Source organism: Taurulus bubalis (assembly GCF_910589615.1).
Source record: "Taurulus bubalis genome assembly, chromosome: 19".
Classification (NCBI taxonomy): domain Eukaryota; kingdom Metazoa; phylum Chordata; class Actinopteri; order Perciformes; family Cottidae; genus Taurulus; species Taurulus bubalis.
In genome coordinates, this window is record NC_136607.1 from 16371127 (window position 1) to 16441801 (window position 70675).

The 70675-nt window shown below is 43.9% G+C and overlaps 3 protein-coding genes across 3 annotated transcripts; 1 reads left to right on the forward strand and 2 right to left on the reverse strand.

Moving 5' to 3' along the window:
• Window positions 1-4256: 4256 nt before the first annotated feature.
• On the reverse strand, window positions 4257-7797 carry lrrc8aa (leucine rich repeat containing 8 VRAC subunit Aa; the record flags this gene model as incomplete). The annotated part of the gene is made up of 2 exons (XM_079235626.1): window positions 4257-4532; window positions 5686-7797. The coding sequence occupies 2 exons, from the start codon at window positions 7795-7797 to the stop codon at window positions 4257-4259; spliced, it is 2388 nt and encodes a 795-aa protein (XP_079091752.1).
• Window positions 7798-16794: 8997 nt separating this feature from the next.
• On the forward strand, window positions 16795-19444 carry uck1 (uridine-cytidine kinase 1). The gene is made up of 7 exons (XM_079235293.1): window positions 16795-16906; window positions 17381-17540; window positions 17883-17979; window positions 18096-18238; window positions 18316-18410; window positions 18512-18560; window positions 18644-19444. The coding sequence occupies exons 1-7, from the start codon at window positions 16817-16819 to the stop codon at window positions 18835-18837; spliced, it is 828 nt and encodes a 275-aa protein (XP_079091419.1). The 5' UTR covers window positions 16795-16816; the 3' UTR covers window positions 18838-19444.
• Window positions 19445-19496: 52 nt separating this feature from the next.
• On the reverse strand, window positions 19497-54940 carry rapgef1b (Rap guanine nucleotide exchange factor (GEF) 1b; the record flags this gene model as incomplete). Its single annotated transcript, XM_079235610.1, has 27 exons — window positions 19497-20734; window positions 20998-21126; window positions 21213-21310; window positions 21401-21502; window positions 21587-21665; window positions 21773-21867; window positions 21974-22058; window positions 22670-22855; window positions 23589-23677; window positions 24457-24545; window positions 24934-25009; window positions 25725-25830; window positions 26626-26711; window positions 27661-27753; window positions 28253-28402; window positions 30297-30458; window positions 32818-33020; window positions 33915-34430; window positions 34912-35098; window positions 35190-35304; window positions 35868-35918; window positions 36690-36848; window positions 36923-37011; window positions 37100-37256; window positions 39167-39345; window positions 39918-40063; window positions 54859-54940. 27 exons carry the CDS (start codon window positions 54938-54940, stop codon window positions 20584-20586), a joined length of 3660 nt encoding a protein of 1219 aa, XP_079091736.1. The 3' UTR covers window positions 19497-20583.
• Window positions 54941-70675: the final 15735 nt, after the last annotated feature.

The window sequence follows — 70675 nt, forward strand, 5'->3', positions numbered from 1 at the left end:
ATACTTCTCTGGTAATAATGTTCACATATTTTCAACACAGACTTGTAAAGGAGTACTTTTATATTGCAGCATAATTGCTACTTTTATTTAAATAAAATATCTGAATATTTCCTATATATATATATAATACATGGCCATAGCTGTTGGATTTATTTATAACTTGCTTTCAGTAATGTAAGAGTTAAAAAAAATGCACTATCCGACCACTAGAAAACCGTCATTATATTTTAGAGAGAGACGTCTTAGAGATATTTATTAGACACAGTAATAAATATGTTGCTGAGCTTTCTCCAAATGTATATTAGCCAACTTCATCACAAGTATTCAAAATACATTTGTCAGCAAATTCAGTGCTCAGAATCTTCTCCTGAAAGAAGAAGCATCCCCCAGATGAGGAAGTAACACTCGTTGAAGCCGGATTCAGTGTTAAGTATTTATTTCAATATCATGTGTCAGAATGGTACAAAAAGTAGGGTCTGAACATTAGGAAATACAGTTCAGTCGTCCATGGTTACAGACGTCCCTCTTAAAAAGCCAGTGTTCAGTCCACTTGGCAACACTTAATTAATAAAAAGGCCTCGTCCCGTCAGACGGCGCTGAATAAAACAAGTCTGTCCGTCCTGCTTACAGTTCATGTTCACCAGGGGTCGCTGCTCGAGGCTTCAGTATGGCTGTAATGAAGGTTTTTGAATAATGTGGTTCCTGTGCTCAAGTGAAATGCTATGCGACTGTCCAAAAATGTACACACTTTAGAAATATGACAGTGTGCAGGTGAGCTCACCTCCATTTAGAGTGTGTCAGATTGTCAGAGTTCTTTCTGTGGAGGAGTAAAATCCTGTCTTGTTTTTGTGGAAAGGAGCTGAGTCCAAAGAAATCAGCCGATCAAGCACAGTGTTTCACACAAACTACACTACTTAAGGCCGACATAACACAAATACAGACCATTTTCGATATTTCAAACCTTAAATTAAAATCAGGATAGGCAACACAAAAGCTGAAAAAAAACAAAAAACGTATGTTATGCGTTTGCACAGAATAAAACAAAAGCTTTGAACATGTATTGATTAACATCATTGAAGGTGTTTCAATGAGAACGGGCCACTAATTAAACTGCTCGCCTGAGAGTTTTATAAAGTAACCAAGGGGCATTTTATTAGTCACAAAAACAAAAAAAACCTGACTGACCTCAGCTTAGACCTTCATCCGATTCACTGACGTGCAGGAAAAGGGAGTCTGGCTGCTTTAATGTACACATCATCTTGTGACTCAGAGGGAAGGGACTGCTGTGAGAGCACCGGAGGTCAGAAAAAAAAGAGGATATTTGTCAGCAGGACAAAGTGAGACTCATATATCGGACTACAGATGTGTAGCAATGCTGACATAGACCGAGCTGACAGATACATGAATATAACAAAATGTGTATTGTCATTTGAGAAAATCTAAACATGTGGATGACTTCTCAGTGATACCCTTAAAAAAAACATCCATAACACTCTCATAATTCAACAGAAAAATATACTATAACTGCTGTACCAAGGATACATTTATGGTTAAACATATCAGAAGAAGAGTACTTTGAGCTGTGATAATCCAACCTCTGATGACCACCAAGTTAAGGCAAAACGACACTCGACACAATAACTGATTGGCATTGTTTGAACGTCCTAATTTGACACTCTGCGGTGCACTGAAGGAGGGACTTTGTTAGTGTCAGCAGCACCGGCAACTGCAGTGCACCACTGCAATGAGCCATGTTACTATATCAAGTTTACTTTGGGGTGACGTACGAGTCGTCCTACAACTTGTCCCTCTACGTATGGCCGGATACTGCACCAGAAGAATCACACATTGCAGTTTAGTGTGCGAACAGAAATGACAGAAATGAGTTTGGCAAAGTGAAGTGAAAAACATGTTTTGGCAACTTCTTGGCATCACAAAAACTAAACGAGAGCAGACATATGGAGGTGGATATGCCAAAGTTCATCCACGCTGGAGAAGCTGAGATTTCCTTTGATTTACTGCGTTTTTTTCTGGTGTCATTTGTTCATTTTCTCTTTTGCCTGTGACCTTTGCTTACAACTTTAAAACTGGTTGCTAGTCGACACATTCAAGACTGACTGAGGCTCTTCTTTCAGAACAGGAGAAATGTACTCGTGACCCCTAGCAGGGCATCTGGATTTAGCCGGATCCTCAGAGAAACAAAATTCACTGTGAACAAAGGTGCGATTGTAGAATTGCAGTGGAACCTTCCTTTAAAGAAACAGCTGGTAACAATAAGACCACATACCGTACGTCTGATATGTATGAAAACAAACACATTCCACATTGCTATACATTTTACAGCACTTGGAAAAAAAAAAAAAAAAGAAGTGTTGTGTGTGATCATTACGAGGGCATTCGGCTTGTAAAAGATAAGGCCATATTAGCAACGAGATGCCTGGCTGGAGTAAACATAGCAGGGTTACTCCAAATGATGCTATTAAATCCAAGGCCTTAACAAGAAAAGTGTTTCAAGCAGACAAAGCATGTTGCACTAACTTGGAACATGAATGTGGAAATCCCTCGTGTAGGTCGGTCCAAACCAGTTTCCTTCCCTCTGTAATTTCCTGTTTCTCCTCACTTCACTCTCAAATGGATAAACAAAAACGCTGACAAATGTCCAGTGGAGTAAACCCGGATAAATAAAAGGGCTGCGCACTTGAGTCACCAACAACAACACTGTTCTAGTCGAGACTGGCAGTAGCGTATAAAAGTACCATGATTCTTGCTCGTTTTCTTGGTCTACATAATAATCTGGTTGTATGATTAGAGTTGTGCAAGCTTGTGTTTTAATTTAACAAAAACAAAAAGAAATCAACTGCGACAGGCGTTTGTGACCCTGTACCTTTAAGAAAGGGACGGCTAACTTCCTGTCAGCAGGGAGACACCTTGTGTACTTACAATCGAGTCAGTGAAGGAACACATGTCAGCCATTGATTGAACAAAGGTCACTTAAGATCTCTGACTACCGTTATATGTTCCACAAGCAGCTTTAAATAAAGTCTAAAAGGCAAAATAATCAATAACTGTGGAGAATAAGTGGCATTCAATCAATCTCTGGTTTGTATCACGCATTAATTAAATGTTGCACCAATCACAATACAGCCTGTTCCACAGGCCCAAACATGACGACAGGATGAAAATATGTGGTCGCATTTAAAAAGTAGCAAACGATGGACCTTGAAGACGAAATAAACTCTTGATTTTGTTTCAACAGGCCAGATTCACCCGATACAAAACTCATCACACGTACTTTAATAAGACACACCAGTAGTGTGTGCGAGATGTTTAGTCATGCAAAATAAGGTAACGCCTGGTTTTAAATGTCTAAATAGGACATGTCCTAAATAAAAAGTCCAAGAAAAATGGTGCATTTCTCCACTGAAGCTCCCACGCAGCCAAGAAACCGGCTGCCCCACAAGCCGGCGTTAGATAAATTAACGACTGTGCGGTAATTAGACATTGTACTGCAGAGTTTGATCCCATTTGTGTACTTTGATGTCGTTACATCAGTCCTCTGTGTTTGTGTTAAGGCCTGAACTGTGACCCATCAGCTGTGGGATGATCTGTCATTTTGTTCACGTAAAAAGATGCCTCCGAGCATGTCGAGCGTACAAAGAGCCTGAAGACAACGACTGTCGGTCGCTCTGTGATTCTGAGCCGCGACAACTAACGTAATTGTAAAAATGGTCTCAAGGCCAGAGGAAGGTCAGGCGAACGCTGCTTTGAGCGCGTTCCAGTTGAGCATGTTTACCGCGATCATTAAAGACGGGGTCGTGAGCACGTCTCGCTCTGCGTCGAGGCCGAATCGTGCAACGTTTGTTCCGTTTTTACGGCTCTCTCTATTAAACCCGTTTGCTTTAGCAAGGTCCTACAGTGGCATGCATATTCAACATAACCTGCTTGCATCCTCGCAGCTGCTATATGTTATACATCAGGATGACATTACAGATAAGCCACGTTACTGAACGACCTTTGATCATAGAGACCTCTCCTTGGCGACTTTGTGACCAGTGATTTCCAGAAATACATCCTTGGAGGTCTTGAAAGCTAACATCCCTCGCTTTTGTAGGTCCTGCCAGGGAAGCACCAACCAAACAACCACTTTTCTGAGCGCGGCTCACACTGCGGTTTGCCTGCTTTGACATACAAAACCACTGCTCCATCATCCCTCCAGTCAAACGTCTCTCCTCTGCAGCTCTCCACAGTGGTTTGGCTCAAGCTTGCTCCTTATCGGCCCTCCAAAGCTGATCCTTGACCTCTGGTGGCAGCGTGTTGAACAGGTCCTCCTCCACCAGCAGACTGCTCCGCTTCAACAGCCGGCACTCGCCGAGCTCCACTGGGAGACACTCGAGGCGGTTCCCTCTCAGCTCCAGCTGGGTCAGCCCAGTGAGCTCCCCGAAGCGCGATGGCAGCGTCTGCAGGCAGTTGCTTCCCAGATTCAGAGTGCGCAGCTTCTTGCACTTGAAGAGCTCTGGGGGCAAAGTCTCGATCTGAAGCGGAGAGAATAATGAAGGGTGCAAGTTAATAGTGAACAGAAGGAATGTTTTTTTTTAAATCCACATGCATTGGCAGGAAACGAAACCAAATGAGATGTGAAGGACACTCCAGTTCCACGGTCAGACTTTCGGTGTAGCGTATAATGGAAAAAGAACATGCAGAACAAATGGCTTCAAAATGTGTCAAACTAATAATCTAAAACCAACAGCCTGCCTCTTGAAGCCTCTGTGTACTTGTGTCCCATGAACTTCTTGTTCTATTTATAATCTTCCTTGTTTGTCTCAAAACTAAATGTCAATCTCTATCCATTGATGTCCAAAATAAATCACTTCCGATTAAAACACATACATGGACAGAGTATTCTCATCACTACGTAACATCATTTGAATCGTTAATGTCGGATTTAGGCACGAGAAGACTCAAAAACACACGAGACACCAGAGGGGTCTCATTTAATTAAGCTATTTTTGGCCTGTTATCAGTGAACAACCACACATGTGAACACAGTAAAAAGGCAGGAATAGTAGCCTCGACTGAAAACACATGATCCCGTGTGAAAAACTGCATTTTCAGGAGAATTTCTCCCAGTGAGCAGAATGAATCGGGAATCAAATAAACAATATTTTGTGAAGAATGAACGGCTCCACTTCACCTCGAAGCTGTGCGGTAATGGCTTTGGTACAGCCCTCAAATCACTGAAGTTAATGATCTTTGCAGCGGACATAAACAACATCCTAAATAAAGCCCATTTGTGATGGTTTACTTGAAGAGTAATAGCTTACTTCACAGGAAGTCCACAGGGCAAACAAAAATGTTACCAGAGTGAGTACACCGGGCTCAAAGGATACTATACAATATATATTAGACAATAAGTATGTCTGACTGAAAGAAACCGAAAGAATAAAAGAAAAGGGCATTGTCTATAAAAACGTGTGTTTCATTCCATAGTTAAAGCAATGATTCCCAACCTGTCTCTGAAGATGTCAGTAGTTTTAAACCGTTGACCTTTGTGAATACCTCATGTGACCTTTGAGCTAATCTTATCCACGCATGACCGTAGAATAGATTGGTGGAAACAGATCTCAGTTCCCTAAGAACATAGGAAATGAGGATAAGCCGCGTTCACAAAAATGAATGTAATCTCACCCGGTTTGCCGTCACAGCGAAGTACTGCAGGTTCTGGAGGAAGCCCACGTCCGCGTGGATGCTGGTCAGGTTGTTGTGACTCAGGTCCAAGAAGCGCAGCTTGCGACAGAAGAAAAGCTGACTGGGGATTTCCTCGATCTTATTCCGGTTCAGGTACAGCCTCTCCATGTTGGTCAGCGTTCCGATCTGAATGGGGATGTAGGCGATCTGGTTGTACCACAGCTTCAGGCACACCAGCCGGTGCAGGTGCTGGAAGCTGATGATCTCCTCGATCGTCTTCAGGTTGTTGTCCTTCAGGTCGATCTCCTGCAGGTTGTGCAAACTAAAGATGGAGTGCGGAATGCGCTCGAGGTCGCAGCGAACGAGCTCCAGCTCCGTCAGGTTGACCATCTTCTTCAGGCTGTTGAGCACCATCAGCTTGGTGCCCTCGTTATTGATGGAGAGCTTCTGGAGGTGCACGCCCACGTCCGTCACCACCTGCGGCAGCTTGGTCAGATTGCTTTTCAGACGCAGCACTTTGAGCCTCTTGAGCTCCCGCAGCCCGTCGATGACGATGTAGCGATTGTTCTGCGCGCTCAGGTTCCCGGTGAGGTGCAGCTCACTGAGGTTCTTCAGGCTGTAGATCCACAGCGGGATCTCCTTGATGTCCGTGAACTTGATGTGAAGAGACTTCAGGTTCTCTCTGAGGAAAGCAAGAGCCGGTGCCTCGATTTTCGCCGGTGTGTGATAGAGCCACATCTCCCTCAGGTTGGAGAGCTGGGCGATGATCGGCGGGATGGTTACGTCGGGGATGAGCTCCAGCTTGAGCACCTCCAGCTCAACCAGATCAAACACCGTGTCCGGGATCCCGCTGAGCATGAACAGATGCAGCTCCAGCTTTTCCTGCGAGTTCTTGGTGATGCGCTGCCTCAGCTTGTCCAGCGTCCACTCGTTGTTCAGGTTCAGCTGCCTCAGCTTGTTCTCGCTCACCTCGGACAGAAATACAGCAAAGCGCTTGGAGTAGAGAGGGTCATACTGGTCGATCATGTGGAGCATGAAGGCAAAGTCGTTCTTCAGGTCGGGAATGTCGCTGTAGCTGCTTTCCTCGCGGATGGATTCAAAGGAGTATCGTTTGAGGGAGCGGCTGACCATCCAACAAAGAGTGTACATGCAGATAAGACCGTAAACCACCACCAGGCTGATGTAGAAACAGGCCAAGATCTTGAAGAGAGTCGCTAACGGGTGAGCGCAGTAGAAGGTGCTGTACCCTGTGAGCTTCTGAATGTTCACCGTGCACACCACGCTGAACCGGATGTAGCGCACGTAGTAGGCCGTGTAGCTAATTATCAGGATGAACTTGATCACTTTAATGATGGTCTGACGTACGTAAAGACGGTACACGATGTCGCCCTCCTCCACGTGGATCCTGAACTTCTTCACCTTCTCAAAAAGAGCCTTGGCCTGCTCCCCTTCCTTTTTGTCTAAAACCCCGGTCTCTGAGCGATCGATGATTCCTTGTTCGATCCTGGACTTTGTTCGTTGGAGCATGGGCACGCTAGCCTCGACGTCCTCGCTCACGCACGAGGCCTTCTTATCCATCGAACCGTTCATTTTCCCCAACGGCTTGGGGTCGCTCTCCTCCACCACCGTCTCGGACAAAGCCCTCGTTGTCCAAGGGGAGTCGAAGCACTTGAGGAGGATGGAGACAAAGTGCTCCAGTTTGGAGCTTGTGCGGGGGAACTTGAACCAGAAGTTGCTGCAGGCCAGGAAGATAAGGGTGTGGAGCAGCACCAGATAGGGGAAATATTTGGCAAACCAGTGTAGTTTGTTCTCGTAGCAGACGGCGTCGACGTAGTTGTACTGATGGCGGTCGAGGTCGTACTGAATGCCCTTGGGTTCCGCTGAGTAGGCGCTCGCGTTCGGGACGGGCATGGTCTCGCAGGACTTGTTGACCACCCACTTGCATGGCAGGCAGATCATCTTGTCCTGCGTGACCTGCAGGGTGCCGCCGAACACCGCGATCATCAGCATGATGACCGAGAGGTAGTCGGTGAAAACGTCCCACCATGGCTTCAGGATGCGGTACGCTGGCTGGGTGTCAGCAAAGTACCGGAGCTCTGTGATGGGAATCATGATGGTTTATCTGAGGGGACAGGAAACAGGAAATTATGTCAAGTTAAAAACATAATGGAACGTACTGGGGTAGCTGAGGTGGTTCGGGCATCTAGTCAGGATGCCTCCTGGACGCCTCCCATTAGAGGTTTTCCAGGCACGCCCAACTGGTAGGAGACCCCGGGGAAGACCGAGGACACGCTGGAGGGATTATATCTCCCGGCTGGCCTTGGAACACCTCGGGATCCCCCAGAATGAGCTGGAAAGTGTTGCGGGTCAGAGGGAAGCCTGGGTCGGCCTGCTGAACCTGCTGCCACCGCGACCCGACCCCGGATAAGCGGCTGATAATGGATGGATGGATGGATGAAACGTACTGGGATAAATGTTAGCATATCAAAATGTCATTCCACCGTGGGAGAACCATATAAATATACCATATTAATATCACTATTTGTAATGCCCAAGAACAAGGATGACCCCTTCTGCTCTTTTTACATCGATGCAGTGAAATACAGCACGCTAAATGTGATGATCCCGTACAGCAGTTCGCAGAACAAATATACAGAATCATACGCGTGTGTATAAGTTCTGGATCACGCAAATCAATAAATCCGACACACAATTAGGGCCTCAACTCCAATACCGTTGTCATCATCATACACGGAGCCCACTCAGAGAGTGTAAGGCCAAGTGTGGAGGTTACCAGAATGGCAGCACACAATGAGCGGCAGTCATTATATTGGCTGTGGAGTCTACTGGACATCAGGGTTGTCCAGAGTGGGCGCGCTGCATGAACCGACAACACACTGCGGTTAGAAGACTGCAGAGCAAGCTGGAAGTAAAAGCGCCACAGATCCTGACATTGCATGCATGTTCACACATATTCCTTCATTTGTCTCCTGATGTGCAGCAATGTCTCTGCACAAATAAACTGTTCACGGCACGATGAATATGTCTTCTTTAAGGACAACGGTTTTACATTTAATCTTCAAGAGGTCGATGTCAAATCCCACCTAAACGTCCCAAAAGATATGAATGACTTTGAATAAATAAATAATGGGAATGAGGAGGGATACTGAACGAGAACTCTCAGCAAATGGGAAGCAATACCAAGCAGACTGCTGACCACGTAACAACGAAACCCCAAAACCAGAAGAGTCTCCCGGGCGTCCATTTAAACCACAACTAGGCTACTTCCTCACACAGCAAATGTGGGAGTAATGCAAGAAATACAGCAACCTAAGCATTTTTTTCTTCTTCAAGTTGTTTCAAAGCAGTTAATCCTGGACTACAAACTACTTAAAGAAAATCCAAATAGTACTAATGGCCCTATTGCTTCTGCTTCCTATTTTAATACAAATTTATAATAAAACCTCTCTGAAGTTGTTTCTCCCCGTCCGCTCTACTCACCCCTTCCTTACGGGACGAGGATGAAAGAGGATAGCTGGTCAAGTGGTCACAGCAAAAAAAAAAAAAAAAAAGCCTTGTTTTATCCAGTTCAAACCAGAAAGGCAGTACAGTTGCTGAGGGCCTCCTCTGTGACGTCGCTGCTTTACTTCAACTCAGAACTTACAGTACACGCAGTAATACCATTTGCATGGTATTAAAAAACAACAACAAGCAACCTTTGACAGCAATGCAATTTCCACACTGTCTGGCAACAGAACTACAATCTGCACACTTTCACAGCCTCCCGTTGCCAAATACAGAGAGCAGAGAAACTTGAAGCAACAGGTGTGTTCACTGATTCAAACTATGGATAATGGCTTTTCGCTTGACGGCACTGATAAGATTTAATGAAAACTGTAACAATAAACTGATTTCATCCTAGCATCCTGTTCCAGTAAACACCGTGACAGACGGATGTTTTTAGTTTGAAAGAACATCAAAGATGTGTTCCCTTGTGGAACTAAAGCTATCTGATCCCTCCTCGCCACCACCAGGAGAAAGTGACGTCATTATTTGTGATTAAAACTGGATGAAAGAGGGAAAAGGTCAAGACTGGCTTTAACGACCCTGTGGCCGGCTTCCTGTTCGGAGCCATACCCCGGTACATTTCTCCTGAATTTGTTCGCTGAACAAACCTTCTTTTGTATTCAGGCATGTCTTTGTCTATGAGGCTCTGACACACGGTCTGACAGAGGTGCAGGTGGACCTGGAGCCAAAACATCACAGATACAACTGTAACCTCCCTCAAGGACACTAGAGTCTCACAACACAAGCTACAGTCGAAGAAAAATAGAGAAAGAAACCCCAAACAAAGAGATCTCCCTCTGAAAAGGAAATGAAGTAAACCTGATACCACTGTTTACTCTCAAAATCTCATTTGTAGAATACTTTGCTTCATAACCAAATATCTGCCATCCACCTCAGTTGGACTACTAACACCTTGAACTTGGATGATATCATGATATCAAACATGATATCCACGGAACATCGCCAGGTTAGGATTGGCATTTTTAACTCGTTTGCATTAGGAGCCATTACCTCCTCACCTTTCCAACAACTGAGTTGAACAATATCTTGGATTCCTCCTCTATAGAACATTTCAATATTCAAACCGCATTTGCGTGTTTAGAACAACTATAAGCACGCTTGATTTTCGACAACAAGTCGTACAAACTACTTTGCTTCAGGCGTAACCTTTGCTCTCGTCGGTCTCTGTGTGTGAACCTTGCGTTAGGCTGGCAACCTGTTTATGGTACACACATCAACTCACACAAGCCATTCTGGGAGAGGCTCCAGCCCCCTTTGCAACCCTTCAGAAAATAAGTGGTTTAGAAAATAAATGGATGGCTGGATGGAAATATCAATGGAAGCCAGCATTCCCTAATTGCTGGCTTGAAGTTTTATTACATTCCATTAGATGATATGCACTTTTTGTGTTCGGTATATCTCTCAATATTCTCCCTGCAAAAAAAAAGGATTCCATCGCACAGGTAGAGTACACAGAAAGGACCATTAAGGTCCGAGCATCAGAGTGGCCCCCACATGTACTGGCTTCTGATGTCCTGACACCCTGCGATACAGCGTGGATGAGTGCAAGTCTAAAGGGTGTGGCACATTTGGGGATTCTTTCACCAGTTCTTAGTGGTTGAAACCATCCAGATTCCCGTGCTGTCGGTGCTTCACAAGAGTCTCAGACCATCTAATACTGAGGGTCTTTTTTATTAATTGATTAGTATTTTAAAAAAATTAAATAATCAGAAGCAATTTTGGCCAAGCATTTAAGACATTCTTCAAGCAAAAATGGCAAAAACATTTCCTATTTAAAGCTTCTCCAATGAGAAGATTTGCAGTTGTACATTATTGTACATTGAACATCTGTGGGTTTTGACAAAACAAGACATTTTAAGATGTCACATTGGGTTCTAAGAAATTTTTATTTGGCATTTTCACTATTCTGATTCTATTCTTTTTGTATGATACATTATTAATGTATTAGAAGAGCGTTAGATTAATCAACAATGAAAACATTTGTTAACTGCAACTCCAGCAATTTTTACGTGAAGTACCAGTCACACCACCAACATGGAAAATTATCTTTACGTAAACTAACACTAAGTCAGGGATTGTTGTGCTGCTAAAAACTGAGTCTGAACGACACAGTGCAATTCATTTTATAATGACATTGACAAACAAACTTTCTTTATTGTGGATTGATAAAATGTCAGCCTCAATCCAGATTCTGTGATGTAAACCGGAGCCTTCCTAACCTGACAGTCTCATATGATTTTGAAGAGTGGACTTAAACTAAAAACGTAAGTATAATACTTTTGTCCGTTCTGCATTAATAAACCTCATAAATACATGTATTTGAGAGGTTACTGATTTTGTATTTGTCTGCCTCTTCCCGAGTTTAGCCGATTCCCATTTCAATTGGGTGCATCTTTTTGAGGTGTGGATGTTAAATGCTGCCCTACAGGTGAAAATAAAAATAATTCTGGGATTGTGTTCTTGGCAATCACAGACCCACAAATCCTTCCAAAACATGAGAGATTCCCTGTTCCTCAAAATCAAAAGAAGCTGTGAAAACAGAGTTATCACAGCTTCTGATCTCAACCCATCTGCCCAAACCTGGCATATAGACTTGTACCCATCAAGTTGCAGCCGGCAGGGCTTTGTTTTGACCAGGTGTAACTGGTTCTGGCTCACCAAGAGCTCCTTTCCTTTTTATGGCAACACTGCTGATGTCATATTCACACACAGACACACAGACACACATACACACATAAACCACTGGGTAAAGGCACATGTTGATTATATAATTTAAATAGTGCGAGTATTTATTTAGCCAGTTTTGATTTGCACCTGCAGTAATACCATACAAACTTAATACTACAACTATGACACCAGCCATATACTCTCTTACATGTGTATTACAGAGACACTGTATCTTATAGTACCTGCTATATTTGTGTCATAATGAAACACATGAACTCAACAATATACAACACAAACGCAATGGTATTCGCCATGGGAACGTTAAAGCGCTTTATTGAGACATAAAACACAATAATTTTGCATTTACATCCATTGTTAACTCTCCCAGTATTATATCGGTAATATTGGTTGTGCCGTCGCCTGCAACAACAGCATTATTAATAACGCGTGCGTTGCCTTTCTGGCCTTAAACAGTGGACGAAACGTCACTGATGTGGTGGATAATATTCCATTAGCTATTAATTTCGCATTAAGAGAACGACTGTAATGTTGGCCTGATAAAATAACACGCCGGAGAGAGAGACCGAGCTGAACAACAACAGTCAGCCGAGAGGCGACGGGGGAAGCGGTGTCTCACGCCGGCGTCCAGCGAGCGCGCTGCGGCAGAGAACCGGCGACCCACACGGCTCTTAAAGAAAGACAAGAAGAACAGACACACCTGTTTTAGTGAAGATGGTGTCTCTCGGCTCCGCCGCGCTCGGGTCACTCATTTCTCAAACGTTTCTCAGCAGCTGTGGCCGTTCGGGCACCGGGCCGGGGCCCCGTACAGCAGTGACGGTGGAGAAAACCACACGGAGGAGTGTACACTGAGTGGTTTGGTCGGCTGTCAAGAAGACAACAGCTATTGCACGAGACTGGCGGAAGTACTAATACAGAACCGCCGTCAAAATAAAAGCACGGGGGTGGTGTGACAACGTAATCAAAAAAAATATTGCTCCCTACATATTTTGTATAATTGTTTGAATATTACGTGCAAATAATGTGTTTATAGTCCAATTAGTGATATTAAATATTTCTTTCCAGGTTTTTCTTTTCATTTCTTCCTCTTTTGGTGATGTGGGGGTTGTTTTGTTTAGGTATTTTATTAAATGTTGTAGCTCAGTCTTATGCAATGCTCAGTGGTGGGAGAAGTACTCAGATTCTTTATGGTTAATTTAGTACAATAATATATTCCATAGTCAAGGAGGCTAAATGTCTTAATTTCAAAATGTTAGTCTCACTCTTTTATTATGATAAAACATTACACTGTTCAGTTTTTATCACTAACAAATACATGAAAATGTATAAGAAAATGTTAATGTTGTTTGTCAATGTGGAGTCAATTGAAGATACTTTGTCTTCAACCTAAATTATAAGTATATCAAATGTGTTGAGCCACACAAGGAATAGATGAAATTATGAAATAGTAAAACTTTAACTCAAGGGTACTTTTGAACATGTGCATTTCAAAAAGCCTTCAATCAAACATTCAGAAAGGACTTCTATTTATAATATTGAATATATTTTGGTTTAAAGTTAGGTCTTTTAAATAAGGAATGGATGTATCCTGAAACAATTTATTATACAAAATATCAGATACTATATGTAGTGTGATATTAAACAAGCATGGGGATTATGTGTTGTAAAATAGTCATGGTATTTTCTATTAGGTTATTGAAAGAGTTTTTCTTATCTTAAATGATATACATGCTTCATCCTGACAATCAGTAACAGAGGAATACAACAGACCAAACTGCACGTGCACTCACCACAGAGGCAGTGCGTCAGCAGTGGGACGCCTCCTAGTTTCAGATTGACTGCAGTTCCACCTAAACAAGCTCAGCCCACCTTTCAGAGCAAGATTAAGAAAAACACCCTTCAGTCACCACAAGCTCACTCAATGTGCTATTTGTGCTGATTGACATTCAATTAAACTGCACACTCTTGCAGCAGCATTAGCCTCAGCCATTTTTTTGTTGTAATTATGCATAACTTGGCCTACTTCTCCCTTTTGCTCTAAAGCATTGGAAGGCAATGAAGCCATGGTAACTGTTTGTGCATAACTCAATACTGCAGAATGCTTCCCCAGACGTATTTTGGAGATGGGAAGACAAAATCTGAATCTGAGAGGTGTTATCAAATTATTTATGACACCCTCTGGTGGTTGTGTCAAAGAAATGACGTGACTTCCCCACACTAGGATATTCACTTATTTAAAACTGAAATAAAATGTTGTGTTTGAATATTAACTTGCAGCATCTATATTGGTGAACTCCAAGCAAACAACGCCATTATTATTTTTGCAAGATTGGCTCCACACAGATTAAGGACAGGCAGAAAAAATATATAGCCAAAGAGCATAAATAAGACTTACTGTAACTATCCTCATTTGTGGATAATTTGAGTATTGACTTAGCTGACATTGATACAGGATTAGCTGTTATGTTTCCTCCTAGCCTTTGTTTCAAGTCTATAAACTGTAGTTGACCTTAAATGTATTCTGCCGCTGCAAATGATTCTGCCTGGAAAATGCAGTTTCTGATTCAGATCCTCTAACTCTCCCCCCCCCCCCCCCCATTCATATTCTCCATGGTGCCCATCATTCTGGCCACATGTGCTTTCTGTTTTGTTGCTCATATATTTGTATTTCAAAAAAGTAACAAACAAAATGTTGTTATGAAGCAAAAAGTACAATATATCTGCCTAAATAAACAGCAGGTTAAATACATTTTGCAATGACATAGCATACAATGTAAATACCTGAATAATTTGTAGGCTACTTAATTACAGTACTTGAGAAGGTGTACATAGTTATCTTCAACAAGTGAAAAAACACTATTGGCAGATAATACTATTATTCTGTCAGAGCTCAGAATCTCAATTGAACCTAAATCACACAACTCATTCCCATATGTTTTCTTTTTAGAATTATACTAGTTTTATGCTAACTTTTTTTTTAAATGTCCCCATACACGCATGGCCCGCTGAAACGCTTTTATTTTGTTGGAAGAACAATTTGTCCATAAAGTTTATTTTGAAAATGACAACATGTTTGACGTCATCAGTCCACGCCGAAGTGCGTGTTGATGAAATCGAAAAGGGGCACGCTGAGGTCCTCATAAACACCCGTCATGTTGGTTTTACATACATGTTTTGATATCGTACGTCCACCGGGTTCCTCGAGGACGATGCTGACTGTCAGCCGGTTGATTCGGTGTCTTCTCCGCCGTTCAGCTCCGGCTAGGCTGTTGTCCGGTGCTGCGCTCGACTGTCGTCCTCCAGGACCGCCGACCACCACGGGCAGGTCGGGGCTCCTCTCCTCACAAGACCGGCGTAGTTTGCATACTGTGCTCCCTTCTGACAGACGTGAAGCTCTTCTTAAAAGTTATAGAGAATTCTCAACGTCACTGAGTAGCAGAAGTGACGCAATTGGACAGATCCAGCCGAAGCATTACCAACTCGCTTACACATGCAAGGTACCAGCACCAGCGTCGGTACATACACTTTTTGAGTTATCTTAGCTCCAGATATGTTGGCTGTCACGTGTTTCTGAGTCTTATACGTATCACGTCTGCAGGTTTGCTCTACCAGGTCCACAGAGAAGATTTCCAAGCTGGCCTATCACAAAGGAGTCGTGATAGTGACATGTCCAGGATGTAAGAACCACCATATCATCGCTGATAACCTCGGCTGGTTCTCTGACCTGGAGGGGAAAAGGTTGGTGACTTCTGATCATAAACCAGAAATATAGAATTGATTCATAACAGTATTCAACACAAAACCATCAAAGGTGTGTGGTTGCCCATATGTTTGTTTGGTAAGCATTCCTTAAATGTATTTCATTTACAATAGTTACCAAGATATGTACTGAGTAGGACACTTTAACAGGTGAAAAATAACCGTGTAATTGCTGGTGACTTTTTGTAAATTACCTCAGCTAAATACTATATTGGTGTTACTTATTATTGGCTGACCTTTGTAGCTATTGTTTAACATGGCAGCAACATTTCTTTTAAGAGATTATTTTAGTTGAGACAGGTGAGAAGTAGACTAGAACATGCACTTTAACGGGAAGTATGAGGTGAGATGGATGGAAATCACAAAATACTGGTTAAATGGATGAACACCTCTGCAACCCTTTAAGCATCTATGGATAACCAGTTTAAACCATGCACGAATGAAATTAGGATATTTTTGATTTACCAATAACTGTGTGTACAGTACATTTCTGAATGACTCGCGCTGTGTTTATTTACACTTAAGAAACATTGAGGAAATCCTTGCTGCCAAAGGAGAGACTGTGAAGAGGCTTGAAGGAAGTCCTGCTTTGGAGATCGTGTTGGAAGATGAGTCTCAACGTGGTGAAAACACAAAGAAATCAGACAACGACCCAGAAAAACAATAACGTTGTATTTACACTGTATATGTATATTATTGTGCGATATGTTCATATTTAATTATATAATAAACACACATGTTTTGCTTTGGTTGTCATTGATTCTGAGCAAGGAATAGGGAATTGTTTCAGACTAGATCTTAATAGCAGTAGATATAACTAGAATCCCAGCCAACTAAATGCTAATTAAACACTCAAAGGCAGGAACTAATTTAAAACTACAACCAAAGGTGTTAAGAAGCATTACTAGGTATAGGTATACTTTAACATACAATATTGAAACATCAAACGCAGTTCCGCGCCAAACTGTCCCATGTTGACACTTCTCGCGAGAGCGTTAGATCCCGCGAGAACAGCGCGGTGTTATTGCTATACATAGCATAGCTAGCGTTCAGACAAGCTATCTGGATATCCGCAGTCTTTCCGAACTGTTGGACCGCGATGGACGGATTCGGAGCCCTAGACGAGGCGGACCGGCCTCGGCATCACCCTTTCCTAATCGGGGTCAGCGGGGGAACCGCCAGCGGAAAGGTTAGTCCGTTATTTTAGCCAGAAGATCTCCCGACTACGGACATTAGCACCCCAAGTAGCTTAGCTTAGTTTGCTAGCAGCACCAACGGTAGCATTTATCGAACTGTCATACCAGCTGGCACGCCCCCTTGTTTAGGTAACATGTTCTCACTAAGACAGAAAAACGGTCGTGCTGTTTCTATTCTGCTATTATTTACTGTCTTCACCAACATGGATGTATGACCTTTTAGCACCAGACAGATTCATGCAGCTAACTAGCCCGCTGTCATCTGTCAAGTCCTTCCGTAGCTGACCCAGAGTCAGCTGATAAACACGAACGTTACACGGAGAAGGTCACTGATATAAACGCTACTGTTTTGTTCCCCTCCGTTCTTTAGGACAACTTCCAGAAACTGTTTTAATTTGTCCGTGTTAGTTTAACCCAGTGAATTTAATTTGTACGAGTCGTGCTGAATGAGAAGTTTTGTGTCACAGTCAACAGTTTGCGCCAAGATCATGGAGCTCCTGGGCCAAAACAAGGTGGACCACCGGCAGAGGAAGGTGGCGATTGTAAGCCAGGACAGTTTCTACAGAGTCCTGACTCCAGAGCAAAAAGCGAAGGCGCTGAAGGGCCAGTACAACTTCGATCACCCAGGTAGGTCACGTTTCTTCACACACCTACGCAAAAGAGGTGCACTGATGGGGTTGTTGTTAGACTTGTAACAATATCAGGATTTCCCTCCTATAATATCCAACCAACGCCACTCCTATCATGGATTTGCATGTGACTCTGCACTAACTTCTATTTAGTTATATGCTACTATGCTGCAAATAACTTGTAATACCGAGAGTTATCTGGCGGTTAGCTATGTGTATTCGAATAACTCAAGGTATTCTTAAGCATGTACTGTACGTGTACAGTTTCTTGGCTTTCTTACACGGTACATTGTTTACGTGCTGCATGCACTGCATTATTATTCTGTTTCATGTCTTGCAGAGGCATTTGACACCGAATTAATGTACAGAACCCTGAAGGACATCGAGGAGGGGAAGGTGGTTGAAGTTCCAACATATGACTTTGTCACTCATTCCAGGTAGGAAGGAAGTATTTCACATCGTTTCAGGCCTAATGAAAAATCTTTTTTTTTAAATAAAACTAACAATTGTCATCAACATTGCCTCAGTATGAAAACTATGTCTATATCTCCAGGTTGGAAGACAGGATCACAGTTTACCCAGCAGACGTGGTCCTCTTTGAGGGGATCCTGGTCTTCTATCCCCAGAAAGTGCGTGATATGTTTCACATGAAGCTCTTTGTGGACACAGATTCAGACGTCAGACTGTCTCGCAGAGGTATTGAAGTTTCCCTCACACACAGTATTCCAGATGTTTCCACAGTGTATGTAAACCATTAAACTTTATTTTCCTAGTTCTGCGGGACATGACCAGAGGGAGAGACCTGGAGCAGATTCTCACGCAGTATACCACATTTGTCAAGCCTGCTTTTGAAGAGTTTTGTTTGCCTGTAAGTATGATGTTTATCACCAATTGTGTGGCTGTTTTCTAGTTGTCTTACTCGGCCAACAAATCTTCAGCAATCTGGTTCTCTCTCTCTCTCTCTCTCAGACAAAGAAGTATGTAGACGTCATCATTCCAAGGGGAGTTGACAATATGGGTAAGTGTTTTTTTCCTAACTAAAATGCTTTTTTGCCAATTTCTCCAGCAAGAATGCTTGACAAATCCTCTCTCTCTCACCAGTGGCCATCAACCTCATCGTACAACACATCCAAGACATACTGAACGGGGACATCTGCAAATGGCAGCGTGCATCCATATATGGGCACGCTCGAGGCTTCAAGCGGGCCATTTCTGAGCCGGGCGACCTGCAGAACGGAGCTGCAAATCCTTCAGGAAAGAGGCTCCTGATGGAGCCCAGTTGCCGGCCTCATTGAGACTGTGTGGACAGATGTGTGGATAGATGTGTCCAGACTGTGAACATGAGCTTCGAGTTGGGATTGCTGCGGCTGTTTCGTGTGGGATGGGTCAGTAACTGGGATGCCAGTCTCACCTTCTGCAGCGTTTTTTTCTTCCATTAAGTATCCACAATCCCACCGTGCAAACATCTAGTGCTGCAACCTCTTCATAATTTCACTGTAATTATTGGTGCATAACCGATATAGTAGAGTATGCTTGTCACATGTAAAAGTCTTCCAAGATAGCTTCGACTGTGGTCAGATGACCGGTTACTGAGACGTATGGTAATGATTTGAAAGTAGGAAGCGTTATGTAAATGTTTAATTTCAGTCATGCTTTTGCACTTTGACCTTTATACTGGCTTGTGTTTCTTTAAACAAGATTATATTTAAATGAGTCACACTGAACTTTTATCTTGCTGTCCAGTTTGTTTTAACTTATTTCGATCTCAAATTAGGCCAGGTGGTTGTGTGTTGTAGCGGTGTCACACCGAGTGTTAATTAGTGCTTCCTTTTGAATACATTCTTTCTTTTAAGTTCATTTTCCACTAACAATTCTGTTCAACAATAAATGGAAAAGTGTAAGTCTTAATTGAGCTTTGACAATGACGTTTCCGACCAACACAAAGTGTATAGAAACAGAGCTGTTTGTTTTATTGGACTTTGAGAGCACAGTGTGATGTGTTGGTTTTGACCATTATCCCGAGAGGGAATCAAAAATGATTTACTACAGCACATTTTGGAATGACAAACACACGTCACGGAGGACTTCAGTCACACAAACACTCTTTCACACACCGACATGGCTGGGACGTGATTGCGATTGCCTGGCGGTTCTCTACACTTGAACACGGCACACAATTATTCAGTATGACATACATAGATCACAGCATCTTTAGTAATTTATCTTTTTGTGTTTTTGCTTTGCTTTTTTTAGTGCACACACACGCGTATGGCACTTGGGAGAAGCTATGCTCTTCTCATAAGCATAAACATCCTTTTTAAGAACAAAAGGAGCACTGTATATAATACATTTCATAACCATACATGATTCTTACACAAAATGTTTCAAAACCAACTCGTCGGTTCCAGTCTCTAACGGTCGTCTTCTCTTCCGAGTCCAAATTCCCCTTATGCCCCGCCCCCAGCAGCTTGGCGGGGTCTGCAGCCTGTGTGTTGACGTGCGAGTTCAGGGCAGGGCCGCACTTGTGGTTCTGCTGTTTTAGGGGACGTCGCGAGTCAAGGAGAGGGTCGCAGAAGAAGACCAATAAATGGCACATACATAAAAAGGAAAGAGGAAGGAGCAACTTGGAAAGTAATGGACCATTCAGCTCACTCTCTCACACACGCAACAGCTCCACCCTAAAACAGAGAGCCCAGGGAGTAGGCTTTGGTTATTTCCGTAGCGTCTCCCTGTCCGCTCTGTGTGATTCTTCACCCATCCTCGGGGGCCGGGCTTCCTCTCGTCTCACCAAAGTCACAGAATCTCTACCCGTCTACACGCCGGAGCCGCAGTAATCCCAAATATAATCTCCCAGAGCAGCAGAGCTCTTTGTCAACCTCAGCCACGCTTCTGTTGTCCGTAGTTTGTTCTGCATTACCCACAAAAGAGTCTTCCATCGGCTCCAGCGGATAGCTTCCATTCGTCTTTCTCTCAGTCTGTAGTAAAGTGGAGTTAGTGTCATGAAGCACAGTTGGAGGTCAGTCTCGGAGGCCCACGGGGCCCTAGGTCTTCTCCTCGCGCTCCGTCTTGCGCCTGGTGATGTTCCTGGGCTTGATCTTTAGCGACAGCTCCCACAGGGCCTCCTCTGCTAGGTGGTCACTGAAGTCGTTGAAGAAACAGACGATGTCTTCGTTGCGCTTCAGCTCATAGTGCCTGCGATGAGAAGAAGAGGCGGAGGTTTGATTAATGCAGTGATTCATTAGTGAGAAAACAAACAGCCCGTGCGGAGACGGCAGCGATGCTTAATGATATTAAAATGTATTAAAAAACAAAGTAGGCATCCATGGTATTTCCTGCCAGTGGCAATGAAATGATGACATTTATCACTCTGATTGATGTGAACAAAGCGTTCTAATGATACGTCAAGAGTACGTGCACCTGTTCATCATAATGTAAACTCATCCCAGTGGACTTACACTTGCTGGAAGCGCCGCATGCTGTCCAGAATGTTGAACTGCTGCCAGCGCTTGGAGAAATTGACCTTCCCGTCAATGAGGTCAGGGTTCCCCAGGTGGACGAAGGTCAAGTCCTGCAGAATGAGACCCCTGGAAGAACGAGCAGGCATGTCAAAGTTGTGGCTCTCGGCTAAATAAAAAAACAGCTGTACGAGTTCAAACGCTCATTCACTTACAGGTACGGGATGCATGGAGGCTCAACCTCAGACAGAGCAGCTCTGTATGCTCGGAAGGAGGAGGAGCTGTCAATCAACGTGCAATATTCCTCCAATCCCTGAGAAAAGAACAAGGCGCCAAGTGTATTTTGAGAGGCTACATCTTTTTTACATGCCAATACGTATGGTAGCCTCATAATCCCCCTTACCTCCGAGGTCTGCTTCTGCCACTCCAATCTCCTGATGGGGGCGGAGTCCAGAGCGGACAGTATTGCCAGGTAGGAGTTGAAATTATTCAACTTTCTTAAGTGCTGCAATAAGACATTGAATACATGTTTCAGCATTAAACAAAAAGGAAATTAACACAAAAGATATTTAAGTCCAAGGTGACTTACCTTCATTATCTTTATGAACTTGAGAAGCAGCTTCTCTCGGTCTTGAGCTTTCTCCTGCTGGATTATCAAAGAGCGGACCCTGCAAGGTAAAGACAAACAAAACAGGGGTGAGGTCATCAAGATGGTAGAAGAGCAACGGATGACAGATAGAGGTGTGACGGCGTGAAGTTTGTTTGTTGGTCTTACCAATAGCTCATGTTGTTAAAGTGCTCTGTGAACTGAGTCAGGTTCGGACTCTTCTCCTCATTCTGCTCCTTGGCCCAGAGCAGCACCTCGGGGATCTGAAGGAGAACCGGAAAGAGAGGAAGTTAAAGTCGACTCTGTGGACGCTCAAAACACAACTCCTGTCAACAGGCTGTGAGGATGGACACAAACAAACCACTGTACCTCAATTTTGTAGAAGAGGTCCGCGTCAAGAAGAGTGAGCTGATCCGCAATCTCGTGACTGCGGAAGTCGTGCAGAGTTCCGGGCCTGTCAGGACACACCAGCTATTAGATGACGTCTTCAAATTACAGTCTTTTACAGTGATTCCTTTTGGTGCAGTCTAAAAGTTGGACTCTCGTTTGGTTTTGAAAACCAACTAATCTAATTATTTTTTAACGAAATTAGTAAAGGTTATCTATAAATATGAATAGATGGAAGTATTGAGGATGTATTTTTGGCGTAATAACAAGAAGTTTAATGCGCGCCTCACTGTGCACGACGGGTCTAATGAAACCAGCGTGCCAGTGTCAGGCTCTTCGTTATCAAGACGCAGCATGTCAGATTAAGAGGGAAAAATATATGTATTTATGGTCATATGCATTTCTCTTCCATTTGCCCTGCAAAGTCATATGACTGATCGAAAGCCATTGTTGGGGGAATAAAGTGTACAAGAGAAGAGTTTTCAATCAATTTGGGATTTTTGAATGAAACATTATCAGACAATTGAGGAGTCATTCTAACACTGTCTGTTTTCCTCCAGGGTACTGAGCTATGAGGAGGGCTTAAGAGTAAGGTTACGTTACACCTACTCTCCACACATGGCATACCAGTCTCAGAAAAAGAAGACCCTCGACCCCCCCCCCCCCCCCCCACTGTACCTCGCGGAGACCCCTCGGGCGGCGAGCGGCTTGAGTGAGTTAGTGTAGCGCAGCAGCTTCCTCTGCTCCACCTTATCCAGGATGTTCTTGCGGAGCACACGGGCGAGGCTGAGCTCGCCATTGCACACCAGCGTGAACACCAGGTCCATCAGCTGTTTCAAGATGTCCTCTGTCAGCTCCACCAAGCTGGGGGACGGAGGAACAGTTGGAGGGAACCATCATATTGTGTGATGGGGTAACACATGAGAGAGAAGGAAAGAAGAAAATAAAACTGGTTATTGACGATCAGGCGTTTAGTTTATGACCATAATGCATCCATTACAGGGAGATCTGCAGATATATTTTTGTGGTTATAGCTGTCGGCAGAACAATAAAGTAAAGTTCTGAGGATGATTGGATTCGAATAAACATTTTATAAGGCTGCAATCTATTGTTAGTTGGGGAATATGACTGAAGAATTACTTTTATTGTTATATCCCAGCTTCAAATCTAATCTCTGAGCACACTGGTTCCCAACATTTTGGGCTCAAAGCAGAATTCAATAACAACCGCTTCTCACAGGTCACTCATATCTATGAGTTGTGGAAAAAAAAGTGTAATAATATCAAGTGTTGTCACAATGAATCAGAATTATAAACATATTTTTTTAACGCAGGAATATGTATATATATGTTTTTTTTGTCTCCAACTAAATTACATTTCTTTAAAAACCTTGCTTCCCTCTAAAACCAAAAATAACGGCATACACAATCCTATTTAAAGCACTAGCAATATCCGTGTTTCTAAACTTACATATGCTTTCATTTGTTAATGAGGATGAATCTAAAGAGAGACGACGCTTCCTCTCAATATACTTGGACACATATTTTCCTGAGGAGCAGCACCACACACTGAAAAACGCCTCAGATTTACGACTCACCACAGCTCATCAACAACACGAACCAGCACGAAGAATGTGTTCTTGCTGACTCGCTTCTTGAAGGTGTCCGGACTGTGGCAGAACCGGGTGTATGTGCTCAGTGGTCAAGGACAAAGAGACAATACGAGAAGTGGAATACAAAATACAGTAACCTTTAACATTTAGCTTAATGCTCTTGCTCATATATGATGCTTCATCAAGTGATGTGTGAAGTTTTGCTCTTTTAAAATAACATGCATTCCTCTACTATAACATCTTGTGGTTCGACAAATCAATTCAATAATTATTTTGCTTTACTTTTGTAATTTAAAACAAATTGTTTTATATTAGGGTATACATTCAGGGAACACTGGGGATGGCACAAAAACTGTGGTTGCTTTTCAGCAATGTAGTTATCATTCAACCTTATTATATGAACACATAGACCATCACGTGGAAAAAATGTGATAGCACCAGCGGTGCTAGCTGCTCTGTCAGCTAGCCGCTAGCTAAAAACAGTGACACAGCATTACGCGTGTACGTTTTGCTACCAGAGGCAGCTTTTTAGATCATGGCAAAAAGGTTCATGATACCCTGCTCTGCTTAGATGACATAAAGCAAGATGTACGAATTAAACAACAAACACAAACAAGGCCTAATAAATTCAGTAGTAATGTAAACTTGAGTATCCGTCAGGGGAGGATGGCAGTTGCGCTGGAGGTCTCCATCTATGAATGTTTGGAGCTGAAAGAGCTGAATATGAGCAAACAAGTCTTTTCTTGGTAAATAAGGGTTTCAAAAAAAAAAAAATCACTACGCAAGAAAAACAGCCTTCATCCAACTAAACAGCAATTACGCTCAGAGTGACATGTTGAGTGATTTGCAAAGGATATCTGTAGTGTAGCTTCTTAATGAGGTCCTCGGGGGTTATAAAAGTCCTATAAGTAGTCAGAAAGGCTTCACAGTACAAAACAAGATCTGTCAAGAAAAAAAAAAGGGAGAAAACATATTTCAATTGAAGTGCAGGCAGAGCTCCCAATTAAACGGCTAGAGGTGAAAACACATCATCAAATGTGAAGGCTGCGTACCCGGCATACATGCTGACACATCGGCAATAACTAAAGAGACACTGATGCTATTTAGAATGCTGCTCAGATAAGATTAGACAAGTAGGAACACATCTGTCAAACTACAGAACCACACTTTACAACACAATGTATAAATCTGTCTTTGAATGTAAATGCTTGTAAGTCTGTCAAGGTAGCAAAAGTTGTCCCAGTGACCCAGGAGCGCAGAAACACACTGAGCTGTACATAAACACACGGGGTGAGTACGAGTCGCTTGAGTAACGTGCTCTGTACTGTACCTTTGCGGTCCGTTTCTGTAGCGTGGACTAATAGAATATCTCCTGATCCTGCACGAACGTCAGGGCCATCATCAGTCTGGGAATACAGAAAGAATGCAAGCGAGGCGCAAAGAATTGGAGAAAATGAGCGACAGACAGAAAGATGGAGAGAGATGGATGAGATTCAGAGCAGGAGAGGAAACGAGTGGTTAGAGCTGATGAGGAATGATGCACTCTAGCCCAAAATGTAGCCTGCACCTTTTCCTTCTTCTGCCTGTTTTTCTTGTCTTGCTCCCCCTCTGAACAGCCCCCACCTCTCCCTGTCCTGCACCAGCTCCTCTGATGACGAAGAAAAACTCAGACTTGTGTATGATAAAAGCCCAACCACTGCAATATGTCTTTTATAACCGCTATAAATGTCTCTACAGGCTATCGATCTTCCCGCCCCCCAGTTCTGACCCCTCAGCATCTCCTTTTGTAAATCATTGCTGCCACATTGCCCCTAACCTTGCAGAGTGGAGCGTTTTCACACATCTGTCCATCAGACTGCACCACACAGGACAAAGGAGGAGGAGGCGTAGGAGGAGGAGGAGGGCGCTTTGTCAATTTCAGCTCTGCAACTTCAGATACGTAACAGCAGGGGGCAGCAATGGCTATCATTGGTATGTCTCAGGATCTGATTTCACATCTGAGTGACTCACAGTGACCTTTAGCCTGTGCTGGACTAACAGGATAAATGTGCTTTGTATGCTGGTGCTGCACAGCAGATTTCTAAAAACAGCCCACCGCATCAGCAGTGGTAGATGCCTTACTTCTTGTTTTAGTGTTATCCTGCTCATAATCTCCTTGTGGTCTATGAGGGAGAGCTCGTCCACGTCTTCCTCGTCGCTCCCAGCCGACTCCGTTGACTTCTGCCGCCTAAAACAAACAAATATACGCAAGCGGTCATCAGCACAGAAACACTCACCCCTTTCGGACACACTAATGCCTGCAGCAGTCATGAAGGAGCAGGAATGTTGATACAATTGTCTGTTTCAGCTTCTCAAATGTGAGGATTTCATGTTTTTAATCTTTGTATTGTGGACCGTTTTTGGATTTATCATCTTGGTGTATGTAAAATAATAGTGGGTATTTTTCATAAATGTACCACATTTTGGAGAAAAACGATGACCGGTAATCAATGAATTGACATCATAAGCAGCAGCTTAATCAATACAATAATCATTAGTTGTGGCACTGCTTCAAACTAAGTGCGAGATAAAAAATAAAGAATCCTCAAAACTGTAAACAGTCTCTCACTCCCACAATGCAATGCACACAAGGAATGGAGAAGCTGCTATCAGTTGGAAAAGGTCTTGGGAACTCTTTTTTTTTTTCGTTAAAGTTCAACGGAAATTGCATTTTCTTTGGTCTGCTACAGCATACATATCTGCTCAGTATATCACAACACATCCTTGGAGAAAAAGAATCACAAACAAAATCAAGGAGATATTAAAATGTGTTGACGGCATTTTTACAAAAAGGGGTGATGTCGGACGTTGCAGTTAGTCCGACATCTCACGGCACATTTATTGCATAATTTCTAGTATGTAGATTAACTTCAGAAACGGAACACTATTAGTAGAGTACATACTGTACACGTGTAGCATGTACTATGGAAGCGGGACACGGCGTATATCACCGAAAGCGTCACGTAACCATTACGACCCTTACCTCTCCTTGTCCAAAGCCTCTTTGCTGTTGCTGGATGGCATTTGAGGGGCGGGGTCTTGAAGTACATCGTCATCTGTGATCGTTTCCTAATCACGAGGGAGGAAAAAGCAATAATCAACATGTGATCTGTACGTTGCATGGAACAACATGGATGAATGGGTCCATGCGGTGACAGACGGCTGGCTGTTGATGGGACCGTATGAACCACCAGTGCATGCAACACTGTGGGTGGAAGGACAAACATCTATACCACTATGTTTACAAAGTAAATACATTATGTTGATGGCGAAAATGCAGCTTTTTTTCGGTATGAACGAGGAAAAACCCAACAGACGAGACCCAGAAAGACACCAGAGTGGAGAACTCACACACACACTGAAACGGCACCACATGTAAAACTACGAAAGCAATCACACACACACACACGCCTACACACTGTTTGCTCTCGCTTACTATTCATTTGCTCACAACCCAAACACACCTTGAATGCACCCTGAATGTACACGCTGGCTCAAGGGAATACAAGCGCACAACCACACACGCTGTAAAACATGCACAGGTGGCACACGAGCAGTTATGGGAAATGTTATTGGAAAATTGAAAACCCGGTGAACCGTTGCGAATCCCTTTAAGGAGCAGCGACAAGTCAGGCGTTAGCTCTGAACAAGGTTAAATGCTGGTTACAGTAAAGTGCAGCCAGAGAGACAGCAATCACCAGCCAGGCAGGCAGAACAACATACAGATGGACCACTTTTTTTCCACAGACACATAAGTCCCTTGCAGGCAAACCCGTGAACCTGAAGTCATGCTCAGGCAGATTTGGCTACATTCACATTCCATTTCAGTGCCATCAGTTCGAGGGATGAATCAATACAAGCCGCTCGCTGCGAACACGCGAGTGACGTCTGCCAGTCAAAACAGGCCGGCTCCTCGCTTCAAATCCCTCGCCGCGGTTCAGACTGATTCATATTCCTGAAGTGATGGGACGTGCAAATGGAATTGACCTTTCACCCCGTGTGGCGGTCAGCTACTTACTCTGAGGGAGAGAGGCAGCTCCCCATTGGCCTGGTTGGACGAGTACAAGTTGACGTACTCTCCCTCCCCGCCCTCGTCGTTTGCGCACTCGCTCTACGGGAAAAGAGGAGGGACACAAACCGAGGCGTGAGGGTGCGGAGAGGGGGCACAGAGCGTTTGCCAACGAGTGTGAATGTGTGGCTCAGGAGGAGAGAAAGCGGCTAGCTGAAGTTTGGTTTGGTACAGTGAGCGCTGTGCTTTCCAGCTCAGTATCGTCATGACCACTGGGTGGCACTGGAGAGCGTCATTTGTAAAAAGGTAATACCATTTACTGGCAAAAAACGAACATGCAGTGCAACATGCTCTACTGGGATTCTTTTAAGACGATAATCAGACAGCAGACAGTTTGTGGGCAGTGATAATGGCAACAAGATACAACTAACTGAATGAGTCACTGTGTTATCGTCTGAACAACAATAGTGAACACCAAACTGCTTTCATCCAACACCAATCTACCAAAGGAAAGGGGTCCAATATCACAATGTATCCTCCGTCTTCGAGAGCTGGAGAGTATTCTGCTTGTGCTTCAAACATCTATCCTTTGTAAGCTCACCGCTGAGGTGTGGAGAGAGTCAGTGAGACAAGACTCAGAAGGAAGACAGACAGCCGCAGAGCCCATTGAGCCGGCCAGGGAACCGTTGGGCCCGCCCCCGCCGCCGCCATCCAGAATGGTGGCATTGGTCAAGGCAACCTGGTCCAAGCTCTGCGATTGGTGGAAAGAAGGAAAGCAGGAAAGAAAGAAAGAATAAAATAAAAGACAGTAAGAAGAGGATCGGGGAGGTGAAGACAGAGCAGGTAGAAAAGGAAGCTGAACAATAGGAAGCAGTGCTCGGGAGAAGTGTTCACCTCATTCTCCAACAACTCCACTCAGCCGAGACTTTGAGAATGATGTGCCTGAACATGAAATACATTGCACTACACAGTACACACACATATATACATACATACATACACACACCCAAAAGAGAATGCCAAAACAGAGCAGTGTCAACAGACCTCTCCGGTGAGATAACATGGAAGATGGCAAGACAGAAATGTTAAAACGATGGAAACACCATAGATATGGTAGCACCTCTGAGTGTGAATATGTGTTTAGGCAAGAGATGTCTTTAGAATGTGCATGAGTGCGTGTCCATGTGTGTGTGTGTGTGTGTGTGTGTGTGTGTGTGTGACCAGCTGAAGAGATGCCTTTCTACAGGGAGGTAATGGCAACCTGTTTTAACACGTTGCTTTTTCAGCATACCAGCACGGAGCGGTGCACACACATATCACTGATAAACATCACACACACACACACACACACACACACACACACACACACTCGGCCTGACACTTACACACAGGCGCGTGCACGCATTCATGCACAGACACGCAGGACCGGCAGGAAATCAAGGCAGCTCACTCGCCTCTTTTTCATAACAGCAGTCTTAAAAAAACATCGTCTGGTCTAACATCAGCAACACACACAAGGGAGGGGATGGGGGGAGAGACACTTCGACATTAAAACAAAATACTGGATCTTTCTTTCCCTTTCCACTCAACATATGCAGAGCATCTTTTCTGGTATGCCTTACATCGCCTTAAAAAACATCCCCCCGCCCCCAAAAAAAAAATCATGCCCCGAGGAGTTGAGGAATGCAAACATTCCACAGAAACGAGACGAATGGGAGGTGTGGAAGTGTGTGTGCATTCGTGGTGGGAGGAGGTTACGGTGAAGGGGAGACTACCCGGATAGGAGAAAGTGTGTGTGTGTGTGGACAGCGACTAAAAAGACGAGGAGGAGAGGAAAGAAGAGGAGCAGAAACGGCAGGAATGTGTTTTCCATAAGGTCCATCTGGTGCTGCATTCCACTGGAGATACCCAGAGGGAGATCCACACCATGCTCGCACACTATGGGGTCACCATGGGTCAACCCCCCTCAAAATACTGACCAAACCACTGTACGACTTCGCCAGGTCTGCTTTGGGGTCCGGCCATAAGTAACTGGAATATAGCACTAATTAACCCACGAGCTGATTCATTAACAAGAACCTGTTGATGGTTGAAACGTTCAAGTTGGACACACACAAAAGGGCCATGTGGTTGTTTATCATCCCCAACCAAGGACCCAACAGTCCCTTGTGATATTTGGATGGGTTGCTCCAGACACACAACTCACTGACTGTATCTCTGAGGCAAACAGAAAAGAGGGAAAGGGTCAAATAATTACCTGTCATGTGGAGGAATGCTTTAGTGCAACACAAACTTGGCAAGCCAGAGGCAACAAATAACTGCACAGTACCTTATTATATATATATATAAAAAAAAATAAAAAAAACCACACACACACACACACACACACACACACACACAGCAAAACAACAAATTCACACTGTGAAAACAAATGCACACATGGATGGATGGACAGAATTATGGACCACTGCACAGCAGCCAAACCCCGACCCTTGAGGGACGACCCCATCAAAAAGAGGGTAGATAAACAGACTGCATCGCATATGGACACAGGGGTTAAGCCGCCCCTGGACCAGTGCAGGACCACACAGCACCCACACCGGAGCGGAGAGATGGAGGTGGAGGTGTGGTGGGGGGAGACTCACCGTGGGTGTGATCAAAGAAGCCTGGCCAATCAGGTAGGAGTTAGAAACGGACATGCTGAGGCCCAGCCCAGAGCCCGCCTCCTCCATGGCCGCTACAGACGGCTGGAGGTGGCAGGAGAGAGAAGAGGAGGAGGAGGAAGAGGGGGAGGAAGAGTGGGAGGCCTGAGAAGGAAACAAAGAGAAAGAAAAGAAGGCAGAAAAGATGGAAAAGAAATTGAGTGACAGTAATGGCGGTTAAGGAAGGCAAAAAAGGGGGAAACAGGATGTTACAGGAGAAAAAAAGAAAAAGGGGACAGTTGATTACACTAGTAAGCAAGACTGAATTAGAGCAGATTTAATCAAAGACCAGCAGCAGAGAAGTGAAATGGGGAAAGCCGAGGAGGATTCTGGTAGTTCAGCTTACTGGCTGTGGAAGTAAATACTTAACAGACTACCGCTGTTGAAGGGCTACTGAATTTGGGTGTACTGTGATGTTTCATTTAGAGTTCTTTCTAGGAAGCCGTAATTACTGAAAGGTCATGGGACGTGTACAGGTTACACACTACTACATCCCCTGTGACATTCAGATAAACGTTCTTTTAGTATCTCCAGCTTTAAAGGCTTTCCAGAAACCAGGCCAACTACAACACGTTCTAAACCGGGCCAATATGAGCCGTTTGATTTTTTTTCTCTTTTTCACCCATTTCCTTATCCACACAGCAGCCGAAATTACTTTTTTTTTTTTTAGCAAAGCCGCGTAAAGTCACCAATGCGCGTAAGCCTGGAACATGGGTTTATGGAGGGAGCAAACCGGCTTATTCCACTGGGCCACCAGCTCATCAAGCCCAAAACATGAGGCCAGATTAGGCCTTGCAGCTGGAGCAGAGATGAGTGCAGTTGGACTGTGCTCAGTTGAACTGTGCGCTCAGACAAAAGAACGATAAAAACAAAAGCTCTAAATACAGAGTTGTGGTGGCAGAGAGAGGACAATGGACAAAGAGAGAGAGAAGAAAGACTCTCCGAGGTGGCCTGGGTAGACTGCCACTCAGCCACGAAGTCTATTTCCATCACTGGGGCTGTGATACTGTACATCCAGCTATAGTGCAGGAGATCTGTTTACTGTCCACAAATGTACCGTCTTCATTACTCCACAGCTTTAGGCACAACCGCAGATCAATTTGACATCTTCAAATATGTATGGAAGGCATTAGTGTGCTTCTTTGTGAGAACTCCATGTCTCATTTGTGACAATCTGGCAACCCACAGACCATCTGAACGTGCAGTGTTTTTTTGGGTTTTGTCGCTCTGCAGTGGTGAAGTCCTGGTACATTTCTATGGGTTGTTGCCAACGTGGCTATTTGAGGAGGCTTTTAAAAATCATGTTCATTTGGAAAGCTGCAGGAGACTCACGCAACTTCCTCCAATTTAGGTTCTCGATTCCCTGAATCGTTACAACTGGGGTGTGAAGGTCAAAATTAGCATGACCAGTGAACTCACAATGCACAAATAATGCAGGACTTCTTCTTTAAAAAGGTTTCATAAAGGCTACATTAAAGTGAAATCTGAAGTATCTTTCTCCCCTCCCACTTCAAACCACTGAGAAGAGCATTGAAAAACAATTGCACAAATATCCAATGAAAAATAATAATAACCAAATTGATTCTAACTTTGTTTAGAAAATAATGTGATTATGTCGAACACCACCGCTCGGCAGAAGATTAATTTGTCTGGCCCTTTAAAAGGTTTTATTTTCTAACTCACATGGCTCATCACAAGGTGCCCTCTCCTGCTATGATTTATCCAATGGTGTCTCTTCCTCTCTCCCCTCACTGACTCCCCCGTCAGACAGTTGTCTCAATTAACCCAGACGCCGACCCAGATTAAGATAAGTGGACTGGAACTGATGTGTGGCTGATAAAGGCTGGTCTTATCTCCCCGCTGACGACCAAACATCTCTGTGTGCGTACAAAAGTCGGCTTTGGTTACCGAAAAGGGAGATGGAGAGAGCAAGGACTGGGGGGCTGAATAGGTGAGAGAGATAACAAGATAGGAGGAGACTCCACTGAAAAATAATGATGATTCTCACTGGAAAGCGCCTCAGCCACAGAATGCCTTCTGCATTCTTTCCCACTCTTTGCCAACCAGCCAGCAAAAGGCACGGAGACATTTGGACCCGCGCAGAGCACAACCACAACGGGGTGTTTGTATTCTTCACACGTACCAGTGACCTTGGCCTCACAGCACTCTTTGTCCTGTGATTCTAGATATGATCTCATAAATTAATAGCGTCATCAATGAAGGCACCGCCACCTCAAAAGATGTGGTTTGAATTTGAGGAAGATGAACCCAGCAATTTAAGGAATTTAAAATTGCAGCTTTGCTCAAATCCAAATGTGTTACTATTCACCCACATGCAAAAAAAAAATAGAAAATCACATTCAATTTAAACCTGGTAGTTTTCTAAGAAACAGCACAATATCAAAGTAGCTGGATTCGTCCGGTGCTTCAGCAGGGTTATTGTCATCATGGAGAGGTTTCTTACCAGTTGCCTTTGTTTCGGGGGCAATGCTGGAGGCAGCAGCGGCTCGTGGACCGAGTCGGTGCTGCTGAAGGAGTCGTTGAAGCCGTAGACCTCCTGGAAGCGCTTGTTGCGCTGCTCGTAGATGCTCTCGCTCTGGGGCATCTGGTAGAACACAGAGGGCTGCGGCTCGGAGTAGTCTTCCACAAACTGCATGTACTGGAGGACTGGAGGTGGATTGGATTAAGAAACAGTTATTGTATATTTTGCTGTGACTTTAAAAACAAAGTCAAGAATAGACTTATTTTTTACACTAAACTTCATCCATTTGTTCATATAGCCCATTTTGGATGAAACTAAGCCTCACTTTTCATAAAGGGGGCACTCCAATGATTTAGTATTGCACTTCCACAAAGGTGGGAGACTTACAAGAGGTAAAAGTCAAAGCAGCAAAGGCCGAGATCTCTTGACTCTGTCTATAGTAAGGTTCAAGCAGGTTTTCCGCAAAAAAAAGTCTCCAAGCCAAAACATGAGCTCACCCTGATGACATCACCGATTATTTTATCAGCATTGACAAAACTCCTCCAGAGCCACAGAAGATATTTTACAACTTTTATCACAGGCTGTGTAAAATCTGTGGTGTCCCTTTAAACTGACTTCTAGGTAAGTTGTCCACCTACAAATCAAACATTCATGTAGTCATACGTCATGATAAGTGTTTCAACCAGCAGGAAGCCCTGCCTGTATGGAATGACATAATACAGTAGCCTGAGAGGAAGTGATGTAGCAGGTGTGTCATGACCAAATGACCAAATGTTGCCCTCTGTGCCCCTGCAGCCGGCCCCATTGTAGCACATCCTGGTATTCACTTCCTGCCTCTATTCACAGTGAAACATTTCCTTGACATAAGCTATGCCTCAATGAACTGATAGCGAAGTGCAGCCAATTTCCCAATGACCCTTCCAAAAATCAACCTCATACCCTTACTGTATTCTTCCTTACATTGGACTCTTTGTCCCTTGCTTTGCTTCAGTGCTCTCCACTCAGTCATCTCATTTAAAGCTCTTTCTTCTTCCTCGTCTTCATCGCTCCCACATTACACTCCCATCCCCCTCACTTACTGTGTCTGCTTTTCTTCTCTGGCAATGGAGGTGGGCTGGAGGGGACATCTGCATGCTCGCCGGCGATATACTGAGCGACGAACACTCCCCCATTTGTCTGGGGCATGGGTGAGATGGGTGTGAAAAGGGGGAATGGCGGTGTCGGGTGCAGCTCCTCTTCTGACAAATTGTCATATTGGGAGGGGTAGCGCTCATACAGCACCCGGGACCCCGCGTCAGGGAAGGGCTGAGTGCTGCGCCGCTTCTTCTGGGGAAGGGCGGGGGGCGCGCTGACGCGGGAACGTAAGGGATTGGTTTGATTGGGCTGCGGCGTCCAGTATTCTGGCTGTTGCTGTAGGGGAGGGGCACTGAAGCGGGGATGTGAGGGATGCTGTCCGGGGACCGGGGAAGAGGACTCGCTGTGAGACTCGGGCAGGGGGCTCAGGCACCCTCCTACCGGTATTGGGGGCAGGTTTTCCCCAGCTGACAAGTCCTGGTGGAGGAAGTCATAATCCGGGTCGTACGTCTCTGTGTTGTCTGAAAAGAAGAGGAGAAAAAGCATTTCAAGCATAAAATTCAGACTGAACACACAACCAGAATGTAGCCTTCAACTGTAGCACAATAACAACAAGTGAGAGGAAAAAATGAGACATAAGCAAAAGTTTTATCAAGGGTTAGGTGGGTTGGTTCCATTTATGATCTGGTTTCCTATATGCCAAAAACCCACGATCAATAAGCTTTCTAACAAAACTCATATTGTAAGAGCAGTGCAGAAAATATGCAGGAAACGAAAACAAGCAGGAAATCCTGCATTGAATATGACCCGTCACCAGTGGTAGATTATAGGCTGGATCTTACTATAAGTCTATTACGGTTAAAGTGTGCAACAACTTTGTGTGTCGTCTGTTCAATGTGCTCTTTTGTGTGCGTGTGTGTGAATTCAAAAGGATTCGCATTCGATTCAGTTTGGTCAATTTCAAATCGAAACCCAACTATAGCTTTGTCTTCGTAGTCTCACCTAGCGTCTCACAGCTAGTGTTACGTGAACACTGACCGCTGTCCTGCTCCATGGAGGAGAGCTGCTCGTCAGACTTGCTGAGTTTCCCCATGCTGCTGCACGGAGACAGGCGCGGGGAGTCGCCGCCGTAGGACTGGCTCCCTCCGGAGAAACGCCTCTGGAGGAACTCCTGCTCATAGTCCTGCTGCTGCACAGACAAAGAAAGACCTTTAGCGCTCCCTTTTTTTCCCCTACTGGTTTAGTAGAAGTGAAGTTAAACAATAACGGAAGCCCCTCACCTGTCTGTGGACGCTGCACGGCAGGCTGGAGCCGCGGCTCATGGGGGCGACTACTGCAACCCGTGTCGGCGAAGGGGCCGACTGACGCTTCTTCGGGGGAAGAGCTGGTGGAGGGCTGCGGACGGAGCGGCAAACGGAAACAGCAGAATAAGACAACACGTATGCTGGGTGTTTGTGCAAGAGGCAACGTCGAAACAAAGTCAAAACAGACAATCAGGCAAGCACGCAAAACACGCTTTCTCAGGCATGTATGCACACACAAATCCATGTATGAATACATGAAAACACACACACATTGTCATCCCTTCTGTGGAATAGTGAGATGAAAGTGAGGGTGTTTCATGTTAGCCTCTCTCAGCTATGACATGACACTGTCCTGCTTGTCAAACCTAAATTCAGCGAGTTAATACCGGGTCAAAACGGGGTGAAGAGCGCAACACAAGGCGTCATGACATGGAGGCCAGCAAAAAGACACGGCACAGGTCAATCACACACTCATGCACTGCACGGCTCTCTGATTGGATGAGGAATTCTTGAGGAAAGGCCCGGGATAAAACAAAAAGGTTGGGATAATGCAACCATGCAAAGTCCAAAACACTTTCATCCAATCCAGAAGCTTTATGGGGGTCGAGGGTGGGATGTTATAATGGAGACAGGTGATCCTGTGGGCTAACATACTTCTCCTTCTGAGAGGGTCTCCTGTGGCCAGCGTCAGCACTCAACTGTGCTCTGTTCCCAGAATCCAAAGGGAAACCAAAAGATGAAACAAATTGGAAAAAGACAGCAGAGAGAGTAAGAAAGGACGAGACAGAGCAACAGACAAACCAAAGTGTGCCATATTTAAAGCCTAAAGTGTGAAAGTAATAAAAGATTTTAAAAAGGAGTCTGGTATTTTGAGCATTCAGCTCGAGCTGCAGCCGGCTCGCATGGGAAAAGAAAAGAAAATGCACGCTACACAAATTTTCAAAGTCAAAAAGGTCAAAATCAGTGAAACTGAAATCCGGAACTTCCCTTACCCCCCCATACCCACATCCTAAAAACCTTCTTTATTCCCAATTTGATGCCACTGACTCATTTTTGTTCCAAAAATAAGTGTTACTAAAGTAAAACAGCTGCGACGAATAAATCCAGAATAGACATTGCTGTTATGAGAACAGTGCAAAAGGTCACAACATTTCTGTGGCCACATCATCACCACCAAGCCCTCGGCATGGCTTCTCTTCGGATGGAGACAAAACAGGGGAAAAAAGCCTTGAACTGAGATTTCTTTTTTTAATAGTTGGTCTTGTAAAAGCTTTAAGACTTTATCACGTCAACAAATAGAGCCAAATAAGGGACCAGTACTTCCTCAGTACTGTTGGACTTAAGTGGCAGCTTCAGTGAGACATCTTGTACCACGGTTGTAACATTCTGCATCCTCTCTATATAGAGATGATTAATGGATCGAACTCTGAAATCAAGGTGCTGCAGTGTGTGAGAGTGTGTATGTGTTGTCCTCACCTGAGCTCTGCCATTTTGGCTTCAGGAAGGGGGGGTTTGGGAGGGGCCACGTCCTCATCTGGTATGTCAGACGCAGCCTCTGCGGGAGTAGCTGCCGGTGCCGTCTTATTCGAGACCTCCTGCTCCCGATCTATCAAGGGCATCTCTGATGACACGCTGCTACACACAGAGAAGCCGTCTGAGTGAATGAACTACTTTGAGTGTCTGGTTTGTATTCGGCGGAGCACACTCACCTCTCTGTTGTGGTAGCAGGTGGTGCTGGTTTGTTTGGGCTGGTGGGTGACGGCTGCTCCTGTTTCTCGATGGTCAGCTTCACCAATTCCTGTTCATAGAATTGAGCTTTCAGTGGCTGCTACAATGATAACACAGAACACTCCTCGCAGCATTTCCTCCATCGGCAAAGGGCCTACCTTTACTCCATCCAGGACTGCTTTGATGACGCTGGTGACGGACGCCACATTTTCCTTGTCCTCCAAGTCGATGCCGTCCAGCATCACCTGGTCCGCCCAACGGATAAGGTTGGCAAGGCTCTGGTACACACGGTTGTGGCAGGAAGACAGTGCCGAACTGTGGGAATGGTGGGAGAGTCAGGGTTCATGACTTTAAACCAAATTTCCATGACCAAACATTTTGTGAAATCTCTGCGTATACATGAAAAAGTGAGAAAATGTAGTAAACTAACAATGAGAATTCCAAAGCGTACAGTATACCTTAAATGACACGAAAGAATGAGAGACACTAGTTTGATTAAAAGAATATCAATTATTTCAAACTCAGCGTAAATGAACGACATTTCCATGACTTTTCCAAAACTTTGAGGTTTTTATTTTTTTTCATGACTTTTTCAGGCCTGGACATAACCATTTTAAAATTTCATGACTTTTCCAGGTTCTCCATGACGTAAGAACCCTGGAGAGTTTGCTTGGGTGAGGGCAAGAGTAGAGCACAGCATCGGTGGGGGAAGGATATTCAAGAAGGATAAACAGAAAAGTTGCATATGGAACAGATAAAGAGAGACGATGTACAGGAGGCGAGAGACTGTTGACAAAAACAACATGCAATGGGACGAGCACACACTTGAGGTGACAAAAATCACACATGATATAATTCCATCGATTAGCTATTCAACTACATATTTATGTGGCAGTTGTTGAGGAGCTGCATGCCTGACTATAAGCTTGGAGTTTGGAGTTGTGCCGACAGAAGAATGTACAACCACACAGGGAAGTGGGGTGTTGTTTCTGCCTGTAGAGAATGGTACATTTAGACCCAACACTAAGGTGTGGTCCGGGCCTGCGCCAACATGCTGCCGCTGATTCACAGTGCGGGAATATCCATCCACTGTCTCTGCACGGCTTAGCTCTACGGTGAGTAGGAGACCACTGCAGATATGGGGTTAGCGGAAGGATTTAAAGGATGGTGATGCCGTTGAAAGGGTGGAGAGGTTTGACTCAGAAGTTATACTGTAACCAAGTAGGAATTGTGGAATTATAATAAAGTCCACAGCTACGAGTGACTAGTCAGTATGACTGCAGATGTGTGTTTAACACACAAACCTTTTGTCAAATAAGCACTTTAATCAGGAGGAGTTACACCCACTGTTGACCTAATTATTTGAACGATATTGATTTAAACCACTGCAGACAGCAACACTGTGCATGTTTAACAGATGCCAAGACATTGTTTGGTTATTAACGTGCAAGGGTAAAACGCTTCTTTGTCACACAATAGTAACTTGATGCACAGTAGTTTATTTGCAAAAATAACAATCTACTGAACTTCCACTGTGATCCATTGGGATTTGACTCCATTCGACTGAGGTCAAATCCCCAGAGACGCCTGCTTCTCAATGTTGCAGCAACAATCCATCAATCTCTTCTAAACACAGGGCTGTGGGATACAAAATATGTCACCTCTGACCTCCACACTGTCATCTGTACTGACGGATGGGGAAAGGCACAAAGACCAAAACAGAGAAGTTCTAACTTGTCCTGACAATCCAACCAAAACTGCAGCGAAGGTTACTTTTGCAGAAAGCGTTTCCCAAACTCAGAGAGTAAAACAAACATGCTATCGGCTAATATATCCGAAGGTAACATTTCTGATAGCATGCCACACAAAGACTGAGTGATCCGTGAACGTAATTTTAAAGGCTTCAGGCGTCAAGTCCAGGAAGCGTTGATGCCTGTCACAACATACCATCAATCTTCACGAGCTGCTAGGCCTGTGGTAGTCTCCATCATGCTAGCTCTAACATGTCCTGCATGCATACCAATGACGTTATGAGTTACGTCAAGAGGCAAGAATGATGAGAATGAATTGAGAAATTATGTATTGCGAAATGTAAGAACTATAGCAGGAAAAGGGGAGCAAACCGGCATGAGTTTTTTGTGACGGCTATTTTAAAATATAAAAAGTTTGAAGACACCACTGGGTAAAAAAAATATCCCCCCCCCCTATAAAAACAAGCCAGGTACCTGTGCTGTATCCGGGCCTCTATCTGAACCAGAGGCAGGATGGCTTCCAGCACCTTGCTGGCCGAGCCTGGGAGCATCTCGAGCACCTTCTTCTCCACGACCATTTTGTCCACGATTGTCTTGAAGTAGCGCAGGGCACTGACCACGTCCTTCTCGTGCTCCTCCAGCCGGCTGACCTTCTACGAGAAGCGGTAACACAGAACAGTGTTTCAGAATTGCACTACACAGCTACTTTTTACAATCATTATAAACTGAGTATGCAGTGAAATTACTGAACAGTCCATCTATTATTTGGACCCCTCACCACAGTCTGGTCTTCATACTGTGGTTCTATTATTACCATGGTTTGCTTGCACTTCAAAAGAACCATCTATCAAGTGATGTGGCTTGGAGCCATTTTGGTACAGCAACGGGCGCTTTCAGCTTCTCTATTCTTTCACAGCAGGGCTGCTAGGGAATATAGTCTTTAAGAGGGAGTGGAGGAGTTCATTCAGGAAGTTTCATTCATGTCTTTATAGGTTTAGACACCTGCTGTAGTGCAGCCAGCCGCCACAGCGACTGGGAAGCTGTGGGAACCAGCAGGGACACTCGTGCAGATACAAAGACACAATGGCGTATGGGAGCATGGAACATTAAACAGGAAACAAATTGTTTCACAAATAGGCAAACAAACACATGGGGGGGAAAAAAGGTGGGAAAGAGGTGCATTTTCCCACAATACACACACATTTTCTGGCACCTGAACACACACCTTGTTTGTAGGTTTCTCTGTACTCTTGGCTGCTGGCTCGGTCTGTAGTTGCTTGCCCTTCTTGGATGGAGTCCTCTTGATCTTGGGAGAGTGGAACTTGTCCATCAGTTTCATGGTGAAAGAGGACAAATGGGACCGCTGCGAGTCTATGGACAAGAGAGAAAACAAAGAAAGTTGAGTGGTCAGTTTGAGGAGGAGAGATTCTCAGGTGGGGGGAAGGAAAAAGGTGGCACACGCACACTTAAGTGTTGATATGACTTTCCCACAATGCAACTCACCAGCGAGATACAACAACAACATTGTACCTTAAAGGAGAGAAATATTACGAAGAGGCACATTTCATCTGCTCTTCCAGCTCCAAACAATAAAGAGTGTGATTATAATAAAATACTGTAGTTAGGGCTGAGATGAAAATTGCTTCTTGGTACATAATTGAGAAGCTTCATAATAGCGGCGCAATTTGAGCAGAATTCCACTTGTTTGCTGTAGAGAGGGCCGACTGTATCTCGGGAGAGGAGAGTCTCGCACTCCGTTAATCTCAGGAGAATTGACTGCTCACCCGCCGTCTCCTTCTATCTCCACACCAAACTGAATCAGAAGATAAATGCTAATAACAGCGGTGGGAGCAGCATGGCAGAAAGGGGGGGTGCGGTGGGTTTATCAGTGACAAAATGACACCTTTATCTGTTGTAATCTCGCCTCAGCTCGACAACAACGGGATCTGACATTCCACGGCCATCAGCGTAAAAACACTGAATGCTGAATAGCGAGCGGCAGCAGGAAAACACCACAAGCCGGGCGGCGCTTTCATTTGCAACATTGATCCACATGCAGCGCACATATTCACCCTACTGTTCTCTCCCTCCCTCTCTCTCTCTCTGTCTCTCTCTCTACCCCTAATCCTCATCATCCCTTACTCCGAGCAAAAGCCAAAGTTTGCTGAGGCAGCCAAGGACGACTGTGTGTCTCATTAAAAATGTTGATGAGAACGCTTCCAGTAGAGTTTCCTTCCGATGCAAATGCATGTGATGAGGCAGGCGTGACCCCTCAGGCGGCTGCTTTACACCGTGTCCACAAAAATATTATGTTGTGCAAAACTAAATCAAAGCTGGCTGTTCTGCGGGCGTTGGTAAGTCACTGATGGTGCATGATTCAATAAAGTACAGAGTTACTGGACATGGATCGCATTACCCCGTGCTGCGTCACCTTAAATCTGCATTTATTGACCTCATTCCAAACAAGTCAAAGCACTCACATAAACATGACAGGCACATGTATTGCCCAACATGGGCCTAAATGTCAGCTTTCTTCAAATACAACTCTAAATGTTAGAAGGCGAGTGCAAGACAAATATAGAATTGTTGTGAATTTCATTCGTAGCCCAGTTGTGTCACTAAAAAAGTCAAAACCGCCATGCAACAGAGATGCCATCCTCCTCATTCAGGGTGTTATTGCCACCATCAGTGGAGTAAACAGATAAAACATCAGCTAGTCTGCCAGGCAGGAATGTGGGAGACAGAAGGAAGACAAAGTGTTTCAGCTTATCAGAGCCCAGACGAGTGACTAGACACAGTGAAGACCTTGCAGACGGGGACAACCATACTTTGTAGCTTGGCCTCAAGGGATGCTGAGCTGCATCACTGCACCTAATAGATCCCGAATAGCAAAGCTAGGGGCTGTCAGTGTGCAAGGGCTTTTTTTTTTTTTTGCACCCTGAGGCTACACACATACCTGTGTTAGCTAGAAACCTTGTCAGGATGCTATCCTGACAAGGTTTCCCTTTACCGCAGAGTGTATATTGGACTGAAATCTTTCTGGTTACACAGCAGCCTCCACATAAATTTAGTCTCCCATAATCCAATCTGTTTGACCTTGTTTCCCTCCTATTCCTGGCATAAGTGCAAGGCCTGTGGCCGACGTCACAATATGCTGGACCCTCTCGCTCAATCCCAGCTCGGACAGGCCCAGAAGGACTGCGTGCGAGTTTACAGCTGCAACCCAGCGACCCGGCCCAGAGTTGCGAAGCAGATGTGACATCAGCGCAATGAGTCACCCTCCATGATCGATAAACACACCATCGCAGCCCCCACCACCGCGGCTCAGCTGTTTATCATGCACACTGGACCGATTCCAAGTCTCCTCTGCTCGCTATTCATTTCTCTACCACCTCCCTTCCTCTCTCTTCAGTTCTGAGAACAGAAAGCCCTCCCCCTCCTCCTCCTCCTCCTCTTCCTCCTCGAGAGTTCACCGAAAGTCGGGTTCAGCGTGGAAATGACATCATCAACAGAAAGAAATGAACGCGGTGAAAGAGAGAACGTCAGCGAGAGAGAGAGAGAAAGTACAGTGAATTCCTCTGTTATAGGCGTACGCCTCTCGTCGGCCACCCTCCCGCTCCCACCAGCCGCCTGTCTGCTGCTGTCCAGAGTTACGAGGTGGTGATGTCATTGCTTGTAATGTCTATTACACTGAAGCTCACTAGTCATGGGCTGAATAGGAGACTGAAAGAAAACCTCACAGTAAAAACATTTTTTTCCCCCCTTATTATTTTCAGCTGCCCAGGCCACAGCATCCCTTTCTCTCTGCAGAAACACCTGCAAGACATTTTCATACACAATATTATTCTCTGGAGCCAATATCTGGATTTTAACTGCCTTGAGACTGCTTTTAGAGTCGTAGTAAACAGAGAAAGGCACTTCCGACACCAGATCATTCATAGCCCTCTTTCTTTGTCGATTCTGGCTCGTGCCTTCCAAATTCAGTCCCCACTCCGTTCAAAAACACAGTGCAGTACCACAGCCGGCCTGATGGACAGTTAAGTGCGGTCACACTTCCATAAAGGGTTAGATTTGACTCCTCTGTTGTAAACTGCCACAGTCCCAAGAGGACGGAACACACACACACACACACACACAATTCCCATGAACCTCTTTGTTGCACTGCAGCCTCTAAGTACAGTGTGATGACTTTATAGTTCTGCAGTTAATAAGGCTCATGTATATAGCAATAAAGCACATGCACAACAATTATTGTTATTCGTTCTAATTTGGCAAAAAAAAATTTAAAGAGTCGGTGACATTTTTCATGATGCTACATGAAAAAGAAAAGGAAATCAGGGAATCCCTCAAATCAGATTGTTGACAAAAAAAATAGTAAAGGATTAAGCAAGTAAACATCTTTTGGAGACATTTGGATTGCTTAAATACTCGGCTGCTTTAAAGGCCTCAGGGACATTTTAAACAAACACTTCAGTCTTGAACAAAGCCTGGGAGGGTTCTCACAACTCTGTGGTATAGTGAGTCCCCAGGAGCCTTGCAGGCTGCGGGATTGTCTCAAAGCGTCATTACATAAGCAAGAAATACAAACACATATATTGGTACTTCGCATATTTTCTCATTAACTGTGGGCCACCATAGAACCCCAAATATTCTGCTTAGCAGAACGGTTATATATCAATAACAGCCAACTCAGTACATTCGGTATCTTCCATAGAAATCAGACCAATCCAGGGTTTCCCCTAACACAACACAAACCCACCAGTTTAAATACAATCCTTCTGGATTATCATACTTCTAAATCGGTATCTCTAAAAAACAAAGTAAGTTTTGAAACAACAACGGGGACTTCCCCGTCGATCTGTTCTTTAGCATGTGTGCCAGAGTAAATTAATCCTAACTGGAAAGAAATGTTCTATAAAAATGTTTTTATGTCTTTTGGAGTCAGGCAAATTTGATTGTTTTCGAAAAGGTGTAATAATGAATAAACAAAGCTTTTACACACCGTTCATGCTTTCTGACGGAGACACTGCCATGATCCAATAAACTACGTTTTATTAGTGTAAACAGTGCGTGTGCTTTTCTATTTATAGAACAGCCTCTGTGAGCATGAGAAGGTTGATATGAATGACCAGGACACTCACTTATCCATATATCTGTAGTTTTACTCATAACCTTGGATTTACACGCCAACTCCTTGGTGCTACATTTACATGTGGGGTTTGCTTTAACCGATTCGTCCTTAAACAATGCAATGACGCACACATTTAGATGAACACAATGCTGTCTGCTCAAACGTCTGGACAGATAGACCATGACATATTTCAGTGGGAAATAACAGGATCCCAGTTGATGGAAGCGATCCCTGCGGCACAACTGATGACCGGTGACATACGAGCTTGTCCAAATCCGTCTGAAGAACTGACAGGCTGGCAGATTGATCTGGCTCTTGTTCAGTACAGGTGTGATCTATACAGGACAGCTGGTTGGCCCCACACTAATCTTTCTCCCCTCCAACCCGCGCTAGGAATAGGATGAAAAACTGGGTGGAGGGATACAGGGGAGGCTGTGCGTAAGGTTACACACACAGCTGTCACCTCCCGCTGAACTCCTTCTCAGTGAGGGCTGCTCAAAGGAAGTGGGCAAGCCATGCGAACGAGGACTTGTTAAGCTAGGAGATCGCAACAGGAGTCAGAAAGGTCCCTGTGCCAGCTGTTGAGGGCTGGAGGCAAGGGGGAAGATCTGTTAGTTCGAATTATCTTCTCAACAAAGCGGGACTATGTGGAGAATGAGTTAACCCAAAATGAAATGTTGAAATCGGCTGCTGCTCTCTATACTGAGATAATTCAAATCTATGAGTTTGTGTACACACACACACACACACACACACACATATAGGATGGACCGTAACACAGAGACACAGATGGATTCCACCTCTCTTTAAACTGTTAAAACACAGAATCCGTCCACTCTTGACACACTTAGATATATCTTCCAAAATATGAGCGAAAACGCCACCCCTGGGACACATGTAAATAGACGGCACATTGTTTATAAGCAACCATGCCTGCAATGACGCCATATTTGGCTATAAAAACGACAACATAGCGAGTGAATTACTATCTGCTGCACTGTAAAACAAAACACCGCAAAAAGGTGCAGTGCCAGGTATCTTATCTCCACAGGCAGGACCTGCTGTGGAGCAAGAATGTGGAGTATAGGCCTGAGGCGTGTGAGATGAACAGCAGGGAGAAAAATGGAGAAAAATTCAACAGGAAATAGTTAAGTGCTTGGTGAATTATTTATTCTCCTCATTGTAGTGGTTGGCTTCCTGCTGGGTGTGTTCAATTTTCAATAGGAATCCTCTTTATGTCCTCAGTTATCAACAAGCAGCGCTATAGGACACAGCGGGATAAGGGAGGGAGTGTGTGCTGCAAGCTACACGACTGCCAAAAAACATGGCCGGGAGGAGAGGGAGGCCTGGAATGGAACGTGGCCCCGCTTAATGGTTGATTTCAGGAGTAATGGAGGGAGAAGTCCAGTGGTGGGTTTTACAGTTGTCCCGCTGTGCCGTTTGAGTGCGCCGTTCCAACAACGAAGCCACAGCTAAGACTGAGAGCCTCCAGTCTATTTACCGAGTAAGTAAAGGAGATACAGTAGACGCTAAGTGCTCAGCATACTTACCATCTATTGTATTCCACTTAACAAATGAGACGCAGAAGAAGGTTTTCATGCGACAAATCAGATTGCCAATGCAAACGGACACATTCAAATACTGGATTTCGTCAGCCCCTCGCTTCCCAATGACTTCTGAAGTCCTGAAATAAACATAACGGGCAAATCATTTTTGACTCGACATCTGTGTAATTACATCAGTCAGTACTAACTGAAAGGGCTGATTGAGATGAATGCGTCGCTGCAGTACTAGAAAATAGCTCTCTTGGCGCATATATACTGTATATTATAAACGTACAATTACGTTTCAAAATGAGAAACCCAAATTTGACAGTTTTTATGACATTCGTTTGTTATCGTTACTTCAATTCTTGTCTGGAAGAAAGTGCTGCATGCCTTTTGTTTGTGAGAAAGACGAGGTCTATTCCTGATCTCCGCTTTTTAAAAGAAATCCACCTCCGTCAATATTTCACGCTATGAATAACTTGCATAAAAATGCCCCACGGTATGTAAATGACTTGTAAAGCAGCCCCACCAACCATGGGTCAACGATCAGGAGCAAATATCAATGCGGTGATGGAGGCGCTCTGCATGCTGGGTTGCATGGGAACAGACGGCCTGGTCAACCATGGCTAACAGAGCGTGACCACACAACGCGGGCGATCCATAACCCAGATCCATATTTAGAAAAAAACAAACAGCTAACCCCGTCCTTGATAACGGCTTAGGGAGACTGTGTTCAGGTCACCTATGTTCAACCCATGAAGATGAGAAAGTGAATGAAAAGAAGACATCTGCTCTCAAATCTAACCACAGAGATGACACAGTAGACCGAGAGTCTGATGACTGAGAAAACATCTATACGGGGAAACTCCTGCTCTGTGAGAGAGACATCATTACCTGTATGAGTCATGAGATTAAAACAATATCAAAAGTACCCTCGATCAGCTTTCTCACCGTTTTGGAAAGCTCATAAAAAAAGGGGGGAATAACATTATCCATGCAAATGTCTTCCGATTCCCTATCTCATTAAAGTGTCCTCACGCAATACCGTGTGACGTATCTAAAAAAAGTGAGCTGAAACTAGAATTATCTGTGAGGATGAAAACATTGCATTAAGACATAATAACTAAGCAACACGCGGCATGCAGAGGCACATAACACAATCCAGCCTAATCTCTTGGTGACACACCTCGCATTCTTGAGTTATTTGTGTCGTGTTGTGCTCTCGTTACTCAGGATGAATGGCTAAAGTCAGACACATCGCAGCCAAACACTTCCACCACATTTTTAGTGGAGTTTACGGGACAAATACCCCATTTATGTTGGCACAAATGTGTCTCGCTTGGGGTTTAAAAAAAGGCCCACTGAAAGGACGTGTTTTTTTTTCATGGCCCTTTGAAAACACACAGCGATCCGACGATGCTCGCTCCATTATCTGAATCTTCTGTCGTGTACAGCAATAGAACGGTGCCTTAAAGCGATGCAAGCACCAAGGCACAAGGTTATACACTTTTGGAGCAGCATAACAGAACAAAAAAAAACAGGATTTGAGGCAGAACAGTGAGGAGAAACAAACATATTGTGTTGTATTCATAATAGCTTAAAATAAACCACGATGCTGAAACGCAAGGCTACGGAGGTCACGACAGCAGATGAGATGTGGTGGATGATGTGTAGATATTGGGGGTAGTGGGTCAATGTGAAAGGGAAGCCGAGTCTTTCACTAACATTTTCCTTTCCAGCAGGAGGAATGGTGCCTCCTCACAGGGAGAAACGCTGGAATGTTGCTAATCACGAGCACCGTGCATTTTGTTTAAATAGCGTCCATTATATACACATCTCAGGATTTATACGGCCTCACCAAATGCAAGTTTACAATCAAACCAAACCAGTCTTTCTCGTCTGTTTTGAAATATGTTTTCAATGAGGTTAATCATTTACCATTATTATATAAAGGACAATTATACACACCTGTTGTTGGATACTTTCATCAAATGAAGTACGTAATTCCACTGAGGCACATTGTACTACAGAAAAGTATATAGCACATTAGGCCATATATATATTTAGTTATTTCATCATTTGCAAAGTAAGTGCGTGTGTGTGTTCCAGTCCACTGTCACATTGTGGACTTGGTGTTAAGTATTAATGCATGGGCAATATAAATAAACAGGACTTTCTGCATTACTATACAATGGGGAAGCTGACTTTAGTTGCTGTGATAGTCATTTGAAATGTTACCACAGTATTTAATCCAAAGTGAGTCATTCCATGAACTGCAGTTTAATTACTGATGAAATCATTTCTTGAGGAAATAAAAACTGCTCTATCAGATCGGTGCAGTTTATAAATCCAACAAAGACACATGGTATGACTCAGATGCAGAGCTCTATACTGTGACAAATGTAAGCCAGTAGCTTGGAAGAGGCAGATACTATTGCATGTGTATCGTGTGGTTCCCAAAGATCTCTCTGCACAGAGATATCATCTGTATGTGGCATGATGGTGATTATTAACCAAATACACTACTGGTGGCTCAGTTGCCATATTAACCCCCACCCCCCGAGCTACTTTAACTATTATTACTCATCCATTCCTCTGCATCACTGCTTTTTGATGGCCACTCTTTCACGCCCTTCCTTTTCAGTTAATGTGTGTGTAATTGCAACTAGAGCAATATATTAGTTGTACTGCATGTGGCAGCTTTACGGTTACAATAAGCACATAGCCTACATTATTGCATTAAACCACATTGACTGACCGTTGAGTTAATATGAATATTAAAATAACCCCCACTCTCTGGCAGTCGTAACTTGTTCTGTCTGGTTCCAGTATGGTGTTGAGGTCTCATAGTGGGCACTGGACGAGCTAATGGAACTAGTTAATGGAAGCACTTGGCACAGCAGTTCAGTGGGGTGGTACTGAAAGATATGAAGGGAGCCCCGAGGTCTAGGTCACTCAATTGTCCTATGTACACCAGGCACACACATGCACATCAACATCCCCAGACGGTAACAAATGAGTAAACAAAGAGTGCCTCTAAACTACTCAACCAAAAGTGAAAGGTTGCATAGGGGATGCCACAGGCCCTGGTTTTCAACAGCATTGACAACAAATAGAAAATAGTCCACAGCACGTGAGCAGGAGGCTTTTGATGCACAAACTGTAAAAAATGCACACACAAAACACAAGAAAGCTGCAAAGACTGGCACAGTGACAAAAGGGTTGAGCAAACAACAGAATGAAAATAGGAAAGGTCCAGAGGTGAACTTGTACCACAGCAGCGAGGCTATTAATATAGTTTAGCCTCAAGGAGGATTAAAAAACACAATTAACTTGAGAGTCCCTGTGTGTGGCTGCAGGAAGCGGAGAAATCACTCAATAACGGCAAACAATGCTCGCATTATCTCGGCCCACATGTTCAAATTTACTGTATTTCGGTTCTATCTTAGAACGGAAAAAAAAAACTCCCGAAAGAATTAGTACATTGGGATTATAATAAAATGTTAACCAGAGCAGAGATCAGCACATTGCCCAATGCAGAGTTTTGGTAGTTAAAAATAATGTTTTTTTAAAACAAAACACTGCACACATGTTATCAGAGAATAGGGGGTTACAGGATAATTCTTTTTATTTATTTATGATTTGTATGTATTGTACGATTAGAGCGATAGAGAGATGGAACAATAAATTAAATAGCTAAATGTGTTATCAGAAGATTAATCAATAATAATAACATTAACTTTATTTATATAGCACCTTTAAAAGCAGAGTTTACAAAGTGCTTTAGCAGACAAAGCAGAAGCGAGGCAATAAAACAGAAAGCTTAACAGTGAGGCCCAACAAAGCAAGACAAAAGGTAAGAGTTAAACCCTGATAAAACAGTACAATATATGAAACATAAAAACAAATCGATACGATAAAAATATCGTCTCAGACAATTTCTCAGCCATATTTGGAATCCAAGGTTGTGATAGCTCATGGTTGCCCTGGTGTGTGGAATGAATGAGGCTACAGACAGTGTAATAAATGTACACGGTTTTACTGGAGGACAGGGCAAGCACATGTGAAGGAGTGTTGAAAGCGGGAAATCACACACACAGACACACACACACAATCCTGGGTACCCCTCCTGTTCCTTCCCCCCTGACGCCGAGGCCACTGGCACAATTTCCCGTTCCTCGTCTCCCTCACTGAGAGCCGCTCCCTCTTTTCTGGGCTGACTTCACAGCCCAGACTCAGAACCTTTGCCTCGACAACTCCACTGTTTAACACCTTACCTCACCTAAATAATAGGCTCAATAACACAGTGCACCGGACACTAGCACGAGACAGAAGCCGAACCACCCGACTGAAACTCTTTGCAGACCGAACCTTCAGCTGACCTTCTGGCTACAGCGGTTTACTGCATTTTGTAGAATTCCTTTTAGCTCGCTTTCTGAACCGAGGGTTTCCGCAGAGACAGACAGGCAGGCAGCAGGTTCACCTTGGGTGAAACTAATAGACTAAAGAACCACAAAGTGCTATAAATACCCTGCTTGTCAGTATCTGTAACATCAAGCGGCACCAGAACAGAGACACTGCGACAGCTACAAACCCCGTGATCTTCCAAGATAAATCCAGAGATCTGAACGGCAGCTGTTTGGCAAGAGAGCACGAAACAAACGGCAAACGATAAAGCGCTTGAGATTTGAGAATGATCCGACACGCAGACAGCCAGCCACAGGAGAACTAATCACTCGCCTGCCATAGTACAAGACAGACACAGATATAGGCAACAGCGTTCTTGTTAGTAAATGGCCTCGAGCAGCGAGGAGTGGTACCACTCTCCCCGTGTTAGAGGGCTGCACAATGCCCATCTTGTCTGTAGAGCGGGCCACTTGTCATCCTCTTGACACTTTGTGCACGCACACTGCGTTGGACAAGACTGACAGACAGATGCAGAATAATACACACTCGTCTCACAGTTGAACCAAACACTTTGCATTCAGATTGTTTCGCAGCATCTTAAAGATAGGCTCGGGTGACAGATGTGTCCCGCCACGAAGAACAAGACCTGCACGGCCACTGACAATTATGCAGTGGTTGTCTAAACTGTGTCAGTGGTAAATAATCCAACACACATTCAAAAACCGTACGGTTTCTTTGTACTCATGCACACACACACAAAAAAAGATGATGTTTCACTCTCTGCTGTTTTCATTTCATATGAATATTCCCATGTACTGTCCATATTCGGATTTAAAATGTGTCGTAAACGTCCTTTATTAACTTAACATATTCAATTTTCACTGTATTAACATCTTTATATTTACAGTAGTCATGTAAAATCTCTTCTGAGCTGAGTCTATTGACGTGTCTATATATATATATATATATATATATATATATATATATATATATATATATATATATATATATATATATATATATATATATATATATATATATATATCTTTGAAAAAAGGTCACAAAACTGCTACAAAATTGTACGTTTCATTTGTGGTGTTGAAACTGTGTGTTGGGGCAAGTCATAAGTTGGGAGGAACTTGACTTGAGACGGCAGGACAAAGACCGCACAAGCTCTATTGTTGAGGATCACTTGGGATCGGCTCTCGGCAATAAGTGCTTAAAAAAATAATCTCTTAAACTTTAAATTAATACAAATATAGATGTCGTGCTTTTTTTTATGTTGTAACAACGATGTCCAAAAAGGCGACACACATTTTGTTATGCAGCCGTATTTACTGTGGAAATATTTATTAAAAAAGTTGCGTCAACATAACGGCATATCATTTTCCTGCTACGTATTGATTGATCTCCGTTTTGTCCTCTGGTCACTGCAGCTTTGTTGTTCAGTATGCCACTGAACAACAAAAGATGGATCCTACCACATTAGCCTTTTATTGCCGCTGTTCAAAGTTTATGCTAAAAGTCTGCCAAACAGAAAAGGTCAGCTTGATGTTACTGAACCAACCATTAAGGATAGGTCTATAAAGAAAAGCATGTAAATAAATCAAAATAAAGTTGATCTGTTATGCATTAGATACACCTGAAGAACCAATCATCCGACTGTGTAAACATGCTGGGTGTCAACAGCTCTCCAATACACTACATGTGGAACACATCTGATATGCTTTGAAAGATAAACAGGAAGACTTATTAGAAACGTGGTATCCTCTCCTCACTTAATGGGAAAGAGATCTTTTTTTTGTTGTTGTAAGTCCTGGTACATTTACACAAGTGTCTACAGGGGGGTTGAGAGGAAGGTTTTCCTTTATTACTGTTTTGGTTTTGCTAGTTTTTTTGTGCATTTGTCCTCATTTGTTTCAGTTTGACCGAATACAATATGTTAGTGTGTTTGTTATCATGGCTATGCTTGTGTCAAGTAAATGTCTGATATGTGTTGCCTCACAACTATAATAATACAATTATTTAGACAATAATGAAAGCACAAGAACGTTGACAGGATGACCCAGAGAGACCATCTTGCGATGGGTTCTCACATCTAGCCACGACGTCACATCAGGCCAGGGGTGTAAAGAGGGTGGGAGCCAGGCAGGGCCACTTCCTCACTTCCTGCCCCCTGACTTCTGCTTCCTTGCTCGGACCACAATCACTTCATTTTGATGTCAACAATCTGTTAAGTTTTGTGACTGGATCTTGCACGGTCGCTATACATAGACATCACAAGGTGGAGACAACACCAGCGGTACTGTCGGGGCCGATTCCAATGAAAATGTTCTGTTTTCTCAACCTGACTTGTAATAACTGGTAATAATCAGTTCACGATTTGAGAGCTAAATTCTTCAATGAATTCAATTCAACTGGAGAAGAAATATGCAGAGCAAAAGGTCGGAATGAAGACTTAAGAGGATATATTTTCTGTTTGATCTCCACGGACCAAAGTTCACTGATAGCAGGAGCAGACTTCCTTAGAAGCTCATAAAGCCACGGTGTTGCATGTCATGCATACATTATTGCTTATCAAAAAACACACTCACAGTCCAAGAGGAAGTGAGCCAGTGAAGGTAGACACACTCACACAGAAAATCCAAACTCTCATAGTCACTGATGGAATAAGCATGCCGTGTGTCTGCATGAAAATATGTCATATATGGTTTATGTATGATAGAAAATATCAAACCAGCGATTCAGAATCATTCATGGACCCAGACAAGCGCACACACACACAAATAGGCGCCCACATCTGCCTGAACAACAACAGCGACTTGTTTGCAAGCAATGTCAACTTCTGTCTCTCCATTCCTGATTTAGACTGGCATCGGAAACTGGCAGCAACGGTGGGACGTCCCCTTCATTGTATGCCAGCTCTCTGACCCATGCCATGCCACCCAGGGGTCTGAATGATTTGACACACTCAACACAAGAGCCAATGGACTTGCCAGAAACCCCTTTTCAGGATCTGCGCCGCCATTGAGATAGTTGCTTTTGGTTCGCACCAAGGCCACTCTTGCCGATTCTCTCCCTGCTGCTCAATTTGGCTTCTTGGGAAATTGGAAACTGGGCATCAGCAAGTGCATTAAACAACCACATCATTTACAGAGTTTCTTCATTCAAAACGAAATGCAATCACAGATTGTGCATAATGGAAAGACTTGACATCCTTTGGACCAAAATACATTCAAATAACAGGTTCTGTTTGATGATGTATAGAGGTATCCATACATTGTAGCTCTGCATGAAATGTTAGATAAACACGAGCTGAAACAAGAACTCGATTGAACTCCCACTGCAAAACAAGAACTGAAAGAAAACGTCATTATGAGATTCACTAGTCGTTCTCAGTTTGAGTCCTACCAATAATTACTTCATGCCTTTACCACGTAACTGATGCAATTAAGTTGTTACAGGACAACAATATCTAAACACAGTAAACATGTCCAGGACTTCAAATCACTAAGTCATAGTAAAGGTCATTTAGATTGAACTGTATCAGAATGACCACAGACTGTGGAGCCTTTGGGTTTGTGAAAGTGTTCTTTCAGTCTGGATTTATAAGCAGTATTAAGAAGAGGAGACACTGAAGAGGGTCAAAGAGCTGCATCCTAAAATGTTCTGCAGTTTAAATGTTTTGTAAATCTGCATTGAGATTGCCATCTAGCTGATTATGCTCATATGAGATTAGAAAAGTGGAATCATCCTCTTGGCGATTCTTACAGTGTGTGGTTTTAAAACATCAGTATCATTCCCCGCGGCATGGACGACTCAGCTGGGGCTTAAGCGAGACCTCCTCGTCTGGAGCGCCAAGCAGTCCGTCAGTTCGACGCAGCGCGCGTGCTGCCCGCCTCCAAAAGAGAGCCATCGCAATTACAGAGACAGGGCAGGTCAGGTCAGGGTAGACGGACAAGACACACACAGCGACTCTTCCTGCCCGCTGGACTGAAACGCACAGATTTATGAGGCTGAACGCACCCCAGACTGTGTGTGTTTTCAAAACAAGGCATTATGGCACTCTGCACGGTGTAATTGCACAATGATGGACTCCACTACCTTGATTATGGAGCCTCTGTGTGCCACCAGCTCCCCAGGGTGGGGTGATCTGTTCACGCAGCTTAATAGAAGCACAAACTCACTACGAAAATGAGCAAATCAGACCGTGTTAACCCCGACACGCGGGAGAACACAACCAGGCTCGGCTACCATGGTGAAGCAAGACAGGCATGTTGGATTTAAGATGCCAAGATCAGACCCACAGTCTAGCCAATACCATTTCTTTTGTATTGTGTAACTAGATTAAGGCCGCAGCATCTCGGCATGAAGACTAAAAGAAGCAATGGCTTCTCTCCACACGCTCTGGAGGTGATAAGGCAGAGAGGCAGCCTGTGATGGGAGGATGTGGCCCTGCAGAGCAGCCTCCTCGGGCTGGGTCCACCCAAGACTTCAGCGGAGCAAATGAGCACCTTCTATAAAGCCACACGACACAAAAAGCACAGCGAGGAATGTCCCCTGCATTTCATTCTGCCAGCGAGCCGATTTTACATTCAAGTTCCAAAACGGGCAACAGCAGCCTTAAACAAAAGGAGTACACATCCCCAACAAGCAATGCAAGTATGCATTTATTTCGCACACAAAATAATAAATAAAAAAAAAGCTGAATAAATACATAGTGTGCACGCAATGAAACTTCTGTACCCAGCGACTTCCGTCACAGAACCCTGTGCTGGAGAATAAATTATAGCAGGAAATAGAGTCCCTTTTCTGTCTGGCCTGGTCATTTACATTCTATAAAAAAAAGCCTATTCTTCTGACTTGCTTAGGCTCTGTGCGGTTTGTATTGTGGAAAAAAACACAGATAATCAAAACACTCTATCCAGTTTCTTCATTGTTATTATCATTTAAATGGCCAAGATAAAATGCTAAATCTTTACAAGGGGAAAATCAACGGTCCTGTATATTCAATAAACGGTAAGCAGCCAGTGTGGATGCATGCCTCAGGCGGAGAGCTGTATGTATTTGTGTGTCTTTACCTGTGTCCTCGTCTAGATCCCCCTGGAGAGAGGAGTCTGTGTCCTCTGAGGAGGCCTGGCTCCTCCAGCCTATATTGCCCATCCAACAGGCCTGAGTCCACACACAGCTACGAGTCCTGAGGCGATATTGATGCTTATACTTTTCGTACAGTGATGACTTGCTGCTCAGACTGGCATTTTTCACACGGATCACTCAATAGCGCTGCTGAGAGTTAGTCACAAACTGACTGATCCGCATGATCCTTCTCTCTTGAGTCAGACACACTTCAGAGGAAACATCCACAAATAGCGCGGAGCAAGCGGAATTGAAAAGTTATGTGCTTTTTCCTGAGTCGGTTGTTTATCAAATAGTTATTTTCGTAAATATGTCTAGAGCCACATAAATCCGCACAGAACGTCAGAGCGAGGCCGTCGTGCGGCGTCGTCAGTGGTCCGACGCACAGCTATCTGGAGGGGCGGATGTACCGAGCCGGCCACCTGCGGGAATAAATGACCTGCTCTCTGGCATGAAGGCCAACACACGGCGGGGAAATCAAGTGGAGCATCATCTCGTAAGACGAACCTCCATCCGAGAAAGAGGTCTCAAGAGCACAGCACACGAGAAAGGAGAGAGAAGAGCGCGACCTGTGATTGGAGGTCGTATTAAATCACACGCGAGAGCTCAGAAAACTGGCATCTATAGCTTCTTGGAAGATGTTGAGGGCAGAGATGTTGCCGCAAAGACCCGATTGCCTTCGCAGTCAGTCTTCCGTTGCTCATTGATAGCCTTGGTCTTCTCTCCCTTATTCCCTCTGTGCAGAGACTTGCTTCCCATCAATGCTCTACCTTCCTCCTCTTCCTCCTCCTCCTCCTCCTCCTCCTCCTCTTTCTTTCTCTCCCTAAGCTCCATTCCCTCCCTCTTTTGCTTTCCCATGCACAGCACACACACGCTCAAGAAAACAACAACTAATTACAACACAGCTAAACCTATATGGGAACAGCGAGCCTCTCATTCTGTGGGAGAGGGAGGTTGAAATGCTTTCGGCCATCGAACCTCAAAATTGCAGCATGTCAAACCCAGGCCCAAAGCCTGCCCTGTGCAACAGTGGGATCACTCATCAGCAATGTGCCTGAACCTAATCATCTAGGGAAGCCTTTTGTAATCACGACTACTTTAACTCTTGCTCAGAGTTCTGGTGACTAAGGCGCGGGGGCCTTGCTATTTCTGTACATGAGAAGAAGGGGAAGATATTTCAGTCTGAAGTGATGCAGTAACCACTTTGCAAACACGAAGCCATCAAATTGAGTTGCACTTCAGTGCTACCTCTAGGAATGCTTGAGAGTAAACTTTCGCTATTGCAGCTGAACTCTTTCAAAAAGGCAAACGCACAGATACACCCTGCTCCACTATGCGAGGCGGGCAGGGAGTCTAAAAATAAGGAACTGATGGATCAGTTCCGCTGTGGCCGGCTACTACCATTGACTGTCCAGTAAGAGAGGAATCTACGGGCTAATAATAAAACATTGTGCTGCTCCCACAACTTTGTCCCCGACATGCCAGAAACTGTGTCACAATCACAGTCTCTGTGGTGAAAATTAGGACACACAAGTTGTGCAACTGCAAATATTGCAATAATAATAATAATAACATAAGTCTCAATTAAGCCTTGATTATTTTACTCATAAAGGTGTGTGTCCATGAGGGTGTTTCTTGCAGTAAAGGCTTGACAGACAGATACAAAAACAACACTCAAAGATTCATTTCGCTGATGGAAATGTAATTGTCAACAGCAATAAAAGCAACCCTACTAAGCGGCAAACGTGAGCACAAGCTCCATGCATAACACATGGGTTTTTAAATATGCCAAATAACAGGGCTACGGTATCGTTTGACATAGTGTGGAAGAGGGCACCAATTTGAGCTTCTAGCTTCAGAATACAACCGATTTAATAGTGTGTTTAATTATTCTGGCAACAAGGACCAGCTTTAAATTGTTAAAAGTTGCAGTCAGACCATTACATTTTAGAATTATTCATGTGAATGAAGAGTTCATACACAGGACACACAGTATTGTCTCAGCAAGAAAAAGAAAAAAAAACAGCAATGTTTTCCTGAATACTGGATGTTCACTTTACTTAAAGTCGGTGTCACAGCTTGTTCCAGAGGTGTTGCATTAAATTACTCACTGTCAACTATAACAGCAACAGTGGAATCATTCCAGGGCGTCTAATTTGGCTATTAAAAGCATTACATTGAACAAAAACACATACTAAACATGACTAATTTCAGTAGGCATTCACAAGCCACTGCTGAAATGCAAAGCCTGAGAAACCGAGTGTGAACTTGGATAACGGCTCAGGGGGAGAGTCAAGCACGGCAGCATGGCTAAACAAAGTCTTTCCACAAAAATATGCAACATCAGAGATAATGAAAGAAAGTATTTGTCTTTCATAAACAATGTACGAACACCCAAACCGTTTTATAAATCACCGAAAAATAAAATTTACCCATTTCTGGACAGCAATTTTAAATAAACCTCCGATCATAAGAGCTGTAAGTGCCGACATGGATATAACCTATATTGTGATGTAATGCACCTTACGTACATGAGTACAGGCAGGCTTAAAACCTCCTCTGGTTTGAGTACCTACATTATTTTCATTATAAAATCCAATTCACTTTACCACCACTTTTAAAGCAGGTCCAACACAACACACAGCATAACTTTACAAGTAAGACTGTTTCAGTCCTCTGCAGCCACTTGATTTTCTCTGAGGAAAGCATTGGAGAGGAGTTTAGCTTTTTGCTGTCGTTCTTCTTCTGGGCAACACCACCCCAGACTCTGGATCTGTTTATGGATTACAGTTTGGGCTGCCTGAGTGATGAGGTCATGCGTGTGCGTAATACAGAGACTGGGGTTCAGTGTTGAAACGGTCACAAGAACCACCCACGTGATCCTAGGGGTGATGACACCCCAACTACGCTGCACACAAGTGGGGGAAGAGGCTCTGAACAAGGTAACAGTGTTCACGCCCCAAAGAGAGGACAAGTCAGTGACAGCAGGACCCAGTATCCATGGTGATGCAGCAAGTGACTGTGGAAGAAATGCTGGCCATAAGTCTCCTGCTGCTGGAGCTTGGTGTCCATGATGTGACATTGATAGTCCTGCTTTATCTGCGTCCTATGGTAACCATTTGCGTCGTGCAACACTAACTATGTAAACCTTAACCATAACAGATCCATGTGCAGGAATCCCTACTTACACTTGAACTTTATCCAAATCTTTTCCCTTTTAATTTGCTCCTCGAAGCACCAGGGGATTAATCTCCTTCTGTCGAGGTCTAAAACTGGTCCCCTATCTGTCGAGTCTCCACAGCCTAAGCCCACATAGACACCAGCCTCCTTTTAACACCATCTTTTTTTCACCAATCCTCACACCCATTCTCTCGCTCGCTCTGAAGAAAAGGCTTAACAAGCTGACACTGAAGCTATGCCTGCTGCACGGCTTTACAGTGCTACCAAGAGTCCCCTCGGCCTTGCCCCCTCTTTCCATCTCACTGGCATCCACCACAGCGTGTCCTCTGGGTACATATTTGGGATCGATGGGAACATGTGGAAGAGAGCAGACTGCGGGCCAACAAATGACCTGGTTAACCCAACTAGGAAACAGGTCTACGTGAGAGAGAGAAGTGATGCATTGGGCTCATGGCCACTTGTATCTATAGCCTTTAATTGAGTTTAACTTACTATTGAACCACAATTGACAAAAAGCTACATCACCTCTGAGTTTTCATTTAGCTGTGACCATATGTAGTCATCTGTCTGCAAGACACGAAAGGAATCGGAAACTTTTACGCCTATGAAGAATGACTGAGCTAGTGGAGGATGACACTCCCTCCTTGCCTGTTACTGGGAGCTGTGCGCGTGTGTGTGTCCATTTACTGCAGGCATCACCGGACAGGACTGTATGTGGAGCAAATCAGGGAGACAGCTGGTGGAGTGGGATGTAAGTGTAGCCCGCCGGGTATAAAGTTTCCTTCCAAAGAAATACCCCTCCGTTTCCTCTCCTACCCATTTTTAAATGTCTTTAAAGATGCATACACAATTAACGGCGCGTGGAGACGACACAACATTTGCCAAAGCAATTGGGGGTGGGGGCGATGCCACGTGCACAATGTTGAAATCAACACAACACAAACACACACACACGAAAGTCTTGGGCGTGAACGCATCTCACCAACTCAAGTGTACAACAACGTAGCCAGGGTTAGCTAGTGAACGGCTAACATTTAGGCTAGCTATTGTGAGCTACCGTTACAAACCCGTATTAAATGTTAGCCGAATGCCAATTAACAAGAGGGGGTTTTAAAAACACCATATCGCCATATCTTAAAACACGTCTCCCCGAGTAAAAAGCCGAGATTTTTCCTCTTGAACGTCAGCGATGCGAACCATGAAACCAGGGTGTATGTACGACTGCTGGGCTGGGGGAGAACCGTGAAACGCCGGTGAAGTGAGCTAACGTTAAAGACAGACATCACATTGGTACGGTGTTTTTATCATCGAGCAGCTAGCCTCGCGACGCCTCCCTCGCCACATCGTATGCTACAATAACACCGTTAACCGGCGACTGATCAGTTAACCAACGGGCGGTTAGTTGTCTCTATTCGGCAGGAGGTTGAAATGGTGCAGGACAAAAAAACAGTTTCTCCGACGACTAACTGTAGCTACAACCAGCTAACTAGCTGATAGGGTGCTGGGTTTATTTTTCACTGGATAGCCGAGAAAAAGAACAATCCATGAGGCCCCATTAAACCACCATTCACTCAACATATTAAGTGCACGTATCGCTCCACATTTGATCCATCCGTGCCCCCGTCTGAGTGATGCCGTTATACGGTCTCCCGAGGCGGAGCAGTGTGGTTGAGTCTAGCCGGGCAGGACTTACCTTGCTTGCTCTCTATTTTTCCCGACATTTTCGTAGCCAGCAGCTGTGATCCCACTCGCGGTTCAACAAAACGTTAGCTACAGACGAGCCTCGCCGTTTGTCTCCTCCGATTATTCCCTCATTTTCGATACGCCGTTGTGTCCATGCGATGATTCCGCCGGGGTTTAGTATAACATGTTTATAGGCCACACGCACATTGGTACGGTTCAAAAACGGTCTCTGTCCGTCTCCGGGTATTTTTTCACTGGATATACACACACACACACGCCACACACACACGGTAATGTCTTGAACCTAGAGTCGGGCCAGAGAGCCCTCATCCAGGAGAGCAGCGCCCCCTCGCGGGAGGAATTAGCCATGTCTGTCTGTCAACAAGAGGATGGGCGTGTTTTTCAATTTGCATGCAACTTTGAGTTGTTAGTAGGTTTTCTGGGCTAAATGGGCGGTGCAGGCGCTTTTGTGCAAGATTGACAGAGAGCAAAGTTTTGCACATGATAAAAATAAACTTTATTCATAGAGCCCTTTAAAAAAAAATCCATTTGGAAGGTAGAACTAGGATCAAAATAGTTCAGGACTGCCATGATGCAAATAAAATCAACAAACAAATAATAGAACAATAAAGGGGTACATTCTCAGCTTACAATAAGATACAAACCAGTAATAATAAAATACATTAGACATGATAGAAACAAAACGTGCCAGCATTAATCTATCTGTATGTTTGGATAATATATATATATTTTTATATATATATATATATTTATATATATATATATATATATAAATATATATATATATATATATATATAAATAAAATAATTATATATATATATATATATATATATATATATATATATATATATATATATATATATATATATATCTCTAAACTGACTTGACTTAACTATGTTAACATATATTGGTGCAAATAAGTATTTTGAGTGCTTAGGCTACTGTTAAATGATAAATACATAGATTTTGAAAAAAGAAACAAGTAGAAACAATTGTATGAAAGCTTGAGAGGCTGTTACTTGACCCAGTTAAGCTGTAGTCCAATCCATCACATGATTATTTCTGACCTCGTCATCGATCTCAGCAGCATGAGGCTACACTGAAATGACACAAACTGTTGGCAGTTCAGAAATTAAACTGTAATAAACTCTACAAATACAGATTAAATGGATGCTCAGCAATACTGGTTTGAAATTAAGCCTTCAGCAACTTAACGCATGAATGTATACTATATGTACAATATCCTTCACAGTAACCTAATAGTTGTCTCATTAAATTAAGAACACGATGTTTGCTTGTAATATCTTTGGTTGTTCCTCTGAAAGTACTGCTGGTGTATGTATTCCCTTCTAACAGAAAATGTCCGATGACTGTGCAACATTTTTTCCTGGCAACGTTAAGTGATCTACTACATCTGCTTTCTAAGAATATTATTTTGGTCCATACAGTTATTCTTGTCCTGTATGGCTACCTTTCACAGGTTAGCGTCAAGGCTAGTCTGCTGCTGTGCACATGTATTCCTCTATCAGGTCAGGTCATGGTATTTTATCATTCAGTGCATACGCTGATAAAACAGTATGAGGCTTTCAGACATTTCCTTAACATGTTGGCTCATAATTATTTTCCCCATCCTAATCCTCAGTATGTGCAGGCTTTCCTGAAGGAAAGTGGGAAATAATCCGTTTTGTGAGTAAATGCTTGAACAATAGGCAAACCTCTGCTCTTTTCACATAAATGTGATCGTTTTAATTCAAATGATGTCAGTAGAGTTGGTATTTGTTTCAGGGTCAACCTTAAAAAAACATAAACTTGATTTGAATCGTCATACACATCCAGGTACTTGCATGACATTTGACCTCTGCATTTAATCCATCTTCAGCATTTAGGAGCAGTAGGAGCAACTTGGAGTTTAATGTCTCGCTAAAGAACACTTTGACATACAAACAGTAGGAGCCAGGGATCAAACTGACGACCTTTTTGCTTAAAGGTTCAACCTACTGAGCTACAAACAGGTTGTAAATAATAATTTACAATCTGTTACAGACAGACTAGTTCAAGGGAGTATAAATCCTTCACTTTTTGTAATTTATGGACACATTAAACATTGTGATTAAAAAAAGGTTGGTTGCAAATTTTGATATTCCAATGAAAAATAATCTAATCTGGAAATATGTGGTTAATTTATAAATTGAGTTTGACTCTGGCCATATGCGGCTTAAATGGAAGCACAGAGCCCCCTGTTGGACACACTGAGCCCGTGGCTACATCCGGCCATCCTTTAGCTATTCTCCTATTCATCATTCCCCAACTACAACTTGTTCTTAGGACAGGAAAATTAAAGGCGTGAAGCAGAGGAGGAGGAGGAGGAGGAGAGGGGGGATGACTTCTGATTTAACCCCGATTTCAGTAAACTGCTGACTATGGCCTTTGCCTGTTTAGTGCTGCACATTATCCTGGGCCATTAAGGAGCAACTATCTAGATTATGTCTCTGGCATATCAAGAAGAAGCAAGCATGCCCTGTCATCTTTTTTTTTATGAATAATTGATCTGCCTGAAAGGATCTACATTCTCTGAGTGATCTGGGTCAGCTTGTACGCTTGAGATGCACTCGCGAAAGCAGAGGCATGTATAAAAACACTGAGATAAGGGGTTCATCGCATGTTGTCAGGTAGGTCTTTTTCAAGCCTGGTGCAGCTCACCTCAGTTATCAAACCGAGGCCTCAAGAGTCAAGGGTTCATATTTACACTGGCTGTCATTATTCCCGCTCCCTTGTGCTTGCACAGCAGAAACCACACCCATATAACAAGTGCGAAGTGCTTTTTCTATGTGTGTGTGTGCACTATAGTGAGAATGTGTGGGCGTGTGTGGTGGAGGGGAAGGAGTGGAAATACCTTCCTTGAGGCTATGATAAAGTCACACGAGGAAGACAATGAGCTCCTAAGCAGAGGCAGACTTGTCAGGACAGGATTAGTCTTGCCACATATTCAGAGTATAGATCCGCTTTGAGTGTCTTAGCATTCCTTGACAGGCAACATTCAGACTGTCAGTACTGCAATTTGAATGAGCCAAGCGGTCGTCCACCTCAACGGTCAACAAACAATGTTTTTGAAGTGTTTTTGACGTGAAAAATGATTGACATCTATCCCTTTTGCTGTCGAATGTTGTCATTCAGGCCACACAGGTATATGTCATGCGTTGGAGCTCTTTGCTGCTATCTAACGGCTACATAGAAAAGCAGAAAGCAAGCACTGCCATTATAAGTCGTGCCACAAAGTGGTGCTCATGAACTACTTATGGTGGTTGTGCCCTGGAGCTCGGCTTCATGCACCCTGTGGTGGTTTCTTCCTTGAAACGTATGGGCAGGTAGAGGGAGTGCTGATGAAATGTAATTTGAGCCCAATGTAATGCAATTGCTGTTTTCTTGATGACATTCACTGAAACAATAAAGTTGAGCTGAGAGCAGGGGTTTAGATCAGAGGCAAAGTCAATAACAGACGCATGAACTACATTATATGATTAATACGTTGTCTTGTACTTCATAACAACTTCACACTGCTGCGGTAACTATTCTAAATTGACGAGAGATTACTCAAAACGAGCCTCAATCAATCACACGGCTCAAATAGTCAGGATCGAAATGTTTAATTTATGTGGGAAGCTTCATACTGGTTTAGACTGGGAAGTTTCACACTGGGCTTAGAGTCTGGTGTGCTGCGGGGCTGCATGGGCACGGTTCACGGCAGAGAGGGCAGAGAGAGAGGAGAAGCGAGACAGTTTTGTTAGCCCAGAGTTGTCAGTGGGAGCCGGGGAGAGGAGCGGCGTTTGATCTCGCCGGTGGTGGGCGTGTGATGCAGAGCTCAAACACAGTTTAAGGCTCTCTTAACCTTGGCCAGCGGTCGGGCCCCTTCGTCTGTCTCTCTGGGATCAGTGAGGCTTAAACGGCTGAATACATTTATCTGAGAAGGAGGGGAAAAACACCTCCACAACAATCGAGGTCCTCTATCTTTGCCCCGTTTGTTAACATACAGTTGAGGGATTTTTCAAGGGAGCTTTTCATGGTGGAATTAAGATGGAAGGTATCAATACGGGGGTTAGACGCGAGCCGGTGTGGATTGAAGATGGGCGTTGGACGAAGAGGACAAGATGTCTAGGTCATAACCTACTCGATACTGCTGGAGAATAGAGCGCTCTGTCACTGCCACAAACAAACACATGGAGACACATGTTGACAAGGTCGGGGAAATTAGACAGGAGCTGTAGGGAAAAACAAAGGGAGCTGCAGGCTCCTCCCAATACACAGATGAAATAAAAAGAATATTAACACAAATCTTAAACATACAAACCGGCATATAGAGTATATAACGTCGGTTTTATTGAACAGGGCACACACGCACACTGTTTCTGCACACATTTGTGCACGCATACACACATATAGGAATTATTTATGTGCTGAGACAGGCATTGTTGTGCTGCTCTTTGGAGCGCTACAGGGCGGCGGCCCTGGCTTTTTGGAAAGCACAGCTGCTTGCCTTTCAAGAACGCTTCGTCCAATCGCTATGACAGTGAAGGTCTCCCTCTCTTTCTCTCTCTCTCTCTCTTTCTGCGTCTCTATTGCTTTCTCCCTCCTCTCTATTTATCGCGGCGCTTTCAAACAGCCGGGGTCAAGCCTCTCTTCGTGGTGGTTACCCTCCGCTCCACTGTGCCAGTCCTTCCACTGCTCCCGGCTGACATTTAACTGCGGGGCCGGGGTAAAGAGGGTCAAAGAGCATGAAATGAGACTGGCCACAGGGGTGCACAGTGAGACCTGACCACTCCCCCAGCTCGCACCTCCGCCGCCATTAGCCGCCGGAGTCCCTGGGGTGTGCAGGCGCCCTCAGCCACAGAGCTGAGCGCACGGCTCTGGGTGTAAAAGCACAAAGAGCATGGGAGTGCATAGGTCAGCCCTGTGATGTAGGGACAATTACACTTCTTTAGATTATCATTTGAGCAGAAAGCCCCAGCTTCCTTTCCACTTCCCGCTGTAGAGGACTAAATGTCATGCAGTGTTCCTCCTTTCCTTTATTCTGCCCAGCAGGTCTGAGACATTTAAGGGCCATTTAGGGCCTCAGTGACACCTCAATGTTTTTTTCTTCTCTGGCACACATCCCGTCTGACGTCATTCTTGTGTTTATTCCTCTTCAAGAGCTTTCCCGTGGTTAGGTTTGAATGTTTTCGTAACATTTAAATTTTTCCTCTGTGAAATCTGCCCTCTGGGTGACTTCCTCTTCACACAACGCATCTCAGTGTGGTATACTGGTCAGTTGTACTGGGAGGTGTTAGGAGTGGATATGGAAGCTGAGCAGGATGCGTCATTGTCTATTCACACTCGTCCGGCCCAGTTTTGACGGGAGCATGTCATTATGAACTGGTCTGGTCCGTGGGTGTCACACTTAGGTTCATGCCAGCTCCCGGGTGAGGGGGTTACCGCACTGCCGGCCTGACAAGTCCTGCAGTGCGGCTCTCACATACAATCCACACCAGGGCCGTTTAACAGGATCAGTGATTATGGCCGTGAGTAATTCAATTAGGATCGTGCGGCCCCGAAGCTAAAGCTGTCTGACAGCGACTTGGCCAAAATAAGATGAGGAAGTTTGTGGTTATCTTAGATCAATCAAACGGTGACGCACAATCAAGCTTTAGAAACTTCAAGTCAAACATATGCGTCTTTAATGTACATTGCTGCTTGAATTTTCTCGGTGTGTGTGTGTGTACAGTATGGTCCAGAGAGTTTGCTCATTCATGAATACATGAGGCGCTACAATGGGAAGTGAAAGCAGGACTTTTTCTTTGCATTTTTCAGGTCTAGCCCAGCCTGTCGCATGCTGAGTGCAAAGCTGTGCCCCAATTCCATGCTTCATATCATTTCTACCCGGGATTCAGTTTGTGGTGCCGTTACACCACATGACAACATCATTCTCAAAGATGTCAGTATGCATGCTAAACACGCCTCATTATTGAGTATCGTGTTGGTGAAGAATCTAATCACAGCTGGGAAAACAGACATTCTGGATTGTGGTGAGAAGGCCCAATGAATATTAAATATATCTTAATTGTTTGCTTTCTCTTTGTTAAGTTTCCAAAATTGAAATTGGCAGCAATGTTCCAAAATCATCATTTGATTGATGTTTGTTGGCGCAGGTTCTGAATCATTGTTCATACAAAACAGCAAAGTGCATGAATTCCTTGAGCTTTTACTGCCAAAACAGTACGATATGAAATTGAATATGTTGTGAAAATTGTATTAGTTTACAGGGCGAAAGTGGGACACAGTTTAACTCAGGTCTTGTTGCTCGCACTGCCGAAAAAAAATACAATGTGACAGGCCATTATTAATGTAGAACTGCCCTACTTACCTACACACACATGCAAACACACGCGCACACGTGCATGCACTTATTGCTTGCAGTGAACCGCTCACAGGCAATTTTAACATATCACTAAACTACTTTTACGTGAGTTTTTGCTCCTCAGGAAATGAAAAGGAGCGGCGTTTCCTCTAACTTTGCCGGTTTCTTTCCAAGCTAATAATAATGGGGATGGATCCTAAACCAGCACACACTCTGCAGAAGGCAGGGAAAGCCCTGGACATGTTGCCAGTCTATCACAGAGCTAACACAGATTGACAGATAAACACACACACACACACACACACACACACACACACACACACACACACACACTCCCGTTCGTTCCTGTGGGAAATTTAGAATCTCTAATCCACCTGATTGTATGTCTGTGGGCTGTGGGAAGAAGCCCAAATGTACAGAGGGAGAACAAACACAATGCACTGAGGATCAAATTGGTAGTTGTGACTTAAATAGTGCCACAGTCTGCCATTGGTTCCTCAAGGGTGACTCAGTGACCCCTTTTAACCTCGAGTTTAACCGTGTCAATCTAAACTTTAATATATACTTTGTATGCCGATTTTTTTTAACATGCCACCAGTTAAGGACATGTTGACATAAGATTTATGTGAAATTAGAAAAGCTGGGTGATAAGAGAAGACCGCTCAAAGGTTAGCAACACCAAACCAAAGGAAGAAGCTAGTTATATTCTCAAGAGGAGTTTTCATTTGAATATTTCATTATTTGTGCCATTACTATTTTAGACTTCTATTTTATTCTCAGTGTGTATGTTTTATTCATGCATGTATATTATATTGATATCGTGTTGAATAAAGTGGTCTTATTTTATCTTAACAGTTAACAGTTAGTAAAATGTCTTTGCGTATTGTCAAAGGTGTTGCTAGCGCTGCAGCTCTACTTTTTTTGGTTTTTCAATTTCCATTGAAAGAACTGTGATATACCAGCGTACGCTATTCACCCAGCACCAAACGGCAGACGGACATCGACAGCAGCTAGCTAGTGAAGCTCTCTCTTCAGCAGATAAAGGGACAGATATTCAACTCGAGACAGAACGGAGCTAAAGGAGTAAATATTGATCATACATACATTAGGCCGACAGAAACAAGACTTCACATGATTGCTTATGTTGCTCTGTGTCTACCGGATTGGAAAATAAGCAACAGTTTACTGTCATGTTAGTCGTATCAGCTTTCAAAAGTGAACGTGTCTGTGATGTGATTACAGCTACAGATTACAACCTACTAATCCTGCTTTAAGAAAGTGTTTAAACTTCAAACAGTGTTAAGATTAGTATTTTTTTTCATTAAAAAATGTATAAATAAATCCCTTCAACAATCTTAACGGAGTCCTTAAAAGTAGATGAAAAAGATAATTGTAAATACTATCATGACTCTACGGTGCATCAAAATCCTTTTTTTCATTACTACACACAACGCCATACAGCCGCACACACACACACTCTACACAAACATACTGTATACAGTGAGTCTGTGAAGTGTGAATGTGTGAGGCAAAGCCAAAGAAGAACGTGAACGTGGGGACAAAAAGAGAGAACACCCTCCTCATTATCTCCCCCACAGTCAGTCAGCAAACACTAAACACCGACGCGAGGAGAAAAAAGGCAACTATAACAAGAGGAAGAGAAGCAGCAGTTCTGGCAGAGCTGTGTTGACAACTTTCCAGGAGCTGATTTAGCGAAGGAAGCTACATCTGTTGAGCTCCAACGACAGCTATTGGGGGGTTTCGGGCTGCTTTTCCTCTGATGTGCTGCAACTTTTTTTTTTTTTATGTAGACAGAGTAACCTAGTTTGCTCTGCACACTGTCAGGATAGCAACCTGGAACCCCTGAGCCCCTTCAGCTCAGGCGTCGTGGCAGATATTAGTCTCTGTTTAATTGGCAAAAGACTAAACTGCAACCTGCATTGGAACATCCCACTCTCCTGCAGGAAAGCGCACAGTCGGCTGATGCCCACGATAACACACCAGAACTCTGACAGACACACGCTCGCTCCCTTTTCCTCTCCCACTCGGTCTCTGTGAAGTTTAAATCAGTGGTTAGTGATGCTTTTAAAAGAAGCCAGGTACCAAGCGAAAGGCAAGAGACAGGCCTTCAAAGGCAGAAGCGTTTGGACAGCTTGCGAGAGCAAAAATAAAGAAAAAAACGCTTGCTCCAGGGAACGGGTCACTGCGCTGTTCTGGTATGTTTATGACACGGATGTACGAGTGGGAAGCCTGCATGTGGAGTGCAGGTGTGTCATGTATAATGCATAATATGTGTCGGGAGGTCGCTACAGTGTGACGCTGTCTGTCACACAATGTCCCTTATGGCTCATCCATCATAGACCAGCTCCCTTTAGACGGTCGCTTTGTGCATGTTCTCACACTTGTCAACTGCTCTTGTCCTGTGTGATATGGACACCATCAGCCCAAGGAGTATAAAGGTTTTAAAGGTTATAAATGCTGCATGTGTTCGCCGGTCTGTGCAGAGGGAGAACAGAGTTGCACCGAGAGATTTGAATCCACAGCTGTCTTATTGTTCCACTCGGTAGTGCGACGCCATCGTTAAACAACCACAAGAGAGGACAGACAGATCACCTGCTCATGCCGCTCATCACCTGCTCGGGGCCGTCCGAGGTCAACCCCGTTGTATGCAAGTGTTTGTCTCTCGACGACGGAAGCAGGGAAAAGGTGGAGACGGGAAGTGTGTTGTTTGTCCTGCTCTCTTTGTCCTCAGCTGATCAGGCTGCCACCTGGGCATCCTGTCCAAAGACCGTAAACCAGCATCCACACGGAGCTGCTCCAGGTGAAAACGCAGACAGGAAACACAGCCACATGGGATGCATTGATTTTACACATCACACTGAGTGTAGTAGTTATGTGAAAACAGTTGCATTACGTCTTATGTGGCTCTGGAGGCGCTGTCAGGTTGGACAAAGATAATGTCAAAAGGGTTATATTGTCTTTATTTATTATTATCAAATTAAGAAACTGGTGGTGTGGAGATTACACCTTATATAGTTGCCAAAACTAATGCAATCTACAACAAACAAACTGAGTGCCGATTCAACTGTATGATCATTTTGGACGCTGCAGTTTGTGGTGCTGTTGGATTGTATTGTGTTTCTATTATTTTATTATTATATATATATATTTATTTTTTTTGGTGTGTGTTAATAAAAATGTCATGTTAAATTATGTTTTTCTTATTAGCACAGACTCAAATAAATCTTGTCGGTCTGTGTGACTTTCCTCCAATGTTGCTATATTAATGGCACACATGTTGCATAATGTCGTATCATAACCTTAAAACCACTGGCCTCAGAGAAATGCAAATACACAGTAAGAAAAAATAAAGACGGGTGATGACAATATAAAAGCACATTAATCTAAATCAAACAATAATCCTAAAGCCATTTCAACATTTGACAACACCTGGAACAAAGTCCTTTTAAATGTATTACACTTGTAACAACATCAGCACAGCCTCTACATTTTAGTCTGACAAGGTTAAAGCTGTTCCTAACACAGACTTTTGAATAAGCCTTTCATGTGCCGCCCAGCATTTGTTGGAAACAGGCATTCAGTTCGAGGAGAACTCCTAGAGCACCGCTGCTGATGAATGTCACCAAAATGGCACGATTACAGAGGAAAGCTGTGGCGCGATCTGGATGCAGATCACCTCCAGTGAGAGCCAAAATGGCCGCGTATGAGTGATAAATAGATGGAAATAGCCCACAGTGTCCAGTTCACAGGCCGGCTGCCCCACTCTTTGATATCTGGTCCTAATGAGCTCTCAGAACAGAGCCAGAGATGAGAAGATGGGCCTTTTCAAAAGGACCCTTGATTCTGGGGTAGACGTGGGGTAAGAACCGCGATAAGAAGGCCTCAGATGTTGCCTCAACTAACATTAGCATTCCCACAAGTATTCCCAGCTACGTTTGTAAAAACCTGCCCACCTAACTCTCCGGAGCAAGGTCACTTTCATCATTATGTGCTAAGTTATAGCCCACAGAGAGCTTAAAGGGCTTGAAACCATACATTTGTTTATGATACAAAAAGCCTTTTCTACTGTAAACAGCTTAATAATGTCAATAATTCCCTTTGTAGATGTGCCCCCCCCCGCCCACCCATGGGTGTATGTAGTAGTTGAATTTGTTGGGAAGGATTAAGCACTAAACCACCGTTGGGTGAAGACATTGCCAGGGGAAAAATATTTGTTAAACTGCAAAGTGCTTGTGTACAGCACATTCAGTTAAAAGCAAAACTCCTCTGTGAGAATATGCAGCTGGATATGCAATCAAAAAGAATATTTAATGTCTTACCGCCTCGTTCAAAATTCAGCATGCGGTGCACTCTGGAATGCTCATGCTCTCCTTTACTGGTGACAGGCATATATTAGCTCTCCGCACATTAGCCTCATATCACTCACATGCGATGGGTACGTGCACATCATTATAGACCCCGTGCCAGA

Excerpts from the sequence above, each read along its gene's own strand:
- uck1 (XM_079235293.1), top strand. The coding sequence starts at position 16,817 with ATGGACGGATTCGGAGCCCTAGACGAGGCGGACCGGCCTCGGCATCAC. Across the intron at positions 16,907-17,380 it reads GGGGAACCGCCAGCGGAAAG|TCAACAGTTTGCGCCAAGAT; the intron begins GTTAGTCCGTTA and ends TTTGTGTCACAG. Across the intron at positions 17,980-18,095 it reads GACTTTGTCACTCATTCCAG|GTTGGAAGACAGGATCACAG; the intron begins GTAGGAAGGAAG and ends CTATATCTCCAG.